Below are 69,677 nucleotides of genomic sequence, written 5' to 3'. Positions count from 1 at the left end.
TCAAAGGCAAGGAGCATCTAGTATGCAAGCTGATAAAGAGCTTGTATGGGTTTAAGCAAGCACCGAGACAGTAGTACATAAAGTTTAATTCCTTTATGGCGAAGCAAGGATACAAGAAGTCTGCTTCCAATCATTGTGTGTTAGTTCAAAAATTTCCAAACGGAGATTTCATAGTGCTCTTGTTATATGTGGATGATATGTTGATAGTTGGCCCAAACATCAACAAGATATCCAAGCTAAAGAAAGACTTGAGTAAGTCCTTTGAGATGAAGGATTTGGGTCAAGCAAAGTAGATACTTGGGATGTGGATCACTTGTGACAGAAAGAGTGGAAAGTTATGGCTTTCTCAAGAAAGCTACATTGAGAAAGTGTTGAAGAGATTCAACATGGATCAAAGCTGAAGCCGCGGTTAATCCGCTTGGTGGCCAGTTCCGCATGACCAAAGAGATGTGTCCAAAGGGTGAGCATGAGCAGAGTCAGATGAAAAATATTCCTTATGCATCCGCAGTGGCCAGCTTGATGTATGCAAATGTGTGTACAAGACCGGATATTGCTTTCGTCGTTGATGTTGTAAGCCGATTTTTGTCAAATCCGGGGAAAGAGCATTGGGAAGGTGTTAAGTGGATATTGAGATATCTCAAGGGCACTTCCAAATTGTGTTTGTGTTTTGGTGGAAGTAATCCCTTACTTGAAGGCTACACTGATGCAAACATGGCAGGTGATGTTGACTCGATGAAGTCCACCTCCGGTTATCTGGTTATTTTTGCAGGGAGAGCAGTTTCTTGGCAATCTAAGTTGCAAAACTGTGTTGCCCTCTCTACTACAGAAGCCGAGTATATTGCAGCCACTGAGTGTTGCAAAGAGATGCTATGGATGAAGAGGTTCTTCGATGAACTAGGGCTAAAGCAGAAACAGTTTGTAGTTCTATGTGACGGTCAGAGCGGCATCCATTTGACAAGAATTCGAGTTTTCATTCTAGATCCAAGCACATACACGTGCGTTATCATTGGATTAGAGAAGTACTCAAAGACAAGCATTTGTGTATCGAGAAGATCCATACCGACAAGAACGGGTCGGATATGATGACCAAAGTTTTACCGAAAGGTAAGTTTGATATTTGCTGTGCTACCGCCGGAATGGTAGCAGACTCCTCTTGTTGATTTGGAAATTGCATGGATGTATCCCCCCCCCCCTCACTGTTCGGGAGGGGGAGATTGTTTGAGTTATCCCTCACATGAGGAGAAAAGGAGTTCAGCTTGCGTGGAGAAGTTTAAGCGCGCACGCGCTCATATTAATCTTGCTCAAGGCGCGACCCATGCCCATGCCGTGGACAACCTCCAGTGTTTTTAGGGCGCACGCGCTCGACTTTGGCCTTGCCCAAGGCGCGCCCGCTCCCATGCCTATTTTCGTCAAGATTTCTATTTTTACGAAACCGCGAGTTTGCAATATAAGGTTTGGGTTTTTGGCAAAACCTAACACATGTTGAGACACAAAAATACATAGCACACAGAGAGGAAACCCAATCTTGAAAGCAATCAAGATCTGAGAGATAACCTATACAGAGAAATAAGCCTATAAAGAGAGAGGAGTGATCTAGTAAGGTGAGAGACTGCAAGGAGTGATTGTAATCTTCCTTCCCGCTTTATAAAAGGATTAGCTTTTGTGGAAGTAGGCACCATTGGCCGAACCATGGTATATCTTTGTGTTGTGGTATGGTTTTACTGTTTTACATTATTATCTGTTGTTAATAGTTGTTTAGTGAGTTGGGCATGTTAGTTTGGTTGTAGGGAATATTTAGATTGTTGGCTGGAGTTGTTATTGTTCAAATACAAGTTATCTGTGTAGTGTGGAATCAATTAGTATCGGTGTTAAACCCTAACAAGTGGTATCGGAGTCTTGGTTAGATTAGCCTAGGGTGTTATCTAAATCTTGGTCGGAAGGTGTTTGACAAAACTCCTGAGAGAAGATTTGAGTCTAAATAACTTATAGAGATGGACAATTCCATGAACACTCGTATGACGAGTCTGAATAGAAAGAACTACATCATTTGGAAAGCCAAGATGGAAGACTTGCTTTATTGCAAAGACTTGGCACAACCCATTGAGAATGGAAGAGAAAGACCCGAATCGGTTGCTACGGCTGAGTGCAGCAAGCTTGACAGAAAAGCAATTGGGTACATTCGACAGTGGATTGACGACAATGTTTTTCACCATGTATCCCAAGAGACTACAGCTTTTGGCTTGTGGTGAGTGTTGTCTTAGTACCTCATGCCAGGATATAGAGTGGGTGATAGATACAGGAGCATCCTATCACGTCACACCGCACAAGGGATTCTTCACTACCTACAACTGTGGTGAATATGGTGAAGTGAAGATGGGCAACAGTGGAGTCTCGAAGATTGCAGGGATTGGGGATGTTCACATAGAACCCAATGTCAGATACACCTTGACACTTAAGGATGTAAGACATGTCCCTAATATTCGACTAAGCCTAATTTCCGCTGGGAAGTTAGATGATGATGGCTTTGTAAACTCATTTGGTAACGGGGTATGGAAACTGAGCAGAGGTTCCATTGTAGCAACCAGAGGGAAGAAAACTTGCTCTCTTTACAAAACACAGGCTAGTTTGTGTAAAGCGGTTTAATCTGTGAAGAAGAAGCTTCCTCCGAACTGTGGCACAAGAGACTGTGTCATATGAGCGAAAAAGGGATGAAAGTTCTTGCTAAGCAAAAGGCCTTGCCAGACATCAAAGGTACACATTTAAATAGATGTACTAACTGTTTGGTAGGAAAGCAACACAGGGTGTCTTTCCAAAGATTCCCATCTCACAAAAAGGACAATGTCCTTGAACTAGTGCACACAGACTTATGTGGTCCTATAAAAGTGAAGTCGTATGGGGGAGCTTTATACTTCGTGACCTTCATTGATGATGCGTCAAGAAGGGTATGGGCATATAGTCTGAAGACCAAGGATGAAGTACTTAGCGTGTTTGAGAAATTCCATAGCATGGTGGAAAGAGAGTAAGGGAAGTTGTTGAAGTGTATTCGCTCAGATAATGAGGGTGAGTATATTGGGCCGTTTGAAGAGTATTACCAGAGTCATGGGATTCGTCATCAGCAGATCGTTTCCCAAGATATTGCAACATAATGGAATAGTTGAGAGAATAAACCAGACTATTGTAGAGAGGATGAGATGCATGTTGTCTCACTCTAAGCTACCTAGAAGCTACTGGGTAGAAGCAATCGCCTGTGCCGTTACATGTGATCAACCTATCGTTACAAAGTCTCTCGAATAGTGATTATCCGGAGAGTATGGTAAAGGCGAGATGTTGATTATGGATGCTTGGGGGTATTTGGGTGTAGGGCATTTGTGTATATTCCGAAGGATGAGAGATCCAAGCTTGATGACAAAGCCAAGCAGTGCATTTTTCTGGGTTATGGAGATGAAAAGTTTGGTTACAAATTTTATGATCCGATTAACAAGAAGGTAATCTGAAGTTGAGATATTGTGTTCTTAGAAGACCAAACCATAGCAAATTTTGAGGAGGGTGAGAAGCTACAGGCTTTCACTAATGATCTTGTTGATTCAGAACCAGAAGTTCCTACTGTGGAACGTGCAGAAGGCATTGAGCATGCAGAGAACCATGAGTTTGAAGCTCATGATGAGAATCATATTGCTCATGATGGGATAGAACCTATTGGTATAGAAGATGCGGATGAAGTGCATGAACCACCACCAGAGCAAGCAGAAGTGCATCATCCTGAGGCACCAGGAGATAGGGCAAGGAGGTCAGACAAAGAGAGACAAGCTTCAACCAGGTATCCACCACATACGTATGTTCTACTATCGGATGGTGGAGAACCTATGTACTATCAAGAGGCACTTGAAGGTACAGACAAAGAGAAGTGGTTGAAGGCCATGCATGATGAGATGTATTCTTTGCATAAGAATCACACTTATGAGTTAGTTGAGAAACCGGAAGGAAGAAAAATTCTAAAAAATAAGTGGATCTAAAAGGTCAAACATGAGGAGAACAATCCACACCCAAGGCACAAAGCTCGCCTTGTTGTGAAGGGATTCGGTCAAAGGAAAGGGATTGACTTTGATGAGATTTTCTCTCTTATAGTGAAGATAACTTCTATCCGGGTGGTATTGGGTATGACCGCAAGTATGAACCTGGAGGTTGAGCAGCTAGATGTTAAGAAATCTTTTCTTCATGAAGACCTTGAAGAAGATGTCTACATGGACCAGCCAAAGGGGTTTGAGGTCAAAGGCAAGGAGCACCTAGTATGCAAGCTGATAAAGAGCTTGTATGGGTTTAAGCAAGCACCGAGACAGTGGTACATAAAGTTTGATTCCTTTATGGCGAAGCAAGGATACAAGAAGTCTGCTTCCAATCATTGTGTGTTCGTTCAGAAATTTCCAGACGGGAATTTCATAGTGCTCTTGTTATATGTGGATGATATGTTGATAGTTGGCCCAAACATCAACAAGATATTCAAGCTAAAGAAAGACTTGAGTAAGTCCTTTAAGATGAATGATTTGGGTCAAACAAAGTAGATACTTGGGATGCGGATCACTCGTGACAGAAAGAGTGGGAAGTTGTGGCTTTCTCAAGAAAGCTACATCGAGAAAGTATTGAAGAGATTCAACATAGATCAAGCGAAACCAATCAGTTGTTCGTTTGGTGGCCAGTTCCGCAAGACCAAAGAGATGTGTCCAAAGGGTGAGCATGAGCAGAGTCAGATAGAAAAGATTCCTTATGCATCCATAGTGGCCAGCTTGATGTATGCAATGGTGTGTACAATACCGGATATTGCTTTCGCCGTTGGTGTTGTAAGCTGATTTCTGTCCAAGCCGAAAAAGGAGCATTGGGGAGGTGTTAAGTGGATATTGAGATATCTCAAGGGCACTTCCAAATCGTGTTTGTGTTTTGGTGGGAGTAAGCCCTTACTTGAAGGCTACACTGATGCAGACATGGTAGGTGATGTTGACTCGATGAAGTCCACCTCCGGTTATCTGGTTACTTTTGCAGGGGGAGCAGTTTCTTGGCAATCTAAGTTGCAAAAATGTGTTGCCCTCTCCACTACAGAAGCCAAGTATATTGCAGCCACTGAGTATTGCAAAGAGTTGCTATGGATGAAGAGGTTCTTTGATGAACTAGGGCTAAAGCAGAAACAGTTTGTAGTTCTATTTGACAGTCAGAGCACCATCTATTTGAGCAAGAATCCGAGTTTTCATTCTAGATCCAAGCACATACACGTGCGTTATCATTGAATTAGATAAGTACTCGAAGACAAGCATTTATGTATCGAGAAGATCCATACCGACAAGAATGGGTCGGATATGATGACCAAAGTCTTACCAAAAGGTAAGTTTGATGTTTGTTGTGCTATTGCCGAAAGAATAGCAGACTCCTCCTGTTGATTTGGAAATTGCATGGAGGTATCCTCCCTCACTATTCAGGAGGGGGAGAGATTGTTGGAGTTATCCCTCACATGAGGAGAAAGGAATTCAGCTTGCGTGGAGAAGCTTGAGCGCGCACGCGCTCAGATTAGTCTTGCTCAAGGCATGGCCCGCGCCCATGCTGTGGGCAACCTCTAGTGTTTTTAGGGCGCGCGCGCTTGACTTTGGCCTTGCTCAAGGCACCCCCACGCCCATGCCTATTTTCGTCAGGATTTCTATTTTTGCGAAACCGCGAGTTTGCAATATAAGGTTTGGGTTTTTGGCAAAACCTAACACATGTTGAGACACGAAAATACACAGCACACATAGAGGAAACCCAATCTTGAAAGCAATCAAGATTGAGAAATAACCTTTACAGGTAAACAAGTCTGTAAAGAGAGAGGAGTGGTCTAGTAAGGTAAGATACTGCAAGGAGTGATTGTAATCTTCCTTCCTGCTTTATAAAAGGATTAGCTTTTGTGGAAGTAGGCACCATTGGCCGAACCTTGATATATCTTTGTGTTGTGGTATGCTTTTACTATTTTACATTATTATCTGTTGTTAATAGTTGTTTAGCAAGTTGGGCATGTTAGTTTGGTTGTAGGAAATATTTAGATTGTTGTCTGGAGTTGTTATTGTTCAAATACAAGTTATTTGTGTTGTGTGGAATCGATTAGTATCGGTGTTAAACCCCAACACCTGGTGCATTTAAGTTTGCGCTTCTTAGACAGACATTTAAGATATCAGTATGCAAGGTCTTGCATATATAGAATTACCTCCAAAATTGTGTCATAATCGCCCTATGTTTTTATCGAGAGTCCAATGGCTTCAATGTCTGTAGGTAATCTATGTGGAGGCATGTGAGAGTGGGAGCATTTTTGATGGTTTGATGCCTAAAGATCTCAACATTTATGTCACGACAAAGATCAAATCTTTGAGGAAAATAGTTAGGGCACTTATTGTCCGGCATGGACCCTCATCCTCCCAGAGTATGAGACTTGCCTAGGGGATTTGTACAAATAATATGGATGGAGGACAGGTTAGTTGGTTGCATTGATTCTCGAATATGTAGTTTATTATCATTTGTGTTAATTTATTGGCTCTTGTATTCCAACCTTGGGGGACTTCTGACCCGGTCATATCAGACAAAAGGAGAAATGTGAAAAGACAAGAGAGTAGAGGGATTACTGTCGCACCCCAAATTTCATAACAATATTTAAAACAATTATATTTAATTATCTGGAAATCCGGGGTGAAACAAAACCCAAAACCCTGTTATCAAACACGATATATACGAAACTGAAATCAAAAGAAACTAAAAGGAACAATCCTTAAATCACATTATTAAACTACAAAGAAACTAACCAACTCTTCAAAAAATCTTAAACCAGAAGACTCCAAGAGAAACTCCAAATCATGTGTCCTTATCCACTGCACTCCACCATCTATGTTCCCAAGAACACACCCATGTTGCAAAACAAAGCAAACATGGGTCAACAAATTGAATTTGCTGGTATGAGTAGATTAACAACAAAATATATATAATAATCTTTCAAATTAATAAATATAACATTACCAACCATTTCAACTTGGAAGACAATATAGTTCCGTTTTCCAAAACGGCGTGTAGTTTCTTCCCAAGTAAGATTTCACCCACAATATACAAATTCCAATAATCTCATATAACCGTACTCATAATTCCCACTTTCCAAAATAACTTCCAACATAAATATCACTTACATTCTATTTAGTAAATGCACACATGATAACCTAATTAAATATGAGTTTGGTATACCTTACCTTTAAGCTAACACGTCGTCTTAGGGTAGGATATTTACGTCCCTATAGAAAATATTAATAGATCCTACCCTCCTGCAAAACAGAGTTAGACATCTCAATAAAAATGATTTATCTCAGTCAATCAAATTACCATTTATAACCAAACCTCATTTAAGACATTTAAGTCTAATTGATATAACCTGGTTCGTCCCGCATATTCGGGGAATACCACTTATCATAATACATATATCAAGGGTAGTCATTCATATGACATCATTATGTCATAAAGTTTCTGCGTGCATAACCATAGATCTCAGACTATCACAAGTCATTAATATTTTCGTAATAACATATCAAGTTATAGTCATTTCGCAGTCACATAGAAATCACAATCATTTACTAATATTATTCACAGTCACACTTCACTATCATAACATCACACAATTCATATATTTTTACTTAAAAACCACTCGTCTACTTATGAGAACGGGAAATATCACACCCAAGGAGTACATCCATCCTTTGTGAGTATCAACTCACACAAACCACATAAACATTTTTCATAAGAAATCATATACATCATATGCAAAAACTCCATCACACGTAAAATCAATATTTTACTTTGCTTATTAATTATCTCGTTGACTCATTTATTAAAAACACAACCCAACCTTTAGTTCCTACTCCACGATTTGCACTACACACATTTGCCAAATCATATATATCTGTGTGCCTCACTCACACCGAGTACCACTACAAGACATATGTCCCAAGCGGGATATCGCCTCCAGGAAACATACTTTCATCTTGTAAACTCGTAACTTGTGAGTCACAGCCATCTCTGGGCTTTCCATACACATAATCACAAAGCCTCTTTGGGCATAACAAAATATCCGGTCGTTAATGGCACATTCAATGAATACCTTGGGTCATTCCCGCCACATTCAAGAAATACCCATCATAACACTAACGGGCCATTCATGACACATTCAATGAATGCCCTGAGTCATTCCCGCCACATTCAGGGAATACCCAAACCTACATTCCCGTACATTGAAGGAATATGACCAACCAGCAAGGCGAATACCTTAGTTCCTCTCTAGGGCAGTCCAAACTATTGGGTCATTCATGGCACATTCAATGAATACCTATCTATCACATGACATCACAAGTCATAATATCTCATTACCAAATCCTGAGGCGTGGAGAGTTCTAAAGATGTGGGCGACACATTAAAACATTATTATCACTTATAATTATACTAGCATTACTCATGTCAAAACAGACCACACATGCGGAGAGTCATTTTTAAAGCGTCAAAGGCAATTCAAGCACTTAAATATCATTGAATGTAAACAGACTTATAATCAAACAAATACAATTTACATAACCACACTCATATATACAATATTGTAAACAAATAGTTCATTAGCCCAAATTCAAGTCTACACACACTAATGTCCAAAACATATCCACATATACTAAAGTCTATAACTTCTATCTCACACATATATATTTATGTAGTCTCAAAACAACAGTAATTTCTAACACAATCACATAGTTATCACACAAACTAATATATATATTATAGATATAGTGGCTGCACTTTTGTTCAAAGCTGCCTACGTATCCAAATCTTTTAGGATTGGAATCAAGCCTTCGTAGTTCTTATCAGCCACATAGTTAATGCTATAGTTTTTCCTACATTCATCCAAATGACATGTAACTTAATTATTTAGAAACTAAGGTATGTAGATATACTTTTTCATGTAGAACTCGAAGTCCCAACCTCAGGCCATCTAGAAGAAAACTTAGGTCGAAAACGGTAAAAATCCTAATCTTCAGCAAATTAGATTTCTGACGGACTATCTTCCGAATGGCTCAACTCTTTCCCCAGGTGTCCAAACGAGACAAGGCTTTTTGTGTTGAAAAGCTGACACACAGAACTTACTTTCTCATGGTTTACAAAAATACTCAATATCATTCTAAATGTACCAAAACTAGGCTCAAACACAGTACACATAAACTGATTTCTAACGCACTGTTTTCTGCCAATCAAACTTCCAAACACCATAATTAATTCCACCAGACTCGGAATGCGATGAGGCCAATTGGAATAGAAAGAATACTTCCAAATATTACTCTTTTATGTTTTATAAAAATCTAACTCTCACCCTAACTATTTTAAAACTGGACTTGAACACAGTGCGCAGAAACTGATTTCTGACGCATTGTTTTCTGTCAACCAAACTTCCAGACCTTATATCTATCTCCAAAGACCTCGGAATGTGACGAGGCCAATTGGGTTGGAAAGCAGACACATAAAACTTATTTTTTCATGTTTTGGCAAGAGTTTGAATCTGACCCTAACTAGGTGAAAACTCGATTCCAGATCAGACACAGATTCAACCCAAAAACAAACTCTAACCTAAAGCCCACCTAAATTAAAAGAATCCGGTCCACTCAACTCAACAGACCTGGTCCACACAAAACTGATCAGACCCAACTCAACAAAACATAGGCCCAAAAGCCTTTAGCCTTTTCCAAGCCCAACTAGAACTAAAGCCCATATGTAAATATCTAAAACAAACAATTAAGCCCACAAGTATTTTGGCCCAAGCCCAAGCCCAACGAAAAGAACAACATCGTTGCTGGTCTTTCTTCTTCCTCCTTCTTTCCCAAAAGCCCACACCACCACCGAAACAGCCAAACACCACCAAAAGGTTCGGTTTTGCTCCCTATAAAAAACCCAACCTTTTGGTATAAACAAAACTCACATCCCCTACTTCTCTAAAATCGCCTCGAAGACACCATTAACAACCTTTGGAGCTTCAACAGCTCCTCTACAACTACCAAACACCACCGAAACCACCAACCCAACAGTCACCATTTCTAATTCAAACAACAACCCAAATCAACCCGACATACATCAACAGTTCAACCCAAAACCCAATAAAAATCGGTTTACCTCAAACTAAACAATTCCAACAGTAACAAGTTTATATAAAACGTGTATAAATAATTAAAATTGATTCATAATCATCTTTTTATCACATAGGTTTGTTTACACAGTATCCAAACTAAGTCGATCACAGTACCGTAGACTAAGTCGAACAGTATATATAATAAACAGTATGTAGAATAACACTGAAGAATAATTTAACAGAAAATAATTAGCAGATATCAGACATTAAAGTTTTTAAACAGACTTAAAAATATTGGTTCAGTGAAAGATAAAAATGTCTACTCACCCGTGATTAGCTCCGACTATCGATGAGATATCGAAAAATTTCCAAAGAAGAAACCTCTCTTTTCCTCCCTCAGTAAAACTCTCTTTTTTCCTCAGTGTTTTCAACTCTCCCCCTCAACTCTTACGTGTTTCTCATTTTTATTATTTGAAAACCCCTCAAAAATAGGGAATGGGATTTATCCTCTTTTCCCTATCTCTTTATAATCTTTATCCATTTTTATTATTATTATTATTTATTGTACTAGAAAAATATAATTAATAAAACACGGGGTGTTATAATTACCTTGCTTGTACTCACCAAAGGCATAACGATTAGATCTAATCAATAGTAGCCAGCTAGCCATATCCACGGAACTGCAAATCAATGAAGCTTTAAGCTCTATCTGTTTTTTTCTCCTTTTTTTTTTTGCTAAAGGGTGATTGTTTATATTGATAGCAAAAGACGAAAGAATGTTACATCGTGAGCTTGTGAGAACCTTGTACAGGTCTCCAACGTTACAAAGGATTACAGTGATTACAATCTTGTGCCCTTTGGTTGCTTTACAGTGAAATACTGAATTCAACAAACTTTATTCAACTTTTGTTTTCCTTTTCCTCATTAGCCATTTTGATTTTTTTTGCAGTGACACCCACAATCTAAAGAATGAGACGCTTAAACAACAGTACGAAACGGTAAATAAATTTTCTAGAGGCATTTTTGGGCTTATCATTTCCTTTGAATGCTATCTTCTGGCAAGCTGGGTATTTGTTATGTAGTTTAGATGTATAATTGAAATGGTAAATAGTAAGGCAAATTATTATTAGTAAAGAATTTGCAAGTCGAGTGGTGCAAACAAGTTGCATTGAGTTTAGCTGGCATATCTGCTTGTGGATATGCAAATATTCCACGTTATGCATAATTTTGTTGAATGATCTTCAGCTGGATATTATATTGCAACCCATGAAAATATGATAACTGTATCAGGCTATCATATTTTCATTTGCATGCCATCAACTTTTATCTTCTTCCCAGTTTGTGCATACAAGGTATCATGCGAGTTTCTTCTCATCCAGTTCGATTTGAAGTCATTAAGGCGCCAAATTCTGAGGGTTGATGCTGATAATATTTGGAAGGATTAACTAGTATTACCCCAACTAAATGAGCCAATTAGGATTTCCACCTCCACCCCCACCCCTACCCGTTAAGAGACCCTAATTTCCCATCTAGGAGGGAATTCTAATTGGCTCATCTAGTGGGGGTAATACTACTTAATTTACCCAATTTAGAATTATTGTTCGTGCCACGTTATGATGCATATAAGATTTAACCGCTTCCATAACTAGAGTTAGATTTATATTTCAGTAGTTTTTTTTATTCATTTGTACTATTTTTACGACCCAATAGAAAATGGGAATGGGCGAATGCAGTCATTTCTGATTGGTGTAAAGAATTTTAGGCAATCCTAAAACTCCATTTGAAACTCAGAGTGATAAACAATTTAAATTCAGAAAATTAGTTTAAGGGAGTCGGTTAAAAACTGTTTGGACTCCAAATAGAGAGACATAATATTTTTAGTTTGAACATCAAGTTGGACTAAAACTAGAATTTGACATGTTAACTCATAATCTCTTTAACCATCCTTTAATTATTTACATGTACAACTACTTCTCTCATAATCTCTTAAAATTTCAAGAATTTTAAAATGCGATTGAAAGTAATCATTTATTTAAAGAATTATTAAAATGCATTTTAACTCGAGTAACATTTTAAAAACAATAGAATTAACTTATAATAACCTACTTTGCATTTTAAAATACATATAGTGTAAAAACTAAAAGTACTGTGTCTCCCATAGGCATTTGTCACTAGACGTACCCTAATCCTCAACCCCGAACCTCTAAACGCTAAACCTTAAATCCCTATAACTAGACCCTAAGCCTAAACCATAAACTCTAAATCTCAATAAACTAGACCCTAAGCCTAAATCTTAAATCCCACTAAACTAGACCCTAAGCCTAAACTCTAAACCTCAAGACACTAAATTCTAACCCCCAAAACCTAACTTGTTGCATTGTCGAACCTATTGCATAATAAAATGCATTTTGTATTTGTGCGCATTTTAAAATGCAGAAACTCATCTATATTTTAAAATGCATTATGTATTTTAAAATAAGTTTATTACATGGGTGTGGTTTTAATTTGTGATACATATGTATTTTAAAATGCAAAACATGTAGCTATAATCAAACATTATTATTTTTAGTGAAAATATTTAATTTGGTAGTTATATAAGGGTAAAAAAAAGAATAAAACAGTTACAAATCCCAATAACTAATTTATCCACTTCCACATTACGTGGGTAGTTATAGTCAAAGCCTCTGCATCTAGTTTTTTTCCTTGTACAGTAGTTTCCACTATATAAAAAAAATACCAAATCTACAATGCGCAGGGCTTGAAATGAGTCTCAATGCGCATAACTGGAGCACACATCTGTCATCTTACCCTATAAAGATGAGAAAATGTATAAAGGGTAAAACCGGTAGATCGATTGTCTAACTGGCTACACCAAGTTACCAAATCTCTACGTGCTTCCAAAATCCAAAGAAGAAAAAGAAAATTACTCTTCATTCTCAACCTTCATCGCCTCCTCCTTCACCTCAAAACTGATACAATTGAAAATAAGTGTTTAAGAATGACTTTAAATATGAAAAAGCACTCTCACTTGTGTTCTCTTCTCTTCTTTCACAATGTCCTAGATAATCCAATGAACGACGGACACAAAAATACTAAAACGGCGTCACCTCATCAGCAAGAGGAAGAAGACGAAGAGCTGCATGGCCTTCTTGTACCCAATATCGACGATCTGCCAGTCAGCCCTCCCTCATCCACTGACTCCAATTTTGTTACATATTTCGCCCCTGGTTAGTCTTTACTTTACGATATTACCATGTAATCGGTGTTGAACAGGAAAGCTAGAATAGGAAACTAAAAATTACCGATTGAAAAAAATGGAATACTGAAAATTTCTTGCGAAGTAAATTTTTTAGCAATATGCATAGATGAGATCTTATTGGAAGTAATTAGAGGCAATTCAAGATAGGTGCAAATGGAAATCTACATAATAGTTTGTCATATACAGAGTAGGTTAGAAGCTATTATGGCCATTTATTAGCGTTTTTTAGTAAATATATTATTTTCATTAAGATACAACTCTTCAATTTAGTGTTCAGATCGACAAAGATGCTGTTTGTCTCGATATGCTAACACTTATCGCCTTGTATATACTTCGTTTTTCATATAAAAAGCAGTAGTCGAAATATTGATGATGCAATCGATATGCTAACATAACTGCCTTGAACATCTATAACTTCGTAATATGTCCATCTTTTATATAAAAACAAGTACTCAAAATTTTGATGCATCTTTTAAGTAAGCTATGTGATGATGATGATGATGCATTAGTGTAGTAACTCTTTAACGTGAAATGATCTCTAAGTTTTTTACACTTCATCCATTCTCTGAATTGTGAGGGATCTTACATATGATCCTAAGGGTTATTAGAAAGAGCCTTTGACACATCCCCTTGGTTTCCACGATATAGCTTGGTAAAATATTTCTCTATAATATTATTCATCTATTAATTCCATTTTTTGTTTCAAGTGCTTCTTTCAGTTGAAATTTGGTTCTTGTTGGTTCTTGGTGTAGCTTGTGTAAATTGATTGCGTCAAAGGTCTACCTAGAGAGCATAGAGGGGGCCTCGGATTCACTTATTAACCATCAAGCTCCTTGTGTTGTCATGTTTCGATTTTGATAGAATGTCGGATTTGTGCTTATTAGCATTCAGTTTGAAGATATCAGTTTGTCGGATAAAAGAAATAATGAAGGTTACTACACCTATTTATCAGAAAAGTTTATGTTAGATTAGCATATAGTCGTGGGAATTTCCATTATTAGAGGATTGGTTCCAAATATACTCTTAGGAAGAATTGTAAACTAGAGAATAATTTTGATGAAAATATTACAAAGTTAATTCATTACTTTTTGTTATTGATCACCTTCCACCGAAAGCTTTGATCTTGCTCTGTGTATTATACTATTATGTACTGCGAGCCACTGGATGACCTTGTCTATTATCTGGTGTAGTGTGCTTTTCTTAGACTTCACTTCAACCTCACTGCTTTGTTCCTTGATTAGAGTACTTCCATACGTGGTGCATATGCTACAATATTCCTTACACCTGCTTGCTACTTCTTCTTCCTCAACCGTCAACCACCAACGGATAAACTTGAAAATTAGGAAAATTAAAGAAACGGACCTCTCTCATAGCAGTTTCAGATTGGTCGTGGATTTGTGAGGCTACATTTGGCCTGTGGTGTGCCTACAAAAGCGAGATGCTCATCTTGCTTTGGGTGTATCTTAGTATGTAGTTTGAATTACTTATAAGAAGGTCTGGAGTGTTTCTGTTGGTTTGCCACTGGAGCTATATAATATTTCTAAATAAGTTGCTATTTGAATAGGCTTTAAAAGAAACGGATAGTGTAGTAGATTGAAGTGGGTGCATTACTTGTATAACTTAGAGCTGATCGAATGCTAGTTGGGAAAACAGGTAACATCACCCATGCATCTTCTAACTGGTACAGAGAGCAATGCCTAACTAACATCTTATTTTTGTTAGAGGGATTCCTTTGACCCCAGAAGTATGGAACATGACTACAAAGCACTGCATGGGATGGGATGTGGTGTCCAGAAATCTTTTGCTTAATCCTTGTTGAGCTAGTAAAATCGACTTACTTATTAGTCATTAAGCTAGGGTCTAGTTCATAATGCAGCAAATGCATCTCTCCTTTTTTCTTTGAACTTAATCATTTATACAAGACAGTTTTACAAACTACGAAAAAATTGTCGAAGAAGAAGAAAGAAAAGAATATCCCAATTTACAATCACACAAGACGACCGACGGATGAGATCCCAACTAGTATGGCATGCCAAATATCATGTATATAACTTCCCTCAAAACCTAGAACAGATAAGGATATCTGACTTTTTGGCTACCGTTGAGAAGTGGAGGACCTCTACATTATGACATCTCTTGCCCCACATGCATCACACTAAAATTCACCTCATCAAGTAGGCGAGCATTAAGTAAAAGCTTTTAGCCAAAACTCAATCAACATGAATCTTTTTGGTTGTCAATGAATCCGTTAGCACTTCGATATTAGCCATCATCTATTGAAGGACACTTGCAACTCGGCATAAGATCCTCGCTTGATAGTTTGTTAACATAACTAGATTCTATTGCGTATTGAATGTTACGATAGTTAAAAAGATGTGATAAAAAAAGAAACCAGGCGAATCACATAAAAAATACTTTACAGTTCCTGTGAGAGTAACTAACCATCTAAATTTACCCATAGCTCAGATAGCATTCCATCTCGGCTCTTCATAATCAGTCCTTTCTAGAGCCAACCAAACAGATTCATAGCAAACCGTCAAAATCAGGAACATTGGTAAACCCTTCATCGTTACTATGAGGTCATCTAACATCTGATAAATCACAGGAGAACAAGGGTGTGTTTTATCTGCAACACAGAAAGAATGGGTTTCATTGCTAATGGTAATCCAACTGCACCCTGGCAGCTTCCTCAAACCTCTTCCTTTCATCTTTTTCCTCAGGTCTGCCACAACATCCCACCTCTTGACCGAAGCATATGGTTGAACCTATCTAAAGGGGTAGAATTGTAAAATACAAGCCATATCCTTAAAAAAGTGTTATACATAAAGAATGCATCCTAACACAAAGATAATGTCAAAATTCATTACAATCTCAAATTAAAAAGAACAACCAAAGCAGACAAGATAGCCTCAATGCTGAATAACTTCACATGGGTTGCTTGAGACTAAACAAGGCATCCACATGTTAAGCACTAAGGCTATGACAATAGACAAGTCTCATTTCACCTCTACCCTGGAACTATTACAACCCATTTTGTTATTTCTTGCCTTGAGTATCATTCTTAACTGATAATGGAGAAAACAGCCAGAATCCCATATACTGAATTCTCGAAAAACTTCTTTGCCAAGCCCCTATATATCTCATACATTAGTTTTCCCCACTTGAGAAAATTATCATAGAAAGCTCTAATCCGATTCTATATACACACAGGCAAATATTAAACAATATTAGTAATTGTACAATACAAGACTACAAAGTAACATCGGCAGAACCATATACAAGACCAGACTAAATCAACAGCATATGCAACAAGAGATCATTTAAATGACCAAATTGAGTTGAAGGAAAACACTTGCCACAGAATAGCAATGGAAACACAAAAATGAATAAAGAAAGAAACTTATCTGCACCCAATGTAAAACACAGTTATGACAAACTTGGAGCACTAGCACCGTACGTCCGTACCATATCCTTCCCTCGTATCAAATACCATTATTTGACCACCATCAATTTAGAACTTGATAGGATATCAACTTAGGCATAAGAAATAATAAAATTTTAACTTAAGTACATCACAATAACAACCAGATAGAAAATTCAATATTGTTGCACTAACTAACAACATCAACAAGAGAATGTTTGTCAATAGTCTAATCCAGAAAACAAAAGCATACACTTCTACTCAATAACGAAAAATATTTTTTTAATACTAACTGAAAATATCAATAAGAGAATGTTTGTCACGTCGCTGGGATGATGAACCATCCTTACTACTTAGATGGCTTAAAATAATATATGAAATGTCTTCTTCTGCAGGTTTACACAAAAACCATATTAGTTCAAAATAAGTGTAAAGAAGTCATAAAGTTGGATGCGCAAAAAGTAGAATGAAAAAAGAAAATTTTAAATATCGCACAATGTAGGAGCCTCCTACCAAGTCAGTCTGAATCACTCAGAATCACATGGTCGCCCAAATGATCATCTCTACAAGAGACAAATGGAAATGCATCAAAGCGAGACATGAAATATGATTTCCACTCATCAAAGATTTCATGATGATATTTTTCCCAAAACGTCGCGATCTTTGGCATTGGACAATTTGCTTCCAAATTCAACTTTAAAAAGTGGTTTGGAACACGCCCAATACCAATGACTTTATAGTCATTCTCATTGAATGCTGACTTTAACGGCAGAAAAGTGTGACAACCTGCCATTGAGAAATACATAATCGCAACGCTATACTTTGACGCTGCAAGATACCCATGTTCAGGTAGCAACATCCATTTCTCTTCAGGAGCATCACCCTTAAAGTGTAATAGACTTCCCTCACAACGAGTCACATTTTCATGACCGAACATCTGTATGTACTCTTCCTTACTTGCATGCAACTCTGAAATCAGATTAACTCGTACTTGGACCCAGCCCTCCTCGCCATGCCCCAATGTCATGGCCAAGGCCCTATCCACAGTTGTCGTCACCCTTTGGATCTTCAATATCTAAAATTAAAGGTTGTAGAACGTCTAGGAAGTAATCCAAATAGCGATAGAAGGAGCAATCACCCATATCTTTACCAAACTCAACCTAAAACAATAACAAATAGTTATCTTCATGCTTGTAACAAGTAAAATGAGTATTATGTGAATGCACCTTTTTCGTTGTTACTATGGGGGTATTGTCTAAAGAATCTCTAGCACACACCATTTCAAGGGTATAACAACATTTCACTATGCAACTTTTTTTCTTTTCATTAATATAGTTTCTACTTAATCATAAAATCCTTAGCATGAATTTACCTTCCGTTTTGCTTTCATTGTCTCTTTCATCAGCTCAGGAGTGATAGGTGAAGCATCTTTATATTTAATAATTGGCACAGGAGTATTCTCTAGTTCCATTAAAGCTGCTTCGAAACGTCTCATCTCAGGATCATTCTCCCATTTCTTTGCTGATATTTCCAACTTAACTCTATCCTCAATTTGGTTGGCATGGGACTCTAAACCTTTAAAACTCTCATCAAGATACGATTTCATTGCACATAAATCTAGCTTCACGCCAACCACCTCCTTATGTAGTTTTTCCATTGGAACCTGAAAATCAAAACTAAATAAATAAACATTAATATTTGAGAAACTTCAAATACATATTGATAACTCTAGTCGAGCATAACAATTGACCCTTAACATCCTTTAGACGTTCATTTTGACTCGCAAACGAGAAGGTGCAGTATACGAATATATAATAACTAACATAGCAAAATTTAGAAAACAGTCAAACTTCTATTACTTCTCAAGAAGAAGGTACAGGTATTATCTGAACAAAAACAATAATTACTACTTGAGAGACATAATGAAACTAAGTAACAAAACCAAGGAACAAAAAGAAAAATAACATGACAAACTAAAAACTTCTAAGCAACGGGAAATGGGTGTATACCTCGGAAATGTGAAGTCCACTGATATCTTTTAATGAACCAATACTAATAAAAGTGTCACCTCTAAGGGTAATGAGCATTGTAGAGGAAACAAATGAAGAAAACAACTAGAGACGTGGGGGTTTGAACCTTGTTGTGGGGGTGGTTTGGGAGTTCCGAAATACCTCCGAAATAACCTCATCAGTTTCTTTTTTAAGTTTGTTTACCTTGTCAACCCTGTTTAAATTTGGTTTACCTTGTCAATCCTTGTCAACCTCCGAATCTAATGCTAACTGATTAGATTCAGTTTAGCTCATTAGTTACCTTGTTTACCTCTTAGAGTCCATTTGAGTATCTCTACATGTTTCCTGATTTCTCAAAACAACCAAGTCATAAATCTCTATGTGTTTCCTGATTTCTCGAAACAAAAAGAAAGAAATCACTCTTCATTCTCATCCTCCATCGCCCTCCTCCTTCACCAAAAAATAAAAAAACACTATCCACCCTAAAATAAGAGACAAGAGCCATGCCCTTTTAGATTGATTAGGAAGGCATGAGTTCTTTGATAGGTACTATTTCTCTCTCAGCCTTCACTTTGATTTCTTCTCAATTTTGGTTTCATCTTTTAACTAAGATTTGATTCTATTTACAATTCAAGGTTTTCGATTTAAATGAGATTGACTGTCATAGAAAGATATATTTGTTTTGATAAGATAGATTAGCTTGTGATTTTTTTCGTTAAGTTTGGTTGTGTGTTTGAGGTGGTTCATGTGTTTGCATGTTTATAGTTAATATACAAACTCTGACTATTATAGTTTATAGTTTGCATGTTCATATATATGAGTTATATAGTTACCAAATATCGTTGGGGATAATTATGGCCTATTAATGCAAAGACAGAATCTGACTAGGTTTTAAAGTCACATATTACATTACATCTGACAATGAGTATCATAGATTAAATCTGCGGAATGGTTTTGTGTCTGACAATGAGTATCATAGATTAAATCTGCAGAATGGTTTTTTGCTTTTTCCCTTCTAACTTAAAATTTTTTTTTTGTCTAGATACTTTTTAACTCAGTGCAAAAAAGTTGTTGACATGGATTTTATTTTTTTGTCTAATTGGGAACACCCCGTGGTCTAATTGAAGTCATGATGCATAAGAACCGATTGCAAGAGTATGCTCAGAAATCCAAACTGCCACTTTCAACCTATACTACTAAATGCTTTGGAACTGTGGCACAATTTAGATCTTCTATTTCTATTGATGGGGGAAATTATATGTCAGTTGAGACATTTCTACATAAGATCGAAAGAGGCAGAACAGAATGCTGCTAAAGTTGCTATGGAATCTATATTGAAGAAGGTCAAAGACAAAGGATGTCCAATAATAGATGAGGTCTGTTGCATGCATGCGTGTGTGTGTGTGTGTGTGTGTGTGTGTGTGTGTGTGTGTGTGTGTGCTGCGGCGATGTGTGCGCGATATCTTGCTCATGTTATATGGCGATTAGACTGTTTTACTTGGATGACATGTCCAAAATCCAAATCATAGTGTCGTCCAGTGGCCTATTGGTCAAGACTTGAGAGGTTGGTATCAAGGTCTTGGGGAAAGAACTTGAGGGGAATAAATGGTATTAAGGAAGAAAAGTTTTAACTATAATTGAAGAAAGACATGTCCAAGTCATAGTTATGTTGCGACTTGATTTAATTAAGCCTTACTTATGCTATTTTACTATTATGTTAAACCTTGTTCTACTTTTTCCTCTTAGGTTATATATTTTTATTTGTTTTTGTCACTCTTGCAGGATATGACCTATTGCAAATCCATCCTTAATGAATTTGCTGTGAAGATTGGTTTGGAAATGCCTATTTATACAACTACCCAGTCAAATTGTCTTATTCCAGTGTTCATCTCAACTTTGGATTTCCATGGTAAAACATATACCGGTACTCTCGCCGTGGAAACAAAAAGCGTAACAAATGGGTGCACGTTCTGTTATCAAATTAATTTTAGGTAGTTCTTTATGTTTTGATTCATGTTGATTAGATTTGTGGTTACATGGATTTTACTTTAACTACCTCTTAGATGATATTATCATGCAATTAGACTGTTTGTTGGAGTGGTTTGAGTTAAACTTATTGAAGTAATTTGCGGTAATGGAGGGGATCACTTCTATCTCAAATCATCAAATCCAAAAGGAACGTTTTTGATGCATTGCCCAAAGTCAATAAGAACGCAATGTTGCCAATGGTTCCATGTTCAAAAAAATTTGTACAAATTAGAGATGCCCCAGAAATGCATTTGGATGTCCAACCATCAAAAAGAGTAAAGTTGGAACATTTGTGTGGATGTAGTACGGGTGTGGTTATCAATGTATTGGCAAATCAAGCTAAAGATCAAGTTATGTAAGCCTTGCAAGGTGTCTCCGATCATCGTTAAATTGTAGTTTGTCGTAAAATTTTTATTAACCGCACTTGTTTGAATAAAATAGGGCAGTCTGGTCTAGTTGTATTCCTCCTCGAAGATAAGGCTTTTTCTAGTAAACCGTTTATCTATGTTAGTTGCAATGATATGAGGCTACATTTGTTCATTAAATTAAAAGCCAATTGCTAATTAGTCTTGGATGCCTTCTACGTTATCTTTGCCCCACCGTAAAATTGAAATTGATATGATATTGTGTGCTTTAATGATTGATATTTGATGTTTGGTGTGATCCTAGCATACGCATTGAGATAGTTGCAAGCCTTAAAATTTTCAGAATATCAAACAGAATAGAGAGGCGGTAGTCCACAAATTTGTTAAGGAGAAATGTTTATCCGTCTTCCCTCTTGGATAGGATTTTTCTGCGAAAAAGGCGAGACTCATCAAGTTTTGTGCCAAATCAAAGACTTTAGCACCTACTTTTAGCATTGTTAAATAGCATATTTTGGCCCTTTTAATGTAATAACTTAAATGGACTGAAAATTCTAAAATTGTAACCTTCCAAATATAACTACTCAATATGCAGTACCTACCTTGTGATTGAGGTTTAGACCATGTACACGTAGTCTTCGTTATGCCCCGTTTCACTTACAATTTCCACACTGTGATTCGAGATCTTCCTTTCCTTTTATCGAAATTCTCCGTAGCAACAAAACCACACGCACCTATATTAGAACAAAAATTAAGAATTATATTGAGCTTTGGAAACCAAAATTGAGCAAATGGCAGCACCTACCACTTTCGTAGAATGTATCTCCTCTTCTTAAAACAAATCGGCCGATCGAGTACATTTCCTCACACATTTTGAGTTTGTACTTGGACCTATTACACACACATAGCATTGTAGTTATTAAAAAAAAATAGAAGTACTAGCAACGCAACATGTTTAAAAATTATAGTTCTTCAATAATATAGATACTTGTATTGGAAAAACTAAAAGCGGTGAACATAACTAGTTACCCCCAATTTCTCGATGTAATTAAAGGGCACGTGGGTTTTGTATGCCCAACAACACCACATTCGCCACAACTTTTCTTCCTTGTCTCATTGTGTCCTTTAAGTCTTTTTGGTCGACCTTTAGGTGCTACCTGGGGTGGATCACGTATCAGTTCTAAGTGGGTCGCATCTCCGTGAGTAGGGGTGTAAAAACGGCCCTCAAGCCCTCGGCCCGCCCGACCCGACCCGGCCCATAGACAAAAAAAGCCCTCAAATTTAAGCCCGCATGCAATTTGAGGGCAGGGCCGGCCCGACCCTCATGTTTTGAGGGGAGGGTAAGGGCCTAGATATGGAAACATGAGGGTTGCCCCCTCTAAAGCCCTCACAAAGCCCATATTAAGGCCCTCATTGATATTTAGATTTTCTAAACAAAATTACTTATAATACCCTTAGGGTTTTAAGTTTTACTTATTATTACATAGGGTAGAAATGTAAATTTCAAGTATAGTAGTTGATATAATGAAGTCTTGTAATGAAGGTTCTCTCTCTTGTAATGAATATATTGTTAGAATATGTGAATATATTCTATAGGATACAGCTGTATTATATGGATATACCTCTATCCTATAGAATATATTCATATATTCTATTGTATATGTTAATGAAGTTTGATAGGTTTTCAAGAATTTTTGTAATGAATATGTTAATCAGTTAATGAAATCTGATAAAAACCAAATATGTTAATGAAGTCTAAACAAATTGTATTCAAGAGTTTTGAATAATTGACAAGTTGTACAGCCTGACCCATAGACCCGGCCCTCAGGCCCGGCCCATAGTTTTCTAAAAGGGGCTGAGGTGAGGGCAAGGGCTGTATAATTCAAGTGTTGGCCCTCAAAGGCCCGACCCTCATAGCATAAGGGGGCTGGGCCAGCCCGGCCCATTTTACACCCCTATCCATGAGTATCTGATGGCTCCTTAACGGGAACTTGAGGATTTTCTTAAGCAGTTGATAGGATCTCTCTCTTGACATAAGATAAAAATGTAGGAATCTTTGAACTCTTCACTAGCTTCTTTAGTTTTGGAAGCCTTCAAACAAATATTCTTGCAAATCCCCATAAGCTCACTATAACAAATAGCAGAAGTTGCTTCATTATGAACATTAACCGAAGTAACAGTAGGAATGACTGTTTTCACATGTCGCGTCCACCTCAATAAAATGCAACTAGAGGGTATTTCAGCGACGTCTTCATTTTTTAAGTCGGAAATTATGTGTCAGCATGGAAAACCAAATGACTCAAATAGACCACAAGAACACTTAGCGTTTTGATCAACAACATTGTATTCCACAATAAACTTGCAATGCCTATACAAATGACGATGCAAAGTGTAGTAACGAATATTGTAACCTTGATGATCCTTCATTGAATCAACAATGTACAATGCCTCTTGCTGCAATTGCATCTTAAACACATTAAAAACCGCCCGTGTATAGATGGAGATCGCCTGATTTTCATACTCAGTCAGGTGGGTCACAATTATCGGCTTGGTTGTCAAAGTAATAACTTCTTCTTCATGCTCACGGTGCCGGATCTTCTCAAGTGCTAGCTCCATTTTTCCATAGAGCTCAACCATTTTTAAACCAGGCTTTACATGAAGCCGTATAACAAAGTTCATGCTTTCACAATGTTGGTTGGTTCTACAACCACCAAAGAATGCGCCTCGAAGATATGCCTCTGCCCACCTCATCCTCTTTTTGTATATCTTCTTCACCTACTCATGGTCATGGACCTGGTGTGCTTCTAACAAATGTTCCCACATTTGGTCAAACTCTTCTTTTGAATATTTCATAAACATGAGTGAACAAAAGTCCCTTTGAAATCCAGAGACATGAACATTGTCAATACAATTTTTCAGAACGTGCCAAGCACATAAGCGATGTTTAGCACTAGGTAAGGTAGCTTTAATAGCCTTGCGAATTGCATGATTTCTATCTGTTATGACCGACGTAGGTGCCTTACCGCCCATCGCTGTAAGAAAACGCTCTAACGCCCAAATGTAAAACTGCTCTGACTCACTAGTCATAACTGCAAAACCAAATACAATAGTTTGTCTATGATTGTTCACTCCAGCAAATACGACAATTGGCATTTTGTATTGATTTGTCTGGTATGTTGAATCAAACAATAACACATCACCAAAACAACTGTAATCTGCACGAGATGTCGAATCTGACCAATTGGCTAAGTTCATTCAGCTCGTATGAGTAGTAAAATTCTGGATCAATCTTCAACTTGTTTTTCATGCAGGAAACAAGTGTGCTAGCATCTCCATTCATATAATAAATTTTCCTCATCCCGGTTTGATAATCAAAATGAATAATAGTCTACTGAAAATGAACGAATTCAATCCGTAAAGTAAACTAAAACTAATCTTTTACTATCTCAATTATCAAAGCTTCTACTCTCGATCACGAATTGCACTAAATTGGAGTAGGAAGTTCGTTCCACTCTAGTTCCCTAGCATGGATTGTCTTCTAAGTCTAAGAAATCAGTCTTAAGTCAATGAGAGCTTTTCTTAAAATGTATGCTAACAAGGCGTTAATTTAAATAACAAGATATAATATAAACTAAAGTTAATCTATGAAAGCTACGGAAATCTGATTGTTTGACTCTAGATAAAAAGAAATAGAGGGGAATTAAATCCACCTCGAATCCAACTTAATAACCTAGTATAGATTGTCGATCTCGATTCTTACGTTTTCCGGCAAGAATTTCGAGTCTAATCCCTAGTGTTCATGGCATTCCTACCGGGATACTAACTAGCATGTGAGGTCGTCCACCCATTCTCATGGCTAAACCACGACCTTCTAGAGTGGAATAGATTCTACAACCAATTCTATACTAACCACTAAGTTTTCATCAAGGCTTCATCAACCCCTCTAATGGAGGTTTTAGCCTTGAGTCATCAAACTAACATTTTCCATTGAATCTAAACTAAACATAATGTAAGAAATTGAGATTTACTTAATTAAACAATAATGAATCTAATTTAATGGCTGGAATGGAATAAGAACAAAATTTAAATTAGATCTAGAATGGAAATGACAAAAGAACGAAATTGAATAATAACTATTTTATTTATCTAATCAATCAAGAACAATCATTCAAGAATTTAATCTAAAACAAGAATTGTAATGGAACTAAAACTTAATTAATTAATTAAAACAGATCTAGAATTCTATATATTAATTTAGGTCTAACTAGCTACCATTAATAAAGAGCTAAGCTTTTGTTTTTATACATTCAGATCCAAAAATCGTGCATGGGCTTGGAGCCATGTTTTGGGCGGAGAATCAGCCCCAAAACCAATTCTTCGGGTCCAAAAGGCCTCTTCAGCTGCAGTTCGCTTCAACAGACTTTTCGTCCACTTCTGCTCCTTTGATTGGGTCAAGGCTTGGACCATTGGAAAGCTCTTTCCGAGCGGTCGTTTTGACATAAGGTAGGCCCAATTCTGAGGTCTGAGTCTAAAGATATGGTCTTGGAAGTTCTATTGACTTTGTGCCTTTGTTTACGCAAGCGTGGACTTTGACTTTTCATCTTTTGACCAGGCTTTACAAAGGCTTCGTCTTCTTGAATCTTGGCCTTTAATCACCGAACTCCTTAGTAACCAACCATTGCTCCTTTATCTCATCAAAGTGGCACATTCCTGTACATAATTGACTTTGAAGCCTGAAATACATAAAAACACGTAATCAGTATTAACTCTTACTTATTACTCACATAATTGGTCTAAAAGTATGATTATTAAGGGGTTAAAACTACAGTTTTGGGCTCTTATCACTGGTCATATAATTATACAAATCCTTTCTTATGTAACCAACTTTACAAAACTGGACATCCCTATAAACAAGGAAATCCATCACTTGACATTGTCTAATGCCCACATCAATTAGACTCTTTGCCAAAGCTGCATCTTCACTGCCCATCTTTCTATGTGAGCGACCAAATATTGAACTATGACAAGGCACAAGTGGATGAGTGTGTTCAGCAACAAACTTATTAACAACCCACATATTGCATTTAATATCAAAAATCACTTCAAAAATCGCAAGACAACTCACGTTGTTTCCTTTTGTGTTCCATATTCAAATATTTTGCCTCTCTCTCACCTTGGCACGAGCACACAAAATTTCTTTTAACTGGGATATCTTTATGAAATCAGTAGACACCCTTGCGTACACTAAACCCAACAACCTTAGCATACTCGTTGTAGAACTCAAATGCCTCATTGCTAGTTTTAAAATGCATTGAAAACATGATTGCATTTTCATCTAGATCTTCCCCTCCCAACTTACCACTGAATAGATTGAAATCATTCTCATTAGTTTGTTCACTTCTTGCATCTGCTTCATTTGACTGTCCTTCAAAACCTTCAATTTCATTAACACTATGGTCATCTGATTCATCTTTGTCTTCCAAACTACATTGGTTGAACCTTCCACAACATTTATTTCGATGTCTGAAGAATCACTTTCCTCATATAGACATGCGTCATTACACATATTTGTAGCCCAATCTCCGTCTTCATTATAGATATCCACCATCACTTGATCACTATAATATAAATATGCATTCATTACTTCTTGCACTATAAGTGGAAAATAAAATAAACAACAAATAAAGAGCATACACGTGAAGCAACGTTAATTTGAAGTTAAAATTTTATTTTAAAATAAAAAATAAAACAGACAATAGCATTTTAGGTTCACAAATAAACAATTAAAAGATTCACCTTTGTGTCATGAAGGGACAAAAGGTAAAAAGTGAGTAATGCGAATTGATAATTTAAGCAAATGTAAGTCAAAAGAAACTAGCAGTAAAATTAAACTCCCCTTATTATGTGACATAAGAAGATAAGCAAGTTCAATATGTGATTAAACTCCCCTTATGGAGCTCAATATTTACATGTCTTGAATCCTAGTATTGAAAATCTGATCAATTTCAATTTTCAAGGAGTAGAATACCTACATAATTGGCAATCCGCCAAAGCCGAGGAATCTACTTATAAACTATCATTACTTCTCTCGTTATTACGTTGTATAGTACTATAGTTCTTTCAAGATGTGATTCCAGAACTAGAAAGGAGGAGGTAATACTGTTCCAACATCATTTTTTTTTTACATTTATGCCAAAAAAAGTGACAATTCAGTTTCTCCGTCTCAAGGATTGTTTTACGCTCTTACATGTGTCATGTGTGCCACTAAAATTATAGGATCGACTAACAATGCCAGTTGATATATCGGGATGAAAGTAAATCAGTTTAAGCATTTTAAGCGGGTACACTTTTAGGTGAAGACTATGTTGTGTCGTGATCTCCGGACAACGGTGCATCTAGTACAATCCTTATGCAAGAACATTATGCTATTAAAAAGTTTCGCACTTCTAAGGGCAGTTAATTAAGTTGGTTGTTTCAAGAATAAAAAGTAAAAATCTCTTAAGATATTAAAACAATTTTTGCATTTTCATTCCAATGGACAAAGCTAATGTTACAAAGTAGATTAAATATAACTAACCGTCCTTACAATAGAATGATTCAATTGCCTCTTATACAGATTATCCAAAAAGGACCATTTCGAATCATCAGGTTATGAAACTATCCTTTGTTGATTACACTATTGCAGCACTTCAGCCATGAAAATAAAGTTGTACGTGACTACAGTCTACATTCTTAATTGCTTATACATGTTTTTAGAGTTTGAATTGAACCTGCTTTAGTCTAAGAGTCTATACTAATATTATACATGGATGCACAAAACTTGAGAGGGAAAAACTGAGGAACTAAGATAAAGAGACAAAGAAGCGAGCATGTGAGCATCACTGCTCTTAGCCTTAGTAGATAGTACTACTCTCAGCCTAGCACATTTAATTAATTAATTTGATTCTCGATGGCATTGGTGCATTTATATAGAGGAAATCATGATATATTTGTGAAAGTCATAAACAAGCAAGAAAAAAGCAAATCATTGAACCAAAATATACATGTAAAAACTTGTGTTTGCCATTGAAGACCAAGCACCACCATATGTAAATAATGTGATATTTTGAAACTAGATATTAATTCACTAATCAATCCATAGAAAAATTTCATGAACTAAGCCTAAATTACTAAATACTCATATCCAAACCCAAGGAGTAATTGAAGGAGTATTTGAGAGATGCCCAATCGAGTTTGAAATCTTGAGAGCTTTCTCTTGGAAGATAGTGAGAAAGGGAAACAATAGAGATGAACTTCGATAGTTTAGTGGAGATGAACCCTAAAAAGAGTATGAGAGTTTGGCTTAATCGCTTTTTTTTTTTTTTTTTTTCGAACCATCCCAAGTAAATAGCGAAGTTTTATTTCACTTTCCAATTTCCACAATGGTTATTAGGTTGGATTAGTTTTGGGTAAATTTGGCATTTCATGTACTTGTTTTTTTCCAAACCAGTTTATCCGGGTTAACAAGTTTGTATTGGATCATGGATTTCCCAACAAAAATCAGATGTGGGGCTGAGATTAGTGCACATTGGAATGTATTGGAATGTTTGACAATGCAAATATAATCTTTTGTTGATATTAATAAAATATTTGATTATCAAACCCAAAAAAAAAAAAAAAAAAAAAAGTGGGGAAACGCCAGTTCTAAACGTGAGTTTCGTGACAGAAGGACACGAATTTCTCGATATTTGGTGAAAAGGTTAAAAAGAAGTGTGCAGGGAGTGTCGTTTTACTGTCTTTTAATTACCTTATCATATTTTTATTTTTATCTCGAGAAGTGCGGAATTTCTAAGCATGGGAATTTATCAAGCAAGTCTACCAAGTCAGATTCCATTTTTTCGGAAGTCCCAACACTTACGCTGACATTTTGGTACTGCGCAATCCACAAGTCCAATCCAGCATTTGTTGTGCATCTCAATCCAGAAATCCAGAATCATGGTACGCAAGGCCTAAAATAGAGATCTCCCTAAAATATAGATTTCTACTGATATATCGGAGTCATTTTTTTCGATAAAATATATAAGAATCCTGGTTTTCTAATATTAATTGTTGATATATTCATAAATTTCATATATATTGCAAATTATGAAGACATTGTTTATTTGTTTAGGTTCAGAGGCAAAATGAAGAAAGGAGATGGGTTCAAAACGTACAACACATAGCAGTATAACACTTGCTCAACGAAATATCGGGAATTTTTTGGACTTTGGTGGTGTAGAATGAGAAACTAATAATAACATCAATATCTATATATATATAAATAAAAAATAATAACATCAATGGTCCCAAAAAGAGACGCTCTGGCCCATAAGATCAGAGGACCAAGAAGTTATAACTTGGCAATCCGCATAGTAGGTGGAGGCACATGGTTAACGTTCAAAGAAATTGACATTACAAAGGCTGTGAGCTTGAACTCCTTGAAGTACGTATTTGAGAACTAATAAGAAGTCAAACCCAATGATATGAGAGAAAGGGAGATTTCACATTAGAAAACTGGAATATAACAAGTTAGGGGTGTGCCTGGGTCGGGTCGGTTTGGTTTTGGTTTTGGTTTGAAACTGATATTTGAACTGAACTTATCGGGTTAGGTGTTATAAAAACCGAACCATTACACTATGGTTAACCAAACCGACTTAGTTATGCAAAATCGTAAACCAATCTAAGCCACTATTTTTCAATTAACCGTGAAACGGATCGAATATTATTGAAGAATAATAGAATAAACTATAAGTAAAAATATATTTTTTTAATAATTTTGATAATCTTATGGTTCGGTTCTGTTATATTTGGTTTTTAATTCTAAAAACTATCGACCAAACTGATTTTGTCGGTTTTTTAATTTTTTAAACCAAACCAAACCAAATCAAGACGGATAACTAACCCAACTCATATGATTTGGTTCAGTTTAAACGGTTTGAATGGTTTTATGCACACCCCTAGAACAAGTCACAAGCGTAGTTCCATAGAGAAGGACAAATTATATCTAACGGTGGTCCTAGAATATATCCTATAGTTTGTTTTTTCTGATTTTTCAATAGTATAATATAATTGCCCCAAATGGTGAAATTGATATCTCATTCAGTCATCCTTGTTCTTGTCTGTTACTTCCAATTTGCCCTATGCTAAACAAATTGGATTGTATCAACGTACTCATTTAACATTTATACGTACTTAACATTGTATACCGATGCATACGCTTCAGCAATTTGTTTACAATTGAAGGGCCAAAAGTTCGGGTAATCGACACCAAAATGCAATTTTAGCCTAAGCTGCAGTGCTGCAAGTCGTTCATGCTTTTCCTGGTAAGTGGTAACACAATTCCAAGTCAATTTAAATTGTGAGCCAAAAAAAAGTTCAAATTTGAGAAAGAATGAGGGCTGCACTGCTGCAGAGACTTGGGGGAACAGTGAATCTGCATTTACCAAGGCATATGTATTTAAGAAGGCAAGCGCTAGCAAAAAGGAAGTAATAAAGGAGTTGTGTAAGGTCCCAGGTCCCTCATTCAATGGAATTTAAGTAAAAGCAAAAGTATCTCTGCACTACTGTACACTGCCACTACCTCTCTCTGCTTTTCCTTCTTTATTATCCCTACCGGCCTACCTTCCACTCCTTAATTAATTTCTGTTGCAGCTTCCATCTTATATCTTCCTCAACTCACCCCTTTCTCTCTCTTCATTTGCCAAACTTGCCATTATACCCTCTTGAGTGCCACTTCCATTCTAATTATTATTTTTTCTAAATTTTTGATGCCCCTATATTGCAACCATAGTACAGGATTTTCAGAGTTGTTGGAATTCCAACAGCTCCAAAAACTAGAATTTCGGGCCTATTTTGAACAAAAATAAAAATTTGTATTTTTCGGCTCTTATATCATTATATGATTTCTTCAAAAATTGAAATATTTGAGAGATTCCGTTCGGAATCACGAACTATAGTCGGTACCAGATCTTTATCACACTTGCAAGTTTCAACTTCCAACTATTTCCTTTAAGGTGTCCAGTGTCAACAACGCGATCATGTGTGTCAATTATTCCGATTGTTGCAACCAATTGGTGCTGGTATCTTGAAAATGCATCAAAAAATATTACTTAGGCCCACCTTGTCCTATCATCATATCCAATATAATGAAAAACATTTTTTTTCGTTTCTTTTTCCAAGGTTGGTAAACACCTTAAACATACTTTACCACATATTTAATCAATCATTTTATCTTTGCATTGAAGCCTTGATCATGCTGTTCAATAATAGAATACACAAAATTATTCTTAATACTGAATAAATTTTGCATCTTCTGCAATCTGCAATGATGAACTCTGTAAATTCCACGAATTCCAGGGGTATTGACATATAGTATAGTATAGTAGTTCACGCACTCATTTTTCTCCATAATAACGGTCCTTGCCTCAAATGTCAAAAAGAACCACTGTCCAAATTCCACCTGTCATCCACATCAGATTCCCATTTGACTATACCACGTATACAAAAATAAATAAAAATAAATATATATATATATATATTGCAATAAAGAGAGCAAGCTGCACATGTACCTGATTATTATGTTTCGCTGTAAATATAAACTCAAGTCACTCACTCTCTTTTCAGACAACTACTCAAAATGCTTCTTCTGCTCTTTCTTTAATGAGATGAGAAGACAGTCCGAGATTCAATAACTTTTGTACCGGCATTTCACCATCTTATATCTCGGTAGCTATACTCTTCTCAAAGGTGAGTTTTTTTTTTTAACAAATGTGATACTTTTTTCATCTCATAACTTGGTGATTTTCTCAGTGTTGGAAAAAGGGAGTAACTTTATTCTTCTTGTATACAAAAAAAACCAAAATTTTGATCTGTGAGGCTAAACAGTGAGTTGCAGTTGGCATTAATAGAAATGGGTGGGAAGCAGTTTGTTTGAATCTCTTGAGTGACACCTAGAAATGAGGAAACTAGTTGTGATGAGTCTATTTGTGATACTTGTATTAGCTCCAGGTTTAGTTAGTTCAGTGGGTTCAGCACTTAATGATGATGTTCTTGGGTTAATAGTGTTTAAAGCTGACCTTAAAGATCCAAACTTGAAACTTACTTCATGGAATGAGGATGATGAGAATCCATGTAACTGGGTTGGTGTGAAATGTAACCCGAGGAATAACCGTGTTTCGGAGCTTGTTCTTGATGGCTTTTCGTTGTCGGGCGGATCGGTAGGGGACTTATTCAGTTACAGTTTCTTAGAAGATTATCACTAGCTAAGAACAATTTTACGGGGACGGTGAATCCAAAGCTTGCTAGCTTGGAGGATCTAAGAGTCATTGATCTCAGTGAGAATAGCTTGTCCGGAACAATTCCAGATGAGTTTTTCAGACAATGTAGGTACTTGAGAGCTGTTTCGTTTAAAAAACAAGTTGTCGGGCAGATCCCGAGTAGTTTGAGCTCATGCTCAACACTTGCTGGTGTTAATTTTTCATCGAATCAGTTATCCGGCCCATTGCCTGCTGGAGTCTGGTCTTTGAATGGCCTTAGATCACTTGATTTATCGGATAATATGCTTGATGGTGAGATTCCAAAAGGGATTCAAGGTTTGCTTAACTTGAGAGCAATTAGCTTGCAGAAGAATCGGTTTACTGGGCCATTGCCAGATGATATTGGAGGTTGTTCGCTATTGAAGGTACTTGATTTCAGCAAGAATTCACTGTCTGGGAGTCTTCCTGATTCAATGCAGAAGCTTTCCAGTTGCAGTTATCTAGATTTACATGGAATTTGCTTGTGGAGAACTCCCCGTGGATTGGAGGACTAACAAACCTTCAGATTTTGGATCTTTCAGGCAATGGTTTCTTGGGGAAGATTCCAGATATAATGGGAAACCTTCAGTCACTTCAGGTTTTGAATTTATCTAAGAACACTTTTAATGGGGTTCTTCCAGAGTCGATAACCAACTGCCCAAGCCTTTCAGCCGTAGATTTTAGCAGGAATTCATTGACAGGTGATCTTCCGGGATGGATTTTCGGTCTAGGATTGCAGACTATTTTACTGTCGGAGAACAGTTTAAGTGGGACCATAGAGAACCTGTCTTCACCATCAATGAAGGCCAGTATCAGAAGCTTCAAGTCTTGGACTTGTCTGGCAATGCCATCTTAGGTGAAATTCCATGGGATATTGGTGTTTTACCAGCTTGTTGTCCTTGAATATGTCAAGGAACTCTCTTGGCGGTGCTATTCCCACAAGTATAGGTGAACTGAGGGCTGTCAATGTTCTTGACTTAAGTGAAAATCAATTAAATGGGAGCATCCCTTCACAAATTGGAGGAGCAGTGTTCTTAAAGGAGCTTAAATTGCAGAACAACCATCTAGCTGGAAATCTTCCTGTGCAGATTGGAAAATGCTCATCTCTAACGCCTCTGTAAGCTCTCTTCCCTTCTCTTCATGCTGCAATACTAGTACTTACTTGCTGCTCACTGCTATCACATTTGAGGTTGTATTTTAGGTTTATTTGGAGCTAAACTATGCACCTAAAACATTTGATAAAACTAATGTTATCATCGTTAATTGAGTAAAGGGTAACATTGGACCGTTACATGTATGAACAATTACTGAAACCTGAACCAGCTTACCAGCATGCTGGCATCGTTCCAATATGCAAGAGAATGATCAGACTTTTAATATGCTGGCATCAGTATTATCAACGTTTACCAGATTTTTTCCCCCCATATAGAGTTACTGACAACCTCAGTTCCTTCACTTTTATTTATATACACTGGGTATATTCGTATGTTTTTTTTATTCAGATTTGTTTTTCATTTCACTGACTTGGAAATTAAGAGCCCCAATCATTTTAACAAAAATTTCGTTTTTGTTTACTAGGATCCTGGCACAGAATAAACTTGCAGGTCCAATCCCCAAGAGCTATTGCAAACCTGACCAACCTCCAATATGTAGACTTCTCCTCAGAACAATCTCAGTGGAAGCTTACCGAAACAACTAGCCAATCTCCCACACCTCCTCTCTTTTAATATCTCCCACAACCACCTCCAAGCTTAACTACCTGCTGGCGGGTTCTTCAACCTTCTCTCCCTCGCCTTATATCGGATAATCCATCCCCTCTGTGGATCTGTAGCTAACCGTTCTTGTCCTGCAGTTCTTCCTAAGCCCATTGTTCTGGATCCTAATACCACGTCTGACTCATCTAGTTCTGGTTCTTTTTCACCAAACCTCCGCCACAAGAAAAAATTATATTTAGCATTTCAGCATTAATTGCAATTGGTGCTGCTGTCGCCATTGCTCTCGTGTGATTGCTGTCACTGTACTCAACCTCCATGTGCGATCATCCACTTCCCGCTTCTGCCGCAGAGCTCTTGCATTATCAGGTGGTGACGACTTCAGTCGCTCTCCTACTACTGATGCTAACTCGGGCAAGCTTGTCATGTTCTCGGGTGACCCTGACTTTAGTGCTGGGGCTCATGCACTTCTCAACAAGGATTGCGAGCTTGACGGGTGGGTTTGGAGCTGTTTACAAAACCGTTTCTTCGAGATGGACAGCCAGTTGCTATCAAGAAGCTGACAGTTTCAAGTCTGGTCAAGTCTCAAGAAGAGTTTGAGAGAGAGGTTAAGAAGCTTGGGAAGATCCGGCACAGGAATCTGGTGATGCTTGAAGGATATTATTGGACGCAGTCATTACAGCTCCTCATTTATGAATTTGTCCCTTGTGGGAGTTTGTACAAGCATCTCCATGAAGGACCAAGTGAAAATATCCTCTCATGGCATGACAGATTCAACATTATTCTTGGGACAGCAAAGAGCCTGGCTCACTTGCACCAAATGAATGTAATACATTACAATCTTAAATCAAGCAATGTCCTGATTGACAGCTCTGGGGAACCAAAGGTTGGAGATTTCGGCCTGGCAAGACTACTTCCGATGCTAGACCGTTATGTTCTCAGCAGCAAAATCCAAAGCGACTGGGGTACATGGCTCCTGAATTTGCTTGCAGAACTGTGAAAATAACAGAAAAGTGTGATGTGTATGGGTTTGGTGTCTTGGTGTTAGAAGTTGTGACAGGGAAGCTGCCTGTGGAGTATATGGAGGATGACGTTGTGGTGCTTTGTGACATGGGTGAGAGGGCTTTAGAAGAAAGGGAGGGTGGAGGAATGTGTGGATGCTAGGCTCCAGGGTACCTTCCCAGCAGAGGAGGCAATTCCAGTGATGAAATTGGGATTAATCTGTACGTCTCAAGTTCCATCAAACCGGCCAGACATGGGAGAGGTAGTCAACATATTGGAACTTATCAGATGTCCTTCAGAAGGTCAGGAGGAGTTGCAATGAACTTAAGCTTTTAAGTTATAGGAAGAACAAGATGACAAGGCATAGGTTAACGGCTTTCCGGCGAAGACGAATCCGGTTTTCTTTTCACTAATTTACAAGGAAGAACGACAAAATTCCATTGTTGACGATTTTTTCTGTTTTTCTTCCATTTTTATGAGGTTTGTTTTCTTTTACCACTTTCTGTCTGTAGGCTTTATTTTGCACATCTTTTTTTTAGCTACTGTCATATGACCGGATTCATCTTCACCGGGTTTCAACTTGTGATCCCTTTTCATATAAAAGTTCTAATGTTCTTTTTGAACGAGACTTGCTTCATTTGATAGTTTTTGTTGGTTTGTTTAATTTTAACTGTTCCTGGTGAGTATCAAATAGTCTTTTTTTGTTTTTTGGTAAGAAATATTGTTCGGTTCATCATAATTAGACAAAATGCAACGGGTGGTTGGGACTTCTTGCTCATCACGCGTTACTCAATCATAAGAGAGTCCCATGCCAGAAAGTGATCTAAAACTCTAAAAGTGATTTATTAGCTGGACGTGCTACTGTGTCCTTTTTAGCCTGAGGTCTTGATCAACTTCCACCCTCGATGACTGTATTTTTCTCAAGTCTGTTCATCCCCAAGGATGTGATATCCCCGAGATGGTTTTACGCATATAAGGCAATCAGTTATCACCCTGATTTAACGTTCAAAGTTCAACCAATGTCTGCAAATGTGCTTCAATTCCACTCTGCAAGTAAGAGGATTGTGGACCAGTCTTAGGGGTCCTACCCTCCAATCTCAGGCTCTCAGCATCTTATGTATTTACCTTCGAGGAACAACAATTATATGGACAAAGCAGCTGTACTGGCCACAGTGCAGGTATGACAGTTGTGTTCTATCTCTTTCAACTTTGTGGCACAGTCGCACTACCAAAGTGTTCATTCACACTCAAATCAGCATTAACACTTTTCACAAGACAGGGCATGCTTTAGAGCAATGAATTGTTCACCACACATCCTTACACCCCAAAATATTAGAAAAACAATAAAAAGATCGAATAGAGAACAGGAAGTGCTAGCCCCACTCACTTGCACGCTTTTGCTGAACAACACCTTTACACACCAAACATTGTAGTTATCTCACTCGAGAGACAACTATATTGACAACTGTTATTCGTGTTGGGATTATAGAAAAAGGAATTGTAGCTACATGTCTGGACATGGAGAACATCTATGAGTTGCAAAATGGAGAGAAAACCAAAATCGTTGTTGGATAACTGGATTGGGACATATCATTACTATGCAGTTTTTTTAAATAAAACCTTTATAGGAAACTACCAACAATTACACAATCAAAGAGTGATTTTGGACTATAAGTATTGTTTGTTTCTGCCCAATCTATTACACCAGAAACTGCTTATGGTCATGACTTAAACATTTTCGAAACCCGGCAAATCAAAAGCCCGAAAGTTTCACTTATGTCAGTATTTTCCTCGACCATTTCTGTATTTTCTGCTAATACATGGAACTCTATTAAAACTAATGTTCCATGAAACTGTATGTGCCTTTCGATGTAACAGTTGAGTCAGGATTTAGTGATTTACATTTCCAGCTGTAAAATCAATTAGATGGTCCCCAACCGCTTATTCGTATCTTAGAATTCATGGGCAAGTTCTTTTTTGAGCTTTCAGTTCTTGTCACCAATTAAGAAACTATGTTTCTCATTGTGTTGTTTGTTGAATTAGCATTATGCATAAACTTTTGTCCCCAGCTACGACAGGAAACATCAAACATGCATGTACACACATGTAAATAAAAGTAAAACAAGGAGAAAAATCCATTTTGGACATATTTTCATTAATTTATATATATATATATATTCCATGTAAGAAAAGGAAAAGACACATGTATAAAACATATCAGATGAAGAGGTTATTTCCATATCTTACTGTCAGGTATATAAACAAAGGAAAGAGTATATGATGCTTTTTATAAGTCAAAAGGGAGTGAAGGTTTTTGAAGAATGTGAGATTCTCAGCTGCCCAGTCGGAGTGAAGCAATCAGACATGAGTGTGAGAATACAATACTAAAAGGGCGGGGGTCAATGCAAACAAAAATATTAAGAAGAATCTGTTTTCATCAAAGAAAGTGATGGCAAGAGAATAGAATATTACAGCATTTGATGTTGTCGCAAAAGAATGCAAATAAAAAGGTAACACCGAATGCAAATGAAATAAGTATTCTTTTCTGTTAGCTATTTTGCCTTCACATGTCCTGTGATAATGATGCTCTTTTTTCTATCCCTTTAATTACTCATTATGCTTTCTCCTATAACGTTGAAGAGAGAAGAGTGTCTTAATTGCTCTCCAGTATTGTTTACTATAACATCATCAGTTGCTAAGAACAGGGCTCAGAATATTTTCACATTATAAAACTGCAATGAAGTATCATAGCCTACACACTGCAATCAGTTATCTACTGATATATAACAGTTACAGAGGCAAGTTTTAAATAAAATGATCGTGGCCCAAAGGAACCTTATTAATGGAGGAATCAGGAATGGACCAAGGCATCAATCAGCACATGGGTCCTCAAGAGCTTAGCCTTTAGGAAAAGAACATAAATGTCTTTGATCATTGGAGTAACAACCTTGTTTTATAATGCTCTTGGACAAACTTTGAACTTCGAAAACTGCTCTTGCAAAAAAATTAACTATCCATAACATGATTTAGTATTGAAGCTTACGCATCAAACAATAATAAAATAATTTAGTATTGAAGCTTACGCATCAAACAATACATTGATGAAGATTTGCCTAAACATGAATATATAGATTAAGAGCAATGCAAGCGAGCTAGTCTTTGAGAGACAGAATTATATCTCACAACTTTCACTAAGCACGCAGCATGCTGGAAGCATATGTAGGAATTGTATGGGGAACATTGCACACTGCATCGCAATCCCCATCCCCATAGGGGAAAAGGGAAGAAAACAAACTTGATCTAATACAAACTACATGTCAGACAGAAAGGAAAGCAGAAAGTAGTGGAGTGTGCAGCTTTATAAGATTTCAAGGATAGTGATGTAGCTTTGATTCATCGGTTGGTGGTTCTATATAGTTGCATGACACTCAGAAAATATCATAATCATTACACCACTACACCAGAGCAGATTGAATTGTTTGAAACAGGCCTGACTAGACCACCTCGTGCTTCTATCAACGAGTTGAAGGACTAGGACAATTTTAAAATTGTAAAACAACACTCAGCTAATGACAATTTGATGATATATAATTTTAACCTAACTGGTCTGAATCGTTGACAAGAAGGGTTATGACAAAATAGCATATAGGCGTACAAACATGGTCTTAGACTCTTCCGCATTTTGATTACTATACATTTACCCGTTTTAAGTACATAATTTCGGTTTCATTTTGCTGACTTCATACTATTATTAGTCATGCACAAAATATAATTGAGCAGCACTAGAATAGGTAAAGAACTAAACATAGAGAGAGTGAATCATCAACCACATTAGGAATTGTTCGAAACTGCTAATACTTAGAATATCTACTCAAGCTCTACAAAAAGTTTACAGTGATTAGTCCTCTACGGAAAAAGAGCTCAAAAGTCAAAACTGCAGGGAACAAACATTTCTAAACACACCTACAGATTTGCACTTTACGAAATCCCCTCATTTCTTCATTGGCAACACCAACCTCAAATCGACTTTGTTTCTATCAGGTATCACATATTATACCTAAAAACAAGATTACAAAACAAAACGCTAACTTCCTGCGACTCATTGCACTCTTTTATTTACACAAATTTCTTTTCCCTAAATTGCTTCCCTTTCAGGGAGCCAATACTCCCCCCACCAATACTATATTCAATTTTTCCTTTTATTCTTTTTTCATTTCTGCAAAACTCTTTTTTACTTTTCTCTCTACTTGTCTAATCATCCCAATCATTTTCCCACCCATCTCTATTTGTGGACCTTGAAGTGAGGCCATTCGCAGAAAGATTCCCTACATGTCCTGGTGACTTAACCGCCCTCTCCTGATCCCAGTCCTCATCCCAACCCTCATCCCAACCTTCAGCTGCATCCACATTGACTGCTGATGCTGATTCTGGCAATGCCATCTCAAGCTCCTGATATGGAACTTCACCAGTGCCGCGTCGCCTTTTCTTCCTAAGCATGCAGCAACCCCACGTTCCTCCAACAACCAGAGCGACCAAGATTATGAAGTATGCACCGTACGTGGGAGTCACAAGGTTGGCATACGAAGGAATCCTTTGGAAAAAGTTACCTTCAGATACGATAACTCCAGTGTTAAGCACACAGCCACCCGGATTAGTATTTAATGTAATTTTCTGAGCTTTCCCAACAGTAGTAGAAGCATTGATCTGCAAAAACAAACACAAGAAGAAAACCAAGCTTGATTTTTTAATTTTTACCATAATGAAATGACTGGATAACCAAAAATTAATTTAATGACCCTTTTGATGACATGGGGCGAACAAAGTTAATACTTTACGTTGCGGAGACAGTGCCAAAAGATTAATCATACTCTTTTGCATTGTTGTTACTTGTTACTGGAGTACAGGCCACTGGTATGAACTAAGGGTAATCCCTTTGAACAAAGTGGCTTACTGTAGACCACCCACAGGCATTGTTCTCAAAAATTTTGAGATGGATTTTCTTTCATGATAAAACATCCAAACATGCTAAGAATACGGATTCCACACCAATTACCATTTGCCCCAGAAATTACAAATGGTGCAAGTAAGGTTGCGTTTCAAACAGAAACCCTAACTTTCAAGGATTGTGCTTGAAAATTCGTTCAGCTTCCTTTGTAAACGGCACAACTTAGAGCCGCACATATTTATGTATCTCAACTCATGATTTGAGGAGTTGAAACTTTAATTGGTGAGCAGTTGGACTTCTAAAAAGCTGGGAGTTGAGTATCAACAACCCTTCAAATTATTGTTGCAAACTGATATTACAAGTCAGTGTTTCTTTATTTATTTTCTTTATTATTATTTGAAAACCAGTCAAATATATAGTGCATTCAATCAAACAAGCAGAATTGCTAAAAGATCCGACTTTTGAATTCAAACACAACCTAAATTACGTATGTCAACAGATCAGCTTAATTTTTTTTTTAAGAAAAAGAAAAGAGAAAGGGACCTTTTTGGCTTGGTGTTGTGGAATCACCACTAGCTTTGTTGAAACTTCCACAGATGCTGGGACTATTACACTGACATTCAACACAGTTTCTCCATCATTCTGAATGAGAATCATCAAGTCCTGTGACCCTGTTAGAACAGAAAAAAGAAAAGCGATTTGTTGGGTTATTAATCTTCAAAAATTAGGGCCTTAGTGGTCTTAAATGAGCCGAACGGGGACAACGCTTAAATTCCCAAACCCCAACCCTCTTGACAAGGCTTGGACGGTCCTGAGGGAGTGAGGGGCCAGGTTGGAAGGCTTATTTTCTTTTTGAAATATGTACTAAATAGTATGAAGTTAAAGAGAAAAAAACATAGTTATGATAAATTTGTGTCACTTCATAATTAAAATTTCACAAAACTACTCAAATTACTTAAGCCCACAAAAGAAATATGAAAGTTTCATAAGTTATTGAAAAAGTAATTAAAATCACATGAATCTATTATTTTCAACAAATTCCATTTGATAATACAATGGAAAACTTGGGATTTAAGTGTTTTTTCTGGTGTTCTTTAATGTATTAATGGTATAATGAGAGAAATTACAAAAATATATATAAACCTACTTGATAAGTGTCGATGGGCAGGTTAAAGCTTCAACCTCTAGGCCACAAACACCCCTCAAAGGCTTGATGAGGCCCAGCCCGATCCTTAAATGTTTAAGGCCTTCTTTTGAGGGCTTTATCGACCCCACCCCCCCCCCAAAAAAACACACACACACACACACACAATCTTTTCCAGTCCAAAACTCACTGCAAAGGCTACACTGACCACACAGTTTTCTAGTTCCAAATTTAAGGACAACCCCGTGTTTGTACCTCAACGTAGCAAAACAAATTCGGGCCACTTATCTCACCCGTATGATTAAGCCATATCAGGCATTACACAGGCTCAGTAATTCTTGCCAACAAGTAAAAAGATATAAAATGGGTTTACATACATGATGTAGGACATACATGCTGAAGTATATCCAATTCTAGTTGTGGTTAATTGCTTGAGTCCTAAATAGTTTCTAACTAAGTTAGGATTATCTATGATCTATTTTACTTCTCCTTCTTCACTATAAATCTATAATGCTTCTTGTCAGATTTTATCCTGAAGTTCTCTGTATCATTCTTCTTCAAAGTTTCACATATGTGATGTAGTACATCCATGCATGCCATATTTCTTGATATTCATCTAATAAATCATCAATCAACAAATCATTACTCATCCAAACGAAGATGTAATCATCCATCTTTAAAGGATAGGAGCACCAGTATTAGGCACACCAACCAACAAGTTTAGCACATATGTACCACTCAAATCTTTTTCCTTTGACAATATTCTTTCAGATTGATCTAGTTGGGATCTGGAATTGTCCACAAGTGGGTTAATATACTTGCATGTGTCCAAAAGAGTTCGAATTGAATCTTCCCTTGCTGTTAAATCCTTACCTAGTAGAACTTTGCTAGACAGCTCATAACATGGTGATCGTCAAAAATGTCAAGTGATGCATGTAGGACAGATCATTCTTAAGAAAAATACTCATATGCCACAATCAGCTAATATTTTGTCCTAGGCAAACACCTTTTTTTTCACATCAACCTTCTAGAGGAAGCCCATTTGTCTCAAATAACCAGGCTTTGGAGGCCATGCTTAAGAAGCTTAAATCTTCTAAGTATCACAATACTTGATGCAGACGAGCCTAAAATTTTCTTTTCTTTTTTCTGAATCAAGCTTAGGGTTAGGCAGACCCCTACCAGAATATTACAACCCTCCCAAACAGATTCCACAATATATCATGAGAGGGGCTAAAGTAGATGAGTACAAAGTCTAAAGGCTTTACAAGTTCTCCAGGCTATCCTAGTACCTAGTAAGTGATTACATTACAAGGAAATAATACAACATAGTCAATTACAAAGAAACAACAAGAGAAGAAGACACAAGCCAAAGATATCCTTTAATACCCTTAACATGCCCAGGTACAATGGAGCTTCCATTGTCACCCTAAACTTCTAACTCCAAGTTGTTTTTGCCAATGACCATTGTTGTCCACGGAGTCCTCCAATCAAATCAGGAACTAGTACAAAGCCATCAAGCACACAAGGATGCATATATGCACTCTTTCCATTGAAACCAAAGACACACAAATGCGACGAGTCTAAACATAAGCTTTGAAGTTGCCAGGACAAACTTGTTCCTCATGTTTTGCGAGGAATTGGAGCACACATTCTTTCATCCATTCATTGAAAAGGATCAAAACAACACTGCAACAAGCTGAAGATTTGGAGTACATTCAATCTAATCTCCATAACATAAAGGGGATACTGGAGGAGATGCATTTGATTCAACTAGAGGTTGCCAACATTCTTGGGGATGCAAATCTTTCTCTTGATGAGCCAGATTCGAGGCCGGACTCTAACAGATGAAGACGCGGCCTTCATAAAGATGATGTGCCTCTTGAAGTTGGGACTCCTTGAAGAGAGGTTTCCTTTGATTTTTTATTTGAGTAGTGGCTCTTACTTGTGCATTTGGTATTTAATAGATGAAGAGCTAAGTGGTGGATATACAGGGCATCTGTAGGCCTTTTGCAATGAGATGTGGAAATTATTTAGGTCTTTTATCCCGATGTATGAACTTATGATGCAATTGCATATTATACATATATCGGATGTAAAGGTTCACTACTCACAACATTTATTGAATACCTTGTATATGTGTCAGAAATTGCATCACTTCTTTTATTGGTGTAAGTCGATAAATATTACATATAATCAAGAAATAGAACATGGAAAGGAAGTGTGTAGGATTACTACAAGAAAACTAAACTGAAGCCAGCAAAAGTACAACGCGAAGTGCAAGACACCACCTAGTTCTCATAAAAAAACTCCAATTGGAACACAAACCAAGCAAACGATGCATCCACCACTCATCCCAAATCTACGCCAATGAATTATCATATCCTTTTGATCGAAATAATAAACTCCTCCATCGATGAAAATCTATCATCAAATTAAAGTGGTCTTTTATTCCTCTCTAGCCAAAGACCCCAGAAAATAGCAAAACATCTAATGCTCCAAATCTACATCTCTAAGAAGAATGACCTCTCGAGCCCATGAAGCTAACAACTCCTGGACCGACTGAGGCACTACCCACACCACCCCAGATAAGTGGACAAATTGACACCACACCTCCCCAGAATATTGACAATGGATGATAATATGACTAATCAGCTCCCCGGCTAACATGCAAAGAGGACAGAACTTACCGATCAAATTAGTTCTCCTAAGAAGATTATCAACGGTAAGTATTCTAGTTTGAGCTGCACACCACATGAAGAAAGAGACTTGGGATGGAACTTTGATTTCCAAATGTAATTGCTAGGAAAGTTTGGGAGAGGATTTCCTCGAAGTGAGGCTGGAAGGTGAGAACAAAGGGAAAAATGGAAAGACGTAGAGGAGTATATCCCAAGTCCCACCACTGTCGATAGCCCAGATACAACAATCTCTACTCGGTCTCACAGGAGGAATAGAGTCCAAACTCTCCAAGAGACAGAAAGACTCAGACTATCCCAGTCAGTGCAATCTGAATACCCACATCTCACTAAAGATGCTCTATCTAACCGCATGAAGTTACAGAGATGGCATAGAGCTCAAATATTATATCCTACACTATAAGACTTAAAATCATTAACATAAACTAACTTGATGTATCAAGTAATTGAATAAGTAACATATACTCTTACATTATATGGATTGTTAACTTCCATCATCCTAGAGATTTTTCCGTATGTATTAGAATAAATATACAATATAACTAGATACAAGAGTATCTCAGAATACACACATGGAAAGTGGTACACAAATTGACAAATTGCAATCTTAACGAGGGCCAAGTACCACATCAACCTTGATTGCAGCCATACAAGATTGGTTAGCAGAAGTTTCCTACTCAATGCACCCTTGTCAAAATACGCCCTTACCTAACTAACATGGACACTTCATATTCTTTAAAAATGTGTGTCGGACGACGCACACGCGGACACATTGTGCTTACGATTTCTAAATAGGGTTTCTTCTATACCCTAAACAACTATGATATGCCACTTTCAAAGTTATCTATTTGTAAGGAGGCACTTTGTAAGGTCTTGAGTTAAAGAATTAGTTGTGTAACCAAAGAATAATATGTTTCCTTATAAATAGTTGTGTCACTGTGTCCTACTCTTCGTTTTAGTTTCAATGTGACTTAGGTTTTACAAAAGGCAAGAAAAGAAAAGATTTTTAGGAACTTAATGCTGATCTGGAGGAGTGCAAAAAATCGTTGCAGCTGAACCATTACAGATTCCCACCATCACATGTCTAAGGGGGTGCCACTTGTCGTCAACATCTCCACAATGCAGGTGATAGTTAATATAAACCTCACAAATAGTCACAAGATATGAAACAATTGGCTATAATAACATTAATCAAAATCACAAGAAATAACCAAAAATGCTAAAAATAAGAAACTCACCTGTTTCATACCGTTTGACACAAGCAGTCATCTTCCCCTCAACCCTGCACCTGCTAATTGATGAAGCCTCACATTTCTCATTAGTGACTTCTTCCTCATTCCCATCCTTAATATTCTTATCCTTATCCTTACCATGACTCTCCTCAGGTAACGTCATATTATTATTATTTATACCATTCTGATTCAATTCTTTCTCCGCAATCGGCGCTGGTGAAGGTATAATCTATAAAAAAAAAAAAAGACAAAAACTTTACTCACTTCTCTAATAACTAAAATTAATAAATAATAGAAAATTGTATAGACTAAAATAATAACTAAAATTACCTGGTGTGTTTCGTTTACTTGTGGATTAACATCTGCCATTTTCCGTATCTTGGAAAGAAAGGAAGCATCAGATCTTTGTGCAACGAATATAATAATCACAAATATAATTACACTGCTTTTATTCATTCTATTTTTCAGATTTTTTAACACCTTCGATCCACAACTTGGAATTTTAACAAGTAAAGAATATAAAAATACTTCATCTTCAGTTAACAAAATTTACTTTTTTAAAATTTGGAGATAATCAGTCAAAGACTCAAAGTGGGAAGGAACATGGAAGGAAAGAAGGAAATTGCATGGGTTTCAATCCGAAGCCCAAATTCTGATCCAAGCCCAGATAAGAGGCCCGTGGAAGCCCAAACTTGAAGGGCCTGAAATCATCCTTAAATCCTTAGATATATATTATAGCTGTACACTCTTGACTCTATTTTTTGAGCATTCACTCTAATATTTATAAAACTCTTTGACTAATTATGAAAAAAAAAAGAATTCCAAATCCTTAGATATATATTATAGCTATACCGTCACCAATCTAATTTTTAGAGCACTCACAGATCGAGACTCCAGTTTTTTCTAAACTCTATTACTAATTACGAAAAAATAAGATATAAATAAAGAAACAATCTCATCTAAAGTTTCACAGAGTCTCTAACTTTGTTTCAACAAAAAACGATTTTTCTAAAACCCTTACGCTACAAAGAATAGTTTCCACACTAATCTCATATGAAGTTTAACATAACAAAGTTTCTTTCTAGAAAATGACAATGAATCTATAAAAGAATAAAGGTTAAAATGAATTGAGTTGCTTGAACATTTACCACACATGTGACTGGAAAAAAAGAAAAAAGTCAACGAATCATAAAATAAGTAACAGTGTACACCCAAAACAAATAAAATTGTATTATATGCATTATATATATGGGCCTAAAAAATAAAGTTGGATCAATTTAATGTGTCATCCACTGTACGATTTAGACATTTAGTCATAGTTAAGAATTTCAAAAACCACAATTCCGGCCACAATAATTATGACATATTTCAATTAAATTTATAAATTTTATAATTTCCAATTTTAGTGGAATAACGGGATTTAGTTAAAGCGGACGTTGGCTTAAATAAATTATATAACTATGGATTTAGTTAAAGTGGAAGTTGGGCTTAAATAAATTATATACCAAACCAAAACAAATTACTATACATGTGGAAAATTAAATTATACAAAAAATAACATCACAAAATATATAATAAATAAATAAATAAATAACGGCAAACCAATAATGACAAATATTTTAAAATATATATAATACTACATGAAACTACCGTCAAAGAACAATTAACTGGAAACAGAAAACTAGATGCAAATACATCGAACTAACCTCAAATAATATTTAACGGGAAATCGAAAATTGGATGCACATGCAAGCATTAAACTAATATTAAAAAGTAATTAATGGACAGTCGGAATATGGATAGAACTGCATTAAACTACCCTTAAAGAATAATTAACGTTTGGTTATTGAAAAAATAATAATAATAATTAATGTGAAATCAAAACTTGGATGCAAATATATCGAACTAACATTAAAAAATAATTGTGGGGAAATCAGAGACTGGATGCAAATGCATTGAATTAACCCTCAGATATTAAATTAATGATAAATCGGAAACTGGATGCAACTGTATTGAACTGACCTAAAAAAATTAACTATAAATTAGAAACATGATGCAAATGCAAGTGTAGAACTAATCTTGAAAAATAATTAACTGGAAATCGGAAACCAGATGCAACTACAATACTACACTAAATTAATCTAAAAAAAAAAAAAAAATAGATGCATATGCATTGAACTAACCTCAAGAAATAATTAACGAAAAATCGAAAATTGGATACAAATTCATTGAACTAACCTCAAACAATAATTAATGGGAAATCAGAAACTAGATGCAAATGCAACCTTATCGAATAATAAACGAGAAATCATAAACTGGATACAAATGTATTAAACTAATCTCAAAGAATAATTAACGGGAAATCATATGCTGGATGCAAATGCATTGAACTGACCTCAAAGAATAATTAACATAAAATTGGAAATTGGAATGCATTGAACTAATTGCAAAAAATAATTAACAAGAAATCAGAAACTTGATGCAATTGCATTGAAGTAACCTCAAAAAATAAAAAACATAAAATCAGAAATTGGATGCAAATGCATTGAACTAATATCAAAATATAGTTGTGTTATATGTTGTGAGAATGTCTCGATAAGTATAGTTTTGCATTTAAAACGGTGTTTTTCTTATCTTTTTTCGTATGATTGGGAACGCCTTGCTATTCAAGTAGCTTCAAGTGGCTTATTAGACAATCTCACAAAACTTCAATCAAACTTTCATTATTAAACAACAAAATGAAGTTGAATGGTTTTATCAATGGTGAGTTTTTTTTTTAATGGAGAGTACGTACGTGGGGCTTTCATGTTATAAGAAATTTGGATGAGTGATCAATATAATATTTGTATATAATAGTTTTGCATATATAGTTGCATATATTTTTCAGAATAATTAATATGACAGGACATGTTCGTAGATAATTTTTGAAGATCCCACATAGTGAGTCAGATATAATTTAAAGAATAATTAATAGAAAACCGAGAACTGGATAATCTTTGATAATCCCATATAGTAAATCAAACATAATTTATTTTTATGTCATGTTTGCAAGAACACTACAAGTGGATTAGTAGAAAGTTAGTATTACACACCACATTGGATAATTAAAAGGAAGTTGAAAACTGGATTCAAATACATTGAACTGAGCTCAAAGAGTAATTAACGGGAAATCAGAAACTTTATGCAAATACAATAAACTAAACTCAAAAAGTAATTAACTAGAAATCGGAAACTAGATGCAACTGCATTAAACTAACGTCAATAACTAACGGGAAATTAGAAATTGGATGCAAATCCTTGAAAAATATTTAACGGGAAATCGAAAACGGTATGCAAATGCATCAAACAAACCTCAAATAATAATTAATGGGGAATCAGAAACTAGATACAAATGCATTAAACTAACCAAAAAAAATAATAATTAACATGAAATAAAAAAACCGAATGCAACTGCATTGAACTAACCTCATATAATAGTTGGTGGGAAATCAGAAACTATTGAAATAACTTCAAATAATAGTTAACGGGAAATAAAAAACCGGATGAAATTGCATCGAACTAACCTCAAAACATAAATAATTAGAAATCATAAACTAGATGCAGATGTATTAAACTAACCTCAAAGAGTTATTAATGACAAATTAGAAACTGGATACAAATGCAATGAACTAATCTCAAAGACTAATTAACAAAACATCGAAGAATACTGGATGCAACTGCACTGAACTAACCTCAATGAATAATTAGCGGGAAATTGAAAACTTGCTGCAAATGCATTGAACTAACCTAAAAGAATAATTAACGGGAAATCGAAAATTGGATACAACTGCATTGAACTAACCTCAAAGAATAATTAATTAGAAAATCATAAACTGGATGCAACTGTATTAAACTAAAATCATAGATTAACTAACATGCTAGGAAATCATAAATTGGATGCAATATCCTTGAAAAATATTTAATGGAAAATTGGAAACTGTATGCAAATGCATTGAAATAACCTAAAAAAATAATTAACTGGAAATCGAAAATCAGATGTAATTGCATCAAACTACCCTCAAAGCATAAATAACCGGAAATTGGAAGCTAGATGCAAATGCATTAAACTAACCTCAAAAAATAATTAACGGGAAATAAAAAACTGAATGCAGATGTATTGAACTAACCTTAAAGAGTAATTAACGGGAAATTAAAACCTAGATACAAATGCAGTGAACTAATCTCAATGAGTAATTAAGGAAACATTGAAAACTATATGCAACTGTACTGAATTAACCTTAATGAATAACTAACGGGAAATCGTAAACTTGGTGTAACTGCATTGAACTAACCTCAAAAAATAATTAACGGAAAATCAAAAATTTGATACAACTACATTGAATTAACCTCAAAGAATAATTAATGGGAAATCGGAAACTAGATGCAACTACATTGAACTAGCCTCAAAGAATAATTAACGTAAAATCGGAAACTTGATCCAAATGCATTGAACTAACCCCGAAACATAGTTTTACATTAAATCGGAAAGTATAGTTTTACATTTTAAGTAGTATTTATTGTAATTCTTTTATTATGATTGGGAATGTTTTGCTATTCAAGTAGCTTCAATAACATCTTCGCCACATTGGGCATTCTCACAAAACTTCAATCAAACTTCTATTATTAAACCTAACAACAAAATTATGTCGATGGGTTTTATCAATGTTTGGTGCTTTCTTTTTATAGAGAGTGGTGATATAAATTTGAATGAGTAATTAATATAATTTCCATATCTCATAGCTATGCATAGTCGCTAATATTTTTTAGAATAATTTAATATAATGACACCCGTTCATAAGACGGATTCGAAAACTAGTATATTATAGATATATATACTCTCTTAACTCTATTTTTCAAGGTTTCACAGAGTCTCCAATTTGTTGTAAACTCTAATACTAACTAGCCTTTTGGGCACACTCGTTGAGCGTGAACTGGTAAGGTGGTTTTGAGTTATTGCTTCTATTTGAGTATTTGACAGAGGACGTTTGCTATGGTATTTCGCAATATCGATCTGTTGACATGATGACATGTGCTGGTTAAAGAAAATAGAGATAACCAAAAATTTGAATATTTAAACAAAATCTTTCTTGTGTATCTCAAATACATGGTAGCAAATTAAAGAAAATAGCGATATACATGGTAAGAGAAAAAATGACAAAGATATGTTGGTTAGAAGAGAAGGGAAGAAGCCTAAAGAACTGCACTTCAAGCTGGCAAATGCTCCCACCAAGTAATATGGCACTTGGAGTAGCGTTCTACAGTAGAAGCACAAATTTATATATCTGATCACCACGATCTAATATGTTAACTATTTTACTTGCCAAAGCAATGACACCAATCCCAAATATAAGAAGCACTAAAAGCCTTGTAATTGATATACAAATTGTTGTTTTTATTCCAAGTTTACAATCATTTGGCCATTAAGCAAGCATGCTTGCAAGAATCAGGATCACTGAAGGTATGATGCACCACTCAAAATTTCTAGACTACATGTGAAGAAGGATAGAGGAGCATCATATCCCAAAAATAGATCCTTTAGTGGTAACAGAGATGCTATAGTTGGTGGTTGAAGGATATGTTGTATAGTCCAAACACGTTTTATGCTTTATTCAAACCTTCGAAAAGAGCCCACCAATGTTTAACACTATATCTTACGTACATGTTAAAAGATAGCGAAAGTGCCTATTGGTGTGAAATAACAAAATGAAAGAAATACAGAAGAATAGGATCCTTAAAAAGCCCTTATTCCAACTTAAGGTATCTCCACAAACACGGATAACACACGTGCATTGGTACACCATAAAATGAGCCGCTCGAGTAAACCGGGTGTTTTTAGATTGCACCTCGCATTGAAGATAGCAGAGGTATATAAAGAGAACAAAACCATAATTAAATATCAAGGTCGAAGTAATAAAAAAAATGAATAAAAATGTTGGGTTATAGGCCATGACTAAAAAGGTTTACATAATCTCCTTAAAATAGCTTTGTTGGAGTCCAAACAGAACACCATCCTCCAATGGGAATGTATATACATAACCTACCCTTCCATATGAACATTTTAAAACTAATGGATACCATGATCCGCAACTCATGGGCCATGCTCAGGAATGTGGCAAATCAAATGTAATCGAGAACCATTCAATATTTTTATCGCATTGTGATTTGCAAAAAACAGTGAATAGGCTTCCCTCCTTGTTGAAGCAGATACATGGGTTTGCCTTGGTATAGAGAAGGTAAGAAGATGAAGATAAGAATACTTATTCTAATCAAAGTGTATGATCAAAAGTATGAAATAATAAGAAACAATGATTCACTGGTAACCTGCCCCAAGCATCCATAGCTGTCAAGATGCTAACAATATCCATATCCCATATTCTGAATATAGTTTCATTCCTTCAGGCATATAACTATTTCAGGCGTATCAAATTGCACAACTCTGCCAGAACATTTGTGAAATATTTGGTATGTTCTCCTCACAGCCCCTTCACTTTCATTACATTCAACAATGCAAGACTCCCTTAAACCAAAGTGCCTGAAACCTAATAAAGAAAACTCAAATTATAAATCACTTAAAAAATAGTAGAATGAACCTAGAAAACGACAGGTCGTGTCAATAAACCTCGAGCCTCCAACACTGCAAGCTCTTGTTGTGCACCACTTATAGGAGCATCGTATCATAATCAACTGTGGATGCCACCATGTAAAATAGATATTGCAAAAGTGAACCATATGAAGAAAGATGGATTAAATAGTACATACATTTGTAATGGGGCCAGCTGTATCATTAGAAAGGCAAAGTACATCGAAGTATATTTAAACACCTATATTAAAAGACGCTTTAAAACCAAAATCATCTTTTGTACATATCAAAATTAGTTGAAAAGTTGCAAAAGAACAAAATATCGATATGGACAGAAGCTAGTTATGTGAAGCCAAGTGGATTTCTCCATATTGGAGTTAAGTTCTTTGTTAAAGTATATGCCCTCACTGCCAAAGGAAAAAGAGATTTGTATGAATGCACACAATAGAGATGAGAAAAGTTTATAGAAAGCAATTGAAATTGTAAAGGTACGGTGTTACAATTACATTTTCATTCAGACTTGGTGTTGCATCACTTGTTGACTCGTTCATGATTGGAGAAACTTTTGAAAGGGTGAAGAAGTTGTTTTTGTGTTGCTTGTTGAAACTTGTTATTTTTTTATCTGAAACATGGCCTTATATCCCACCAAATTTTGGAACAATTGTAATATAATCTCTGTACCATTCTCCTGGAAAATTGAATGTGCACAATTTAAAATGCAATTGGATATGTGTGTTCAAAGTAAGAGAAATATATATATATTTACCTGCGATTCAATATGAGCTAGTTCCTGTTCAGTTTTTTTGTAGGCGTGTTGTTGCTTCATCTCGAAATGCTACAACTCTTGCGGTAGATGTTTCGTCTTTTATCTCCAATCGCAGTTGGTACCTACGAATATAGATTAATTATATCATATATAAATAAACTTGAAGACACACATGGCCCAAAACCAAAATGGAGTAGTTGGTACTTCCATAAAACTGCCGACCATTTAAACTGCAAGTCAACTATTATACGTGCGCTACACCACTATAGCTTAAGCACATTAAAAAAAAAAAAAAAAAAAAAAATTGTATACAAAATTAAATTTACATATCATGGTGTGCATTAAATCAAAATTAAATCTACGCAAAGCCAATTTAACAGAGCTACATGATCCTGAACTCACATATAGATCTGTAAGAACGATGAAGAGTTATCCTAGTAGCATATATATACCACATCATGGAGGACTTTTCATCTAATCTTTCCTTAAAAGCAGGTGAAAACTTTAAGTGCAGTGGCATCAGCTTCTATGAAGATATTTGGTCCAGAATTCCCATGCCAATAGATATTGTAATTAGTGGATTCCTGAATTTTTTATGTATTCTCGATCCATTTGCACAAAACACTGCATCAAGGCGAGTAAATAGATTTGATTTGTCCAGAATTTAACCTCAGTGATAAATTTCTATAAACAGTAATTTGACTTGTAGAATGTCAGTAGACAATATATATGAAGTTTAATTTCTGATCAACCTACAATCCACGAGCCAAGCAAGCTCTTGAGTAGGGGGGGTTTCCTCCACCCCTCCTCTTTCGATCTCCTTTTTCCCCTTCCCTCACTTTTCTCTCACTTATATCTAGTATTAGACATATGTACATAGTTTTACTACACACACGACACACCAACTTCTTGGGGGAACCATATACTTTCCTAGTATCACCCTATTGAGTTGTTGTGGAATCTACAATCTATAGGTAGATACTTAGATATACATCCCTTTGCTACACTCAAGTACTTACATGAGAAAAAAGTGGAACGCATACAAAGAATCAAAAGAGGAGCAAACAACAACTTACTAACATCCACGCATCAAGGTAATTACAACAAAATTGCAACTCCTAAGGAAACCAACCCATCGATCCTTAAATTGCATTAGAAAAAAAAGACATTCCACATACCGGTTTTTCGCCCACAATGGTTTAAAATGAACTGTCAAGCAAATCTTTCCTCCTTTATACATCTGGGTTTAAAAAAAAGCATTTAATTAACAAAACCCAACAATTAATTATAAACAATAACAAAAATAACCAATCAAACCTTGTGAGTTTTTCCATCGAGTTTAGGCACTTCAAGTAGAAAGTTCTTTGAATCTAGCAGACAAATTTTCAGATGATTTGGAACGACACCCACTTTCAAAACTATTCCGAGCACACATGTGAAACAGGGTTAGCATAACCAGAATCTGGTTCAACCTATACATCTTAGCCAAACAAACCTTTTGCGACAGTCAGTACTATTGAATGCATATTCAAACCTCAAATTTCTGGGATTTTACCAAACTCTTGTGGGTATACTTTAGAACTTACAGGCTTCCAACACGACGACGTAACTGGAAAATTCATTTCAGAAGTCAAGTATTCAAACCATCTAGTTGGTCTATCCCATTCCCTCGATCTTGGAGAAGTCGGAGAGGCAAGCTGTTGTCTTGATTTCGCCACAATTTTCAAACCTATACTATAAAATTGGTCCAAATCAATAACTGTTACTCGACAAACAATTAATATAAAATTTTTCAATATGAGGCTCATAAGCCAGTTCAATATTATATTTTCTATAAATGAGCAAAACTACTGAAGGAAAATTCAATGAGCAAAAGGATTACAATCTTACATGAAGCATTTACTTCATAACAAAGCTTTTCCATTGGGAACATATCCGACTACTTCGCAGACAAAGAACAACTCTTGAACCTCCATAAAAGCTCCATTCATTGCTTGTCACAGTTCTTCATCATTGTCACTCTTCAAGCTTAAAACATCACCCTCGTACCTCGAAGATTAGAAATGGATCTCTGTTCTTGCCAAAGAGTAAAATCAGCCGGCATAGCCTTCCATGACTAACCAACTTACATATAGAAAAGTTTTACTATAGGAACCATAAGGCCATACACCTTAAGTACCAACATGTATTACAGTAACAACATCATGACTTACGAAATATCATGCTCATGTAAAACTAAATCAAATACAAAGGAAGTGCCCAACAAAGTCTAGATTTTCCGGTCGTATGTTTAAATTAAATCTATAAGAAAGAAACATCCCAAACATCTTACTGAGTTAGGAAGATAAAGAGCACAAATAAAATACTGCTTAATGAAGTATGAACTCATCCATAGAATACGTAAAATGTCAAAGTTGATATGGTGCAATTGTTAGCCTCGGATAAGTCAGGAATTTTTCAATAAAAAGCCAACGCAATTTTAAAACATATTTGAAGGATGGTCAAGCATTGAATGATAATAATTTGCTATAATACTACATGAAACACAAAGACCATACACTCAAAATCTAGAGCTTACTATCTATCACAAAGTATACACATGTTTTTTTTTTTTTTTTTTTTTTTTTTTTTAAACAAATGTTACTTCCATTTCAATGAACTATTAGTGTACATACCAGAATGGCATGTTATCAAATATAGAATTATGCATACAAATCTAAGCAATACTTCTACTGAACCACACCGTTCTATTCAATGCTATTACCTTTACTATCACAACTGAATCTCGACTAACATGGTTGTTTATATGACTAAACACTGCACAAAATGAATCTCAAAAGAGTTGAATTTGGAGATAGGATTTTATTTGTTTTGATTATGCCTTATAGGTTCACAAACGATGACTGCAAATTGCAGTATATTGCATCCACAAATGACAACAAAGAATAATGTATGAAATTAATTGCTTTTAAAATCAATGATACTACGATACCACACAGATAACATTGTCACTCTAAACTTCATAAAATAGATAAACCATCTGCATCAGGTAGCTACTTTGGAGCAGAGTTTACTACCTATGAAAAATTGATGGAGATTCAAAGATATTTGCATCAATGCTCCAACGCCACTTTTAATCAACTCATTCTTTGTACGTATACCAATACAATAGGAAGTATTCATGGCTTCAGCACGATAGTTATCCGATTCCTGGTTAAGCTCATCTGAAGATTTTTTGATGGGTTCCTTCCTCCCACGTCGACGACCAAGCAGGAAACCACCACGCATCCTCCTAAACAAATGATAAATCATTATAAAAGGCAAAATTTGACAGAAGTCATTCATTAGTTCTGTTCGATCTAAGGAATTGGAAACAAAAGCAAAAATCAATACCAACTAATTTAACAACAAAATCAACGAAATAATAATAGCAAAATTGTCGAATTTTGAAAGAGAGATGGGTGTGGTCAATTATATTATTGATAGCTGATATCTAAATACAATAAAAATTCCACGAAAACATTTCTGCCACTTCCAAGTTCCAAACTACAAACATGTTATTGGATTTAGCACCAACGACATGATTTTTGGTAGGGAATTATACGTGTATTACTACACCTCAAAGCCCATTTCTTATCAACTCACTCAAGATTTGTTTTGCACTTTCGCAATCTTTTGCTTCATACCAAGTGGAGCCTAACTACTTAAATTGTCAAACCAAGGTAACAGTTGTCACCTAAACCTTAAACTCAAGTAGTTGAGTTAGATACATTAACTAAAATTATTCACTTAATCCCATATAAGTACGTACAGAGGCATGCTAATTTAATAATTTTACCTTTCTCACATGTCTCCTTGCCATTTTAGGAGAGACCGAGTGACCATCCTAATTAAGTTATGGTCTTTGTTGCATGGATGCATGGGGTCAGAGTCCAACTTGGTATGGAGTGTGAGATTTAGTGAAACACTGAACTCCCAAATAGGATTTGTTGACACCAGTCATACCACAGAAGGGTATAAATAACATAGACACATAATGATATTATATCTTTATTTCATTGTTTACAAGCCATTTGGCATGGCCGGACTTGCTACATAGATAGCTAATGACTTAAAAGCTTAAAGTCCACTTGAATAAATAATATATGTATATTGATAGCTAATGATTCATTGATTATAATATATGTATACTTTGTTTGAAGGGTTAATGTTATTCTATTTTTTTTTTTTGAAAGGTTTTGATTCTATTTTTGGGTTATTATTGTCCTAAATAACATTTTTTTTATCATCCTCACCTATATAAACTATGAAAATATAACACAACAATCAAGAAATAGAACACTCAAAACATACCATATGTTTAAGCAATAACCAAATTATATTTATTACGCACAATGATCATCTTGTTGTTGAGTTGCACATAACCTATGTCATATCTAACTATGAGTCAATAAGCGAATATTGAGATATATAGAAATTTTATATCTAAAACATCAATGAGTAAATACTGAAATTTAACCAATAATAGCAAAGCTCAAGTTGAGTCCAAGACAAAAGTTGAAGTCTCTATGAAAGCTTCAAAAAATAGAGCCAAGAGTGTATAGCTATAATATATATCTAAGGATATCGGAATAACGTGAATCATAAATAATTTATTTTAATTATTCAAGAGGACCACTTAAATTGATAGATGAATCAAAAGAATAAACGAAAAGTTTGATAATAAATGATTTAATGACGCATTAAAATAAGCATATTCTACTTTAACAATGCTTTTAGCCTTTTAGGAGTCATGCATCTTCGTCGAATTTCATAATTTTGGCGTAGCTAGACTTAGTTACTTTGGGTACATGCATAAACTCATACCACATTGCTACACTGAAACAATTTTATTCTTACCTTGTCTCATCATGGCTTAGATCATATCCATTCATCTAAATTGTGTACACAGTACAACATCAAAAGTAATATTTCTTCAAATGTCATGTACCCCTTATATATACATCAACACCCCTAAATAAGAAGGGTCGTTGTTTCAATTTGTAGTATTACACTTAGGATTACATACCAATTGCCCCCCTAACAGCTTGAAACCATGTGATTGCTATGGCTAACAAACCAATCATAACAATTGACATGCTCCCATTTATTGAGAAAATAGTACAGAAGAAATTTACAGTTCGGATAAAAAATAGCTGCACCACCATCCACTACAATCTACAGGTACCATATGCCCTCCAGACTTAATGAATCACCTCTTTAATGTGACACCATGAAAAAGGACTACAATTGTAGCCATCGGTCTCCGTTAATAAAGTTACTGTTAAAGTTATGGTCTCGCTTCCTCATCTATAAATGATATGGCCCATGGCACTTGCCTCCTTAAATCGGCTCCTCTTCTCTTGCATTTGTACTCCCCTAACCACACAGTCCTGTAGATTTTAAGAGAGATTAGTTCTAAATAAAAAGAATTTTTGAACGAAATTTCGGGAAAATAAATTATACTCCTCGAAGTTTATTAAGGGAAGGATCATTACCCTCTCCTTGAAGGGTCTCTCCAATCCATCCCACGGGAAGGGTTTATAATGCCATCCAAGTCACGTAAGGAGCAGACCACTCTTGAAAATATACCCCAAGCCGCTCCCAAGTATATCGTCGATCCGGATTTATTGTACACTTTACAAATGAAAACCTTGTGTCCTCTCCACAGCCGAACTCCTATGCAAAGCTGCGATTGCTCCTGATCCTGTAGCTGTTGAATTAAGCGTGCATTCCTAATTCCAGAAACCACCTTATATATCAAAAAATTGCGAGAAAAAACTGAAAAACAGCAGCAAGCAGAAACTATTATATTTTTCAAAGAGTTTGGGAGCTTACCTCATAGAGTGATCTTGCATTACTAAAAACTGAAATCAATTGATCCGTGAATGTAACACTAGTAGAAGTAATGTGCCCCACTCAAGTCTAACAAAGTGTCCTGTGAACCTACAATATTAACCATATAAAACATGGATCTTTAACCAACTATTATTAATGCAACTACTTGCATCCCTTTTCCTCCTAGTACAACGTCTACTAAGTTCTGCAAAACAGAACATTGCCTAATTTATTCTCTGACTTAAGAACAGAGAGGTGGTACCTTCAAGAAATAGCAGAATATGTCATCTCGATGGTGCCAAAGCAATTTCAAAAACCGAAAGTCAATGACGCCATTAAACTCTTGGAATAAAGCAGATCTCAGGCCTACATGGTAACTGTGGAGCAAAAGAAAAATTGGTGTATTAGCACTAAAAGTGGCAACTACATTCAATCACATGGCTCTAGTAGCTAAACCAAAAACACAATGATTACATGAAGTGTAGAACACGTAAGTTCACTTTAACTCCATGGAGAAAGATGCATATGTGCCACAAAGACCTTCAACGGACGGATTGGTATGATTGTTACAGATTGCAAGAGAAGCCGATCCAGGATAAAATTTGTTTTCTCTAACTCGAAAGTCACAATTTGAATAAGGTAAGTTTACATTGTTGGTACATATTTTCTAGTTCACCTGCCAAGTGTTATGATAATTCAAAAGTTAAAAGGATGCGTTCAGTCTAGCAAAGTGCCTACATCTTAATTCAATCCCAAAACCCAAGTTCAAAAACTACATGTTGTAAGCAATACCCAAAACCCAAATTCATAAACTAAATGTACATAACAATCCCCAATTTCAAAAAGAATATCATGAAATCCACAAATCGACTTCTTTGAAAAGGCATTTGGACCTTAGAGAGGAGAATCTTGCTCCAACATGTTTGTTATCCAAACTAAATATATTATCAGACTCATCAGCACCAAGTGTTTGTCCATTAACTTGAATATAATTCAAATAAGTTGAATTTTTCGTTGTTTTGTGCAACCATGCAGCACCCCATAACAACTCATCCTTCAATAAATTGAAAAACTAATTAGAACAAAACCCTTCAGAAACTACATTCAATAAACTATGGATGGATAGCTGCTTACTTTGTAACCATAATAGGAGTAGTAAAGTGGGCAGACATATGATTTTAAACCATTACTATAAGCTCCTCTGTACTTATCAGCAAATCCACATACCTATGAACCCCACATTGAAAAACACAGCTCCTTTGCCATATCCTTTGAGAGTAAATAATTGTCTTAATAAGAATCATTTTTTTTTACACACCTGGAATAGGGTCTGATGTTGATTTGGTAGGATTTGAAATACTGTGACCGGCTTCCAAAAATGGAGTCGATGACATTAGCTTTAATGGTGGTGGAGGCATTGTCCTCGAAGGAGGTGGAGGCATCGTTCTTGGAGGCGGGGAGGCATCACAGGTTGACAATGTATGGACCAATTTCTTTGGAGGCGGTATGTATGAAATGTTTTCAAATTTGGAATCCTCTAAAAGTGGACTCGGCTTAACAAATTATGAATTCTCGCGAGAAGTTCCAAAAAACAAAGCCAATATTTGAAAAACAATAATATAAGTTACGGTTAGAAGTGGGTGAGCCGTATGATATAAGAACATCCCCGCATGGACCGAGAGGCAATTCTAACTCTATACATGCAACACCTCGTGCATTGATCCGGATGCGGGAGAAATGGAGAAAACAAAGAATACAATTTGGAAAACCCGGATGTCAATCGGTTGGAGGCTTAATGTAATGTGATGGGACATTTGAGGGGATACAACCAAAGCGTCGAGGGGATAATGGGTATAACTCTTTTGTTAGGGTTAATACCAATTCAAACACGCACAATATTTGAGAAGCTAAAGGGTTGGTTTATCAAGAAAGAGAAGCTACGCTTTCTGCACCATTTATCCAAAGTGAATGTGATGCAAACAAAATAACTATGGGCTTGGCTCTCCGACATTTTCAAGGTAACTCCAATTATCAATCGCAAGGTGTGTCACCGCGACAAAATTCCTAAGCCCAATCGAAAGGACCTATGGAACTTCGAGGTGTTGCTAGGAAACAAAGTCGTTTTTTTGTAATATATAAACAACTCCTACTTAACAAAGAAAATTTGCATTACCTTTTACTTAACGGACATCTTGTCGTAAAAAATATGTGCAACTGCTCACCAAGTATGTTACCCCCGCTTCACGCTCTCAGTATTTCTCTTTCTCATTTTTTGTTCCAATTCTTCGGCAGAGAAGATCTATATGAAGCTTTCATTATCTGAAAAAAATCCAAATAATATAAGGGTTTAATTTGGATTGAATTTTGTGCTACTGCTACTACAAAGGGATTTACAGTAAAATGATTGAAAATAATAACAAAAAGAAAATGGGAAACAAAGACAATAATAGTCACTTAAATCTCTTCAAGAAGAATTAAGAAGATAGGGAATGCATATATACTATTTATCTATTACCTTCCAATTGGGGTGCATAGTCCCTTTTTCCATGGCAGAAGCTACATCAAGTGCTTCCTTTTCTCAACTGGGAATACAGCAGAAAGATACGTTTGTGTTATCAAAACCTACTTGATGTCCATGAATTGGCTCTTATCGTCTTTAAAATGATGAGGAATTACAAATCTGATAAGAGAAGAGATAAATGACAGGATGTACTCACCCAGTCAAGCAACAAAATCTCCATAATTCTAGTCTCTACAACACTCAAGCATTAGCTAAATTGGGAACATGCTAAGGACTTCAAAAGGTTCTAGCCTGTTTCTAGGTTGCTCTTCTAGGTTCCTTTATCTAAAGAGCAACTTCACTCTAACATTGGTAACAACATCTTGAGTGTCTTTTTCTGCAAAGCTACAGTTTAAATTGTAGCTATATTTATCAAGATATGAACCCTAAGTCCGATTCCTTCAACATTTTATGTAAAAGCCGTGATCTTGGCAATATAAAGAAATGTTGTAGTTTCAATCTAACACCTAATAGTTTGATGAAGAGGACACTAATTAAAGAAAATTATCATTGTAATCAGAGATGCATAACAGGCAAGCACTCCCACCAAAAAAAATGCAAGATTTAGCTTCTTAATATATATGATATCATTTAATCAAATTTTTTAAACAATTTACTCGGTCCACACAGGCAATTAAATCCTAAAAAAACTATAGGGTTTCAGAGTTGCTAATTGCATTAATTGAATCGATTAAATTCACCTTCATATGCAGATGATATAATATAAAAAGGCTGAATTGCATCAAGAACTAAAAAATTCATTAGGAAATCAAAACTACTATGTCATGTAGCCTAGAGTTAATACAAAAAATCAATCTATGCTCCGGAAACTTGAATCATCCTTGGGTGTAATAAGGAGTTCACCATTATGAAGCAACAACTTCGGCCACAACAACAAAATCACTAAATAAAACTAAGTTGACCATCAACTACGTAAGAGCATATGCATATTAGTTGTTTCTTCAATTGAATGAAGCAAATCAGTCAGCTATGCTCAAAACTAAACTTTGTTCTTTACACTTTGGTTGATGCATCTGTCATAAGAGAAATTCCTGCCAAATCCTATTCCTACATTAAAAATGAACCAAGAATCTTGCTGCTGATTGAGGTAAGAATAAACAACGCTTGATGGCAATCACTGTGGGTTTTGTCTATTTCTAAAGGAAATAACATGAAAAATATCAAAGGATAAAAAATAGAATGTACCAGAAGATAGGTAACAAAGTGCAATACAAAATACACAATATTGTTTAATATTGGTAATAAATATCAATTTATGCTACTAAAACTTGAATCATCCTTCATTGTATTTATGCTACTGAAACTTGAATCATCCTTCATTGTATTTATGTAGGAGATCACCATTGTGACTACTCAAAATAATTAAAATTGAAAATCAACCTATGAAAATGTCACAGAGCAGACCACTGAACAACTACAAAAACAATAAAACATAGATGCTCTGTAGTTGTTTCTTCAACTGAATGAAGATTTTTATAGTATGCTATGCACAATCTACACTTTTGTTGAAAAATTACAAAAAATGATAAAAAATTTCGTAAATAGAAAATCATACCTTTCTTCTTCTTTCTAAAAGTAACTCACTTTTATCACGGCTAGGAAAACTCTCGTCAACAACTCCATGCCGAAGTTGAATGAAATTGGACTCTTTTCTGTCTCTTTTCTAATTTGAGAAGAAGAATAAAAAAATAGTACGAAGGGGAAACTGATAATTATGAACCGAAATAAAAGTTTGTAAATATGAGTCAGGGAACACAATTTTTTTTGAAAGGATGTCAAAAGAAGATTCGTAAAATGTGTTGACTTAAAAAATAGCGATACTAAGATAGTTTCATACCTGAAGCACCTAAGAATAGAATTCACGACATGTCACACTATTTCCATTATTGCTCCTGGTATTAATATCCCACCCATAGCTCCCATAAGGTAACAATAAAAGGTATTGCAAAGGATTATAGTAGCTCGTTGTTTCGTAATCGGGATTAACCGGTCCATGCATGCCTTAAACAACGATCTCCCTTCCATTAGTCAATTCTTCATAAGCTTCTCTCCAACCACACTATCACAACAACTTGAGGATGCACTTGGAATAGAGTACTTCCGTTGATGAAGGGATTGTTCCTTGATAAGCAGTCTACAGTTCTACACTCGTTTCTATGTCATCGCTATTTGTCAATTTGTCTTTAGCACTGCAACAAAACAATTAACATCCAATGCACGCACGCCTAATTTTCTAAACAATCTCCAAATTTAGTCAACCATTCTCGGCCATACGATGCTCTAATTCGTGCTCAGTGTAGTATAAGCATCTACATAAATCTAGGCTTGTTTCCTTCAGCAGGAATAAGACTTCCAATTCTATGGTATACACCACCTTGAGCACGAAATGTATGAACTCCTTCTCCTCCATTGACCAAATCCTGATCGAAGTTTACACCAATTGACATGAATGAAAAACATGATTGTAGGAGCGGATATCACGACAAAAATTATGACCAACAGTTGTCTGGTCGTCAAAAAGTCACATGATTTATGGTGGGGATGTGACTTGAGGAAGAACAATTAATCTTTCTAGATTTTCAATAGAAATCAGATGTCTCTTGATTGAATAGAACCGCCATGCAAAATCTACAGGAACTTGCCTGTGCCAGATGATACGTACGTAACAAACCCGCTCGAGTCTATGAAATTTTTGGCACAATTTCGATGTCTACATGTAACATTCCTAGCTCTAGCAATCCTGCGCATATCATTTAAACGAAGTCCTCTCATAACTTCTCCGGTGCAGTTGACTTTCTTTGTTCGTCTCTCTGTTGACAACCGATGAGATTAGAAGTGCAACTGATTGGAGAACAAAGTGCAACTGGCACAACCGATGAGATTAGAAGAGTCATGCATCCTGTCAGAACAAAAACATTTAAAAAAATGATTGCTCAAACAGTTGGAGAAAGCGTTACTAAAAAAAATTATTGAACTTGAATTTTGCAAAAGTAATGGGTGCTAAAGTACAAAATGTTCACTATAAGTGATTACCCAAAGCAAATGTACAAAGCCACCAGTGAACTGCGATTACACAATCTTTTGTAAAGAAGATAGGAATCAAATGTGACGAATGCATATATTCATACATTTTACCAAGCACAAAGAGTGCAGATACGTACCCAAACCAGTGCTCATTTAAATTGAAGTATCATTGACCCAAAAAATAGGAATTTAAAATGGACCAATAACAAAACGTTCATTTAGATTGGAGACGGGTTGAGGCGAAGCTTCAAACCTAAAAACAATTGTTTGCCAGCAAAATCATCAAGTGTTGCTTGCAAAGGCCATTGACTGACGAAAGAAGTATGGAATTCCAGTAGACTACCTAGAGGATTTTCGAAGAAAAACTACCATGGGTTATCCCAACTAACTAATGGATCCAGATCTGAGCCATCAAGTAGAAGCTAACCTCCATCCATTTCTCCTGATCCCTCTTATCCCAGTGAGCTATTCCTAGTGAAGAAAAGAAATATAATGAACACATAGAAGAAAAGATGAATTTATAGCAAAATGATAACCTGCATTTTTTCTCGGCAATGGAGAAACAGTTGTTCTTCTCTTTCTCACTTGGAGTTTAATCAAATTGATTTCAGAAGTGTGCAAGTTTTCAAGAACTTTGTTGATTGTTTTCTTATTACTCACGGTAGGTTTGAGATAAGAATGAAGAAGAGAAGAATAAGAGAGAGGGTTTGAAGAGATGAATTTTTTTTGGAGAGTTGGAAGTGTTTTGTAGAATTGAAAAAAGAGCATAGAAATAGGTTTTTATCTATTTTAGATTACGAACAATTGAAATCGGCAAAAAAGAGCGTAGAATTCGTTTTTTGAAAAATGATGCCATGTCCTCGAGGAGAAAAAGGCCGACGCGTGGGTCACCTGGAAGCATTCTCAACTACTCATTATTAATGGTCTTTGATATCGGAGTATAATATGATACCTTCAAAGTACGGTCAAGACAACCCACATTTGTCATATGCATTGACCGGTTCAAACTCCGTGTTTTTTCTTAACAGTTCATGATTCAAACTATCATGTTTTAGAAATTATCCATGTTTGAGATACTTCTAGCCTTCTAGGAGCCTAACATGCTTTCATCTTCAAGCACAAAGGTGCCCTCGAGCTACATGTTAGAATCTTGGAATTCTGTAATTTGGTTAAAGAAGGATTATCATACCTAGGTCATCCGAAATGAGAGCCTCCCTTCAGAATTGGTTCACCTAAAATATCCCCCTCGATGGGAAATTATGACACCGCCTCAGGGACATACCCGACTCCGTGAAAAATCTTCATTTGTACACGAGAACGCGGTAACTATGGAGGAGGTGGATAGTCTTTCTTCGGCAGAACCGGTTTTGCCGATCGACGTAACAAAGCATCCTCCCTCAAGGGCAATATGGGTCATTGATGCTTGCCCGGATCCCTAGCATCGGTTGAAGTAAGAATATATCTCATTATCTCAATACCTTCAAATAAAAGGTCTCATGAGATAGACATAGATTCAAATATTTAATTCCAGAATCAAACATTGTAAGCAACATATGTAAATAAAGTCCATAGTCTATACAGCAGTGCAAGAAATACCGATCTTGTACCTGTAAAATTTATAAAACAATACAATCTTAGATGAAAAAAAAAACATGAACCAAGAGGACGAAGAGATGCACAAGGGCTTTAAATCAATACCAATATCGATATCGAAATCAAGTAATCAAATAGAGGACAAATATATTATCTTTTGAAACCGAGATTTTTTTTGTTCGCTTGACTTCTAATAATAATCGGCAGTAGAGAGACAATCAGGTATGTTTGTTTCTTTTTTTGTGGCTTTCAGTTTAAGTTTTTATAAGGGAGAGCAAATTAGGGGAGATTTGGGAGAGAGAAGAAGAAGAGAAGAAGAAAAGAGACAGCTGGTTTCTTGCATTTAATTTCGGTATAAAAGGTAATTATTTGGCAATTAATGAAGGGTAAGTCGCGAACAATTGAATCGTGGCGTGTAGTTGGTTTCCGACCTGAATTTACACATACGTCCTTAAGTTACTATGTAATCTTAAGGGTATAGATGGTAGTAAATTTTGAAATGACGAAGTAGTCTTTCTTAAAGGTATTGAATAATTGATTTTAATATTTTATCAAGGGTATTTCATGGTAGAAAAAAAGGCTGGTCCAATTTAAATGTCCATGTTAATTATGGTATACTATACTAATTGAGATATATGAAAATTATATTAATCACTTATTCAAATTTCTTGCACCACTCTCAATAAAAATAAAACACCAAACCTTGATAAAACCTATCGACTTCTTTTAGTTGTTAGGTTTAATAATTGAAGTTTTATGAGAATGCTCAATGTGGCAAAGATTATATTGAAACTACTTAAATAGCAAAACACTCTTAATCATAATAAAAGAATACCTTGATAAAACCTATCGACTTCTTTTAGTTGTTAGGTTAAATAATTAAAGTTTTATGAGAATGCTCAATGTAGCGAAGATGATATTGAAACTACTTGAATAGCAAGACACTCTTAATCATAAACACTATTTAAAATACAAAAATATACTTGTTGAGACATTATATTCCCCCTACAAATAATATAACTATATTTCGAGGTTAGTTCAATGCATTTGTATCAAGTTTCCTATTTTCTGTTAATTATTCATTGAGGTTAATTCAATGTAGTTATTACATCTAGTTTTCGATTTCTCATTAATTATTCTTTTAGGTTAGTTCAATGCAGTTGCATCAAGTTTCCGATTTCCCGTTAATTATTCTTTTGAGGTTAATTGATGTAGTTCTTTATTCAACTCACACCTATTGTTATCACTATTCACTCAGATCTTGAATCTCTATTCCCTCTCTCTCTTCTCCGATGGCCACTCACTCCCCCTCTCCCTCTTTTTCTTTCCCCCCTTTCTTCCTCTCTCTCTTTCTCTTTATATCGGTTTCTTACTCCATTAGGCCTTCCACATCGCCCTTCCATCTCGGTCTCCGCTTCTCTCCGGCGTGTAGGGTTTCCGTCTTTGCGACCATGTGCCTTAGCATTGATCCCAGCAGCAGCTGCTCAATACCTTTTTCGTTGACTTCGGGCGTATCCTCCCCTTTGACGCCGGCCCCTATACTACCACTCTGGATACCCCTCGAAGTCCGCGACCATTTGGTGGTCGGGAGTCGAGAGTCCACCACGTCACATTTCCATCCGCGGCCCCAAAGATTCTTTTTTTCATCGCTGGACTCACGAGTCCCATTGCAATTATAACTTGTGCCCCTCGTTTCTTTGCGATCCAGCGTCACTCCCCCGACCGATCCCTTTTGATGCGCCTCAATTTCAGCCCCTTCAATTACCCCTTTTACCCCTTCCTATTATAAAAGCCCGCTTTGATTCTTCCTCTCCTCCATTCGGTCTTTTCGTTTTTTCTTCCGGTTGCTCTCCCTCTCTCTCTACTACTCTTCCTCCCGTTGGTTAACTACTCCGGTCCACTTGCTGTCCTTCCTTCTGTTTTCTTTTGTCGAGTTTTGTTCCTGCTTGCTCCCCTTCTCTACCGAGGTTGGTCCCTTTTCCTCTTTAATCCATTTATTTGCTATATCATGTGTTTTCTCGAGTTTGAGATCGTTTCGGTTTCTCTCTCTTCAACCCGCTTCGACCGTGGACTTCTTCCTTGACCTCGATGTCGGTTTCCGGATCCGACACCTCATCCTCCTCCCCCATCCCACGGTGTCGCCTCCCACCCCCACCCCGACCGGATCGGGGCTCCTTCCACCTCCGACGCCTTTTCCTTCCGCCGCCAGCCCCGGCCGACCTAATCTCGAAGGCTGTTAAAGGCGACTTACGGCATACCACCGACGTCATCTTAGAACATGTCCCGCTTAACCTACTACCCTCACTTTGGTTCCCTACAAGTCGGGCCGCTCTAGTTGCCACGGTAGGGGAGATTGTAGCCGGCCTCCGTTTGCCCTCACCCGCCTTGACATCGAGGTGTGCAATCACTTCAACATCCCTCCTTGCCAAGGCATCGATAATTTCACGGAGGGTTATGTATCTTTGCGAACCACTACAACCGGGTCCGAAGTCCTCAAATAACAGTCATGACATGATCGCTCATTTTACATAAAAAGAGCACAAGGATGTCGGCGTGGGATACCACTCTTTCGTTCGACCTAGAAAGCAAAGACTTCATACTCCGCGGTCACCTCCTCGGACAAGTTGTGGCACCATTACCTTCTTTACATCTCTCGGGAACTTTCTCCAGCGGATCTTCCTCCCGACTTGAACCTTAATCACATGCTTTTCTCCCTAGCGGTGAGTCGCCCGCTCTACTAATCCCTCCGGGTGTCTTTTGTTCCACCCTCGACTTGACCGTTTTTCTTTTACAGGTTCAAGGCCCCGGACTCAAGTCGCACCTCTACGATAATTTTTTTCCACCACCGCCCGGAAGATTCGCGACTGGGGCCGGAATAATCCAGCGGATTTAGGGATTGACCCCACACGCTTTGCCACTCCCCTCTTTTCGATCCTCAACCGAAACTTATCGGAAAAATATTGTTTCCCTTTTATCGCCCCAACCGCCCAAAAGAGAGAAAGCCGGGATACACCCTCCCAAGAAGAAAGCCATTCCAAGAAAGCTTCCCGCCACAAAGCCGCAGTTCGTGGTCCCCACCTTCATCCTCCGCTTCTCCACCTCATTCCATTGACCACCCTTTATCGGTCCCCTCGACCACTTGGAAGACCAATACTCTTCTCCTCATTCACTCTCCACCACTTCTCCCCATTTCGGCATGGGGGCCACAAGCCGTAAGCTCTTCGGACAAACTGACTCGGATGATGAGGTCTCCATTGTTGTCCCTACAATTTTGCGCTCAATCCTCTCCTCCCCGCCTAAACGTCCCGCGGACTTCTTCAGCCATCAGTCCACCACCACCCACTGGACCCCTCGCGGCCGGCGAAAATGGGCGCCAGGAAGGAGGTGGCCCCCGCTCAAAAGAAGGGGCACCGAGCCCATTCCTACTTTCTGCCCCACCTTCGAGGTTCAAACCGCGACTTCAACATCCGCTGATTCGCCTTTGACAACGCCGTGGCCTCTTTCTCGTTTCATGGGTCTCATCTTCCTAGAGACATGACATATGCCGACGGGGAACGCTTTGACTCTCACCGAACCTTTTTACACCGTTGGGAGAAGGTACTCTCTTCCTCCTTTTCGGGTGTCTTCCCTTCCTCCCACTGAATATTCTAACTACGCCATTTCTTTTCGGATGAGCTTGGACATCTCTTTACATGATTCGGAGGCCTTTTGGTGCAAGGGCAAGGATCGACTAACTGGATGGTGACGTTGCCGCCTCGAGCGTAAAACGGGCCGCGGACTTAGAGACGCCCAGTACGGGACGACTGAAGATCAAGCGGAGGCCGCCCCACCTTGCTTACATGGATAAAGTTAATGGCCACCGAGTAATCGGCCGGAAACCCTCCTAGCGCAAAGATACCGCCCTCGCCTCTCTCTCCGAAGCACCAGCTGAAATGGCGGCCTCCATAGGCA

The 69,677-nt window shown here is 36.6% G+C and overlaps 2 protein-coding genes, 3 long non-coding RNA genes, 1 other non-coding gene and 1 pseudogene across 12 annotated transcripts; 1 reads left to right on the top strand and 6 right to left on the bottom strand.

Annotated features, from left to right (window-relative positions):
- Positions 1-23,503: 23,503 nt before the first annotated feature.
- LOC147513110 (protein FAR1-RELATED SEQUENCE 5-like) lies at positions 23,504-23,977 on the bottom strand. The gene has a single exon (XM_086598858.1). The coding sequence runs from the start codon at positions 23,975-23,977 to the stop codon at positions 23,504-23,506; it is 474 nt and encodes a 157-aa protein (XP_086454984.1).
- Positions 23,978-31,817: 7,840 nt separating this feature from the next.
- Positions 31,818-35,938, top strand: LOC147513109 (putative LRR receptor-like serine/threonine-protein kinase IRK; annotated as a pseudogene). Its single transcript, XR_015215218.1, has 2 exons — positions 31,818-33,655; positions 34,117-35,938. The product of XR_015215218.1 is annotated as a putative LRR receptor-like serine/threonine-protein kinase IRK (transcript).
- Positions 35,939-39,090: 3,152 nt separating this feature from the next.
- On the bottom strand, positions 39,091-45,908 carry LOC147513108 (uncharacterized). The gene is made up of 4 exons (XM_086596140.1): positions 45,597-45,908; positions 45,273-45,495; positions 40,741-40,868; positions 39,091-39,956 (listed from the first exon to the last, which is right to left on the bottom strand). Exons 1-4 carry the CDS (start codon positions 45,720-45,722, stop codon positions 39,504-39,506), a joined length of 930 nt encoding a protein of 309 aa, XP_086452266.1. The 5' UTR covers positions 45,723-45,908; the 3' UTR covers positions 39,091-39,503.
- Positions 45,909-51,537: 5,629 nt separating this feature from the next.
- Positions 51,538-54,179, bottom strand: LOC147513107 (uncharacterized). Of its 4 annotated transcripts, none has more exons than XR_015217342.1 (4): positions 53,969-54,179; positions 53,830-53,891; positions 51,925-52,773; positions 51,538-51,844 (listed from the first exon to the last, which is right to left on the bottom strand). It is a non-coding gene; the product is annotated as an uncharacterized LOC147513107 (long non-coding RNA). The 4 variants fall into 4 exon arrangements; XR_015217341.1 differs by having other exon boundaries at positions 51,538-52,292; positions 52,392-52,773; XR_015217340.1 differs by having other exon boundaries at positions 51,538-52,573; positions 52,652-52,773.
- Positions 54,180-58,293: 4,114 nt separating this feature from the next.
- Positions 58,294-58,843, bottom strand: LOC147513106 (uncharacterized). The gene is made up of 3 exons (XR_015217338.1): positions 58,791-58,843; positions 58,529-58,636; positions 58,294-58,425 (listed from the first exon to the last, which is right to left on the bottom strand). It is a non-coding gene; the product is annotated as an uncharacterized LOC147513106 (long non-coding RNA).
- Positions 58,844-60,747: 1,904 nt separating this feature from the next.
- On the bottom strand, positions 60,748-63,081 carry LOC147513104 (uncharacterized). Of its 3 annotated transcripts, none has more exons than XR_015217336.1 (4): positions 62,947-63,081; positions 62,665-62,772; positions 61,044-61,208; positions 60,748-60,847 (listed from the first exon to the last, which is right to left on the bottom strand). It is a non-coding gene; the product is annotated as an uncharacterized LOC147513104 (long non-coding RNA). The 3 variants fall into 3 exon arrangements; XR_015217337.1 differs by having other exon boundaries at positions 61,044-61,110; XR_015217335.1 differs by having other exon boundaries at positions 62,665-63,075.
- On the bottom strand, positions 61,843-61,966 carry LOC147513105 (small nucleolar RNA snoR137). The gene has a single exon (XR_015219708.1). It is a non-coding gene; the product is annotated as a small nucleolar RNA snoR137 (small nucleolar RNA).
- Positions 63,082-69,677: the final 6,596 nt, after the last annotated feature.

The sequence above is a fragment of the Coptis chinensis genome, chromosome 3 (assembly GCF_015680905.1).
Source record: "Coptis chinensis isolate HL-2020 chromosome 3, ASM1568090v1, whole genome shotgun sequence".
Classification (NCBI taxonomy): domain Eukaryota; kingdom Viridiplantae; phylum Streptophyta; class Magnoliopsida; order Ranunculales; family Ranunculaceae; genus Coptis; species Coptis chinensis.
This window is presented reverse-complemented; position numbering and strand designations above follow the sequence as displayed.

Coding starts and splice junctions, on each gene's coding strand:
- LOC147513108 (XM_086596140.1), bottom strand. CDS start 45,722: ATGAATAAAAGCAGTGTAATTATATTTGTGATTATTATATTCGTTGCA. Junction 45,496..45,596: donor AAGTAAACGAAACACACCAG/GTAATTTTAGTT, acceptor TTTTTTTTATAG/ATTATACCTTCACCAGCGCC. Junction 39,957..40,740: donor CACAACACCAAGCCAAAAAG/GTCCCTTTCTCT, acceptor TTGTTTTTGCAG/ATCAATGCTTCTACTACTGT.
- LOC147513110 (XM_086598858.1), bottom strand. CDS start 23,977: ATGAGGTGGGCAGAGGCATATCTTCGAGGCGCATTCTTTGGTGGTTGT.